General features: G+C 38.6%; 3 protein-coding genes, 1 non-coding gene and 1 pseudogene across 6 annotated transcripts; 2 read left to right on the forward strand and 3 right to left on the reverse strand.

Annotated features, from left to right (window-relative positions):
- Positions 1–15,522: 15,522 nt before the first annotated feature.
- On the reverse strand, positions 15,523–16,806 carry LOC148695519 (uncharacterized; annotated as a pseudogene).
- Positions 16,807–29,036: 12,230 nt separating this feature from the next.
- LOC137734629 (uncharacterized) lies at positions 29,037–35,528 on the reverse strand. Its single transcript, XR_015964621.1, has 12 exons — positions 35,007–35,528; positions 34,833–34,910; positions 33,953–34,110; positions 33,344–33,419; positions 32,507–32,574; positions 32,074–32,326; positions 31,729–31,863; positions 31,518–31,624; positions 31,332–31,385; positions 31,162–31,245; positions 29,490–29,653; positions 29,037–29,179 (listed from the first exon to the last, which is right to left on the reverse strand). It is a non-coding gene; the product is annotated as an uncharacterized LOC137734629 (transcript).
- Positions 35,529–36,618: 1,090 nt separating this feature from the next.
- On the forward strand, positions 36,619–38,446 carry LOC137734599 (uncharacterized). Of its 2 annotated transcripts, XM_088697797.1 has the most exons (3): positions 36,619–36,654; positions 36,728–36,911; positions 38,014–38,446. In XM_088697797.1, the coding sequence occupies exons 2-3, from the start codon at positions 36,744–36,746 to the stop codon at positions 38,407–38,409; spliced, it is 564 nt and encodes a 187-aa protein (XP_088553923.1). In that variant the 5' UTR covers positions 36,619–36,654; positions 36,728–36,743; the 3' UTR covers positions 38,410–38,446. The 2 variants fall into 2 exon arrangements, with proteins under 2 accessions (XP_088553923.1, XP_068329938.2); XM_068473837.2 differs by lacking the exon at positions 36,619–36,654 and having other exon boundaries at positions 36,662–36,911.
- A 253-nt stretch (positions 38,447–38,699) lies between these two features.
- Positions 38,700–43,582, reverse strand: LOC137734598 (UMP-CMP kinase 3). 2 transcript variants are annotated; one of them, XM_068473834.2, is made up of 10 exons: positions 43,427–43,582; positions 42,192–42,253; positions 41,888–41,951; positions 41,297–41,414; positions 40,693–40,849; positions 40,493–40,573; positions 40,259–40,366; positions 40,108–40,179; positions 39,457–39,509; positions 38,700–38,939 (listed from the first exon to the last, which is right to left on the reverse strand). In XM_068473834.2, the coding sequence occupies exons 2-9, from the start codon at positions 42,219–42,221 to the stop codon at positions 39,501–39,503; spliced, it is 639 nt and encodes a 212-aa protein (XP_068329935.2). In that variant the 5' UTR covers positions 42,222–42,253; positions 43,427–43,582; the 3' UTR covers positions 38,700–38,939; positions 39,457–39,500. The 2 variants fall into 2 exon arrangements, with proteins under 2 accessions (XP_068329935.2, XP_068329936.2); XM_068473835.2 differs by having other exon boundaries at positions 43,302–43,523.
- A 5,094-nt stretch (positions 43,583–48,676) lies between these two features.
- LOC148695520 (uncharacterized) lies at positions 48,677–49,045 on the forward strand. The gene has a single exon (XM_088697337.1). The coding sequence runs from the start codon at positions 48,677–48,679 to the stop codon at positions 49,043–49,045; it is 369 nt and encodes a 122-aa protein (XP_088553463.1).
- The last annotated feature ends 23,044 nt before the right edge of the window (positions 49,046–72,089 follow it).

A 72,089-nucleotide genomic window follows, 5' to 3' on the forward strand; every position in this document is an offset into this window, starting at 1 on the left:
GCGGGTCACCTACGAGTCGAAACCACCTAAAGTGGTCTGTACGACAGGACTGTGCACCTACCTTGGATCCAAGGTGAGCGTAAAGTGCGGGAGGTGAACATCACGTGAAGGACTGTGCCCTAGCCACGGGCGGGAGCACTAACATCAAGGTGTAGGTTTATGAGCTATACTATATCTCAACACAATCGTACTCACTGCCATCACTAACATCAACATGTACTCACCTGAAGCTTACCTGGGTGTCCTGCGTTCACCTTTGCACTTGAAAGCATTCCCAATAATTATATGCAAGTAGTATACATATGGATATACCATGATGCAATCTAATACTCAACCATGTTGTAGCATTTTCAATTATAAACAATACGGTGTGAAATGTACAATCAATAACGCTCTACTCCCGAACTACTTATTTTTAGGGATAATTATCCATGACAACCCAATTAACACTAATTAACTAACTAATTCACAAAACTAAAACTTGCCTTTACCAATTTCCTTCGCATTACTCAATTTCCCAAATAAGGCTTTTGTCTCAAATATATTATGGATGCATCTAACGGCTCGTTAGATTGCCTACGTACCCTAAACAGGGATCAAGCCATTCGTAGTTCATATAGGTACTTGAAGCATTCACAATAATTATATGAAGGTAATATACCTAATCAATTTAAAAGTGTCGATAGAACTCTCAATAATATGTACGATAAAAAGGAAAAGATCCACTCACCTGGAGTCCACGATATGATTCTCTAGCGCACGTGTCGAGGCGTCCTGAATGATTGGTCCCTGTGACCAATTATCAAATCACATCTCAGAACTCTTATCCCTAGAATACGTAATTCACATAAAACACAACCTCAACGACATTCTAAAATAGTTTGAGACCCATTGACCACAAGTCAACAGTCGATCAAAGATCGACGGTAGGGTTTACAACCCTGTATAACTTGACCCGGAAGATCCGCATATCAGATTTCCAATCCGCAACACCCAACGATCCAAAATATGTTTCTAGAATAACATACTAAAATTTCATTATGATCCAACGGTCAGATCTCCACCAATTGCCTAAAACAAGTGGCTGTGAACATTTATTTTACTAACTTACAAATCCAATTCAGGAAGATCCGTAAGTCGGATTCCCGATCCATAAATTCCTATGATCTTTAAATATTACATATTATAATGTATCCAATTTTGGTGACGATCCAACGATCGGATCATTGATTCACATTTTTATCAAGTAACGTATCGTAACGAATTTAGATTCCAACAATCAACCTACGTCGTTCAAATGACAAAACTGAATTCAAGACATTCGACATAGCCTAAAAATAGCATTGGTAGCCCACTGGCCACGCGCCGCCGCACGCGCCGCCGTTGGTGGCGGTCGGCCGCCCCGACTCGTCGGAAAATCCAACTATTTCCAAAAATTCTCAAACTTAACGGAAATGAAGATCTCAGTGATTGGAGCAACTTTCATACCTGACACGAAGTCCAAAAGTGGACGGAAGATGGTCAATTTTGCCCATAAAGCCGGCGGGTGCCTAAAACTTCCCGACGTCGATTCGTCGTCTACGGTGGTCCAACGGGGTCAAGGTTGGTTGGGTTTTGCTCCTGGGGTGATGGGCTACGAAGCCCAAGTGGTGGCATCAGCCATCGCTTTGCCGATTTGCCGAAAAATTGAAAAGGGTGGCCGGAGCACTATTGATTTTCCTCAACTTTCATGGCCTCAAACCGCCACATACCATGGTTAATCAAGGTGGTTCTTGGGTGGGTTTTGTAGAGGGGAATGAGAGCTTCAAGATGGTGGTGGTGGCATCGAAAAACTCCACTAGAGTTGGCCGGAATCGACCTTGGAAAATGGGTGGTCGCGGGTTGGAAAAACGCACAGGAAAGCTGGGATTTTTTTTTTTTTTTTTTTTCCTCTTTCTATTTCTGATTGGGTCTCACCCTCTCCCTCTAATTTAATTGGTTCCTTCCTACTTGTGCATAAAATCAGATTGGCCACTTTCCCACAAGGTGAGAATTCAAATAATATATAACTAAACTTTAAATAGTCATTTTCAAACGTCCATAACTATACTGTTATAATCCGGACTCGCAAACGGCTTTCGCCTATGCGTTCACATCCACGAGTACTACGAGAATATGTTAAAAGAATAAGTCATACGTCTCTCTAGACGATGATCAACATAAGTCAAAATCTTTGCCTCTATGGCATTTTCGTAAATTCACGCTTTTAAAATAAAATAAAAATGTAAAATTTGGAACGGGTTGTCACAGGTCACATGTTTGATACCGTTATTTTTCTTAAATTCACTATAAATTCATACAAGGTTTGAAAAATTAAGAGGTTAGTGAAAATACATCAATGTTTCCTACAAAATATTAAATGTTTTGAGGATATGTGAAATGATTTTATTTATTTATTTTAATTTGTGGAATATTTCAAAATTACCAAAATAACAGTTCTCTTAATAGGTTGAAATGGTTTACATGTGAGTAGACTTGAACAAATTTCTTATGTTAACGGGTTGACTCGATAAAAACTTGACTCATGAAGCTTCAACCCCAACCGTTTTTTTCTATGTCATTTCATGTTGAGGCATGTAATTGATAGGTCTACTCCTATTATAATCGGTCCCGCTAATTAAAAAAGAATAACATTTCACTCATTCCTAGTAATAAAGAGGAAAGTTTTTGTTCCTCACAAACGAGCATTATATTATCATACAAAAGGTATAGTTTGATCCGTTTATTCTCTTTATCATGAGAGTTGACATTGAGAATACAATGACCTTGTATAGCAAAATACCACTTGTGTTAAGCGCATTATATTCACGTTAAAAAATTCAGAGACCTTGTACGGTTGCACTACATGCACCTCTCAGAGTCATTCATATTTATCGTCATTCAAGATCATCTTTAAAAAAGTTATTCAATTTAAAAATATTGATTTGCCTATATACATAGATGTCGTGGTTTATTTTGGTGCTCCTAAAATTCTCACTCTTTTGAGAATTTAAAAATGATAATTATTCATATAAATTTAAGTTTGACCTCATGATCTCCAATTTTAAGTTTTTTCCACATGAAATTTCTGAATTCTTTGAGAGTTAATTGATATATTAATTTAAAGAGTATTATTTTTATCCAAATTTTAAGTTTGTTTTGAACAATTTATTGTGTAGCTTACAACATCTTGTCTTAGTATATAAAAAAAATATTGTTGCAAGAAAGATATTTGGGTTTTCACTTAAAAAAAATCATTTTAATTGTAATTGCATGTCTATTGTTTTTTAAAACCTAGTATCATTTATTGTCAGAATTTCGGTGATCAACATTGTTACTGCTTAAAGAAACCTACCGACCACTACTGATCAACTTATAAACCAATGAGTCACATGAAAACGTAGTATACGTACATGTTGAGGTCCATGATCTTGGGGGACCATTTAAGCCCTCCCCTCTCTTTACTTTCCCCACTTGTTTTTCTGTTGGTCTCCTTTGGTTTGGTCTATTGGAGTTTGCTGTTGAATAGGGATGGCAATTCTAACCGTTAAATCCGTTAACCGTGGATAATCGCCCGAATGGATTGGATTTGGATATGAAAATTCGGGTATGGTTTGGATATGGGGAAAAACCGTTAACTTTATTTGATTATGGTTTTGGATATGGTTATAGGGGTACCCAATCCATATCCGTACCCGAATACGATCCGAATATAATAATATTATATATATATATATATTTGATATATATATATATTATTTTATTCAATTATGTCTTTTGAAGTCTTGGAATTATGCCCACAACATATTCAATTATTCCTATCTCTATAATACTAATTCATTATGCATTCATTAAACCCTATACTATCTTCATTATGCACCAAACATCATACATGGGGCATACCAACAACCTCATCAATTCAATACTCTTATTGTTATACTCAACCAAATTAATTCATTGAATCATTTTATATATCAATTATCAAATGTTCAAAGTTTATCAGATTCATGTCTCTTCAAGAGTCTCATTATCAAGAAATTGGTGCATGTTGTAAGCTCAATAGGTAATCTTTCATTCTTTTTCATGTTATTTGATTAATGTAATTATCAATTAGCGTCAGTTTTTCAGTTTATTACATATGTAATGAGCCCACAGAATTATGCAAAATTAAATCAATAATTGTCTTCTTGTTTGTTGTCATATATTTAGTTTACATGTTTTATCTTCCCTTCGTATTTGTTTTTGTCCTCTTTTTCTTTTTTATTGGACCAATTTATCATATTGGCTTATTATGAACAACTTGAAATATATATTGTTATGTTTTTTGTAATTGGATGTGGCTATTTAATGGCAAAATTAGTATCTACTAAAATTTATAGTGCGTCAATTGGATTAATATAATTTTTTTTTTTTTGATGAAGATGGATATAACCGATAACTGATTGAAAATCCGTTACCCGGTGGATATGGTTATGGATAATCCTCGATGGTTATTTTGCGGTTATGGGTATGATTAATTTTCATGGTTATGGGATGGATATAGCATTTCCATTCCCAAACTGAACCGTTGCCATCCCTACCGTTGAGACACATCTCACGTGGTTGATCTGATAACGGAGACTGGGGAGTTGCACACTCCATCATCTTCTTTCTGTGTTTCATTGTGTTAGAAACTTAATATTTGGATATTAGTATTATTAATATTTAAATATGAAATATTCAAGTGAATGAAAATTAAAGTGGAAAAGTGGGTTAGTCTTGAATTTCCTATATCTGTAGCATGTGCAACTGTTCCTTTTAATTTTATTGTCATGAAAGTGGTCATAGGATGGGCTTGACTGGTTAATCTCGTTTGAATTTAAACAAGAATATAATTGCCTATTTGGAAAGCCACATCAGTTGAATATAATTGCCTAATTGCGTCATCCTTACCTGAGGTCTAGGTCCCCACTGATTAGGCCAAAGGTAAAAAATCATTCAGTTAGCTAAGTCCTGTAAAAGACCATTATGGCTAAGTCCAAGGATGTCGGTGCAAGTCATCATGCACCCAGTTACAATAGGGCAGCCCGACCCATCCACGTCTGGATATTTGGAATGCTAGTAGTTTACCCTATCTTAAGGAAATAGCATTTTATGTTCCTAAAAGGGCGCAATTTCTGCCATATGTCCCCAAAGGGGCGCAATTTTTGCAAGGTTAGGTGTGAGCAGTTGTAGTAAATATGCAGTCGAGCTAAGCTTGTGAATGACTTCTCAATTCCTCATCAAGAAATGTATTGATCTCTATTGGAAGGTAGAAACTGCATAACAACTAGATAATCCTCGGCCTGTAGGGTAGTGCTCGTTGAGCTGCTTGAGTCTTTAAACTTTGATAGGCCTGGATGAGATCTAGGGGGTGATGACGGAATGAGGGATTCGTCATTTTAGAGCCTTCACGTGGTTGGTGGTGAAGGTTTTTTTAAGATCAAGTTTCAGGTTAGAACTGCAGATTTTCGCCCTCCTGTTGTAGTTGGAGAAGAACTATTGTTAATAGCTTGCAACGCGGATGATAACCCTTGCACGTTCTTCCTCTGTTAGGTTTAAGTTTGTGGTCATCTCTTTTTTGTCCTGCTCGGGACTTGGCAATAGAGTGTTGATATTGGGCACGATGATGTTGAAATGAGTTTCATTGGTTGTTCGTCATTTGTTGTATAATACACCCATTGAACAACGAGAAGCTTGGTTGGCCACTTGTCCTTCTTGTTTGTGGGAGACTTCTTGAGGCAGTCTAAGATAGTTTTATCTGATGCCCCAAATTGCCTGTTACCTTGGGATCTCTAGGCATGGACATGTATTTATGTTGCTTGATGCACTACTTCTGAAAGAACCTCGCCAAGTCTTTGCTTATGAATTGCGGGCCATTGTCTGTGACGATGAAATGTTGGGTGCCGAACGGGCAAGTGATGTTTTTCCAGGTAAATGTCTCTATGTCCTTCTGGGTAGTAATCGTCATGGGTTAGGATTCAACCCATTTCGTGAAGTAGTTGGTTGTTATGATTGTCATGCCTCTGCCGCCGGTAACAAGAAGAATTGATTCTGCCAAGTTAATCGTTCTCTACATGGTTAGCGAATGACTTGTCTGCAGATGAAGTTCGCTAGCAGGTAGTGCGGGTACTGGCTTGAAGTACTGGCAACTGTCACACTTTTGTGTAAGCTCATCAACGTCTTGATTCATGGTCGACAGTAATACATTGCATTAAGTGCTTTCTAAGCTAAGGAACAGCCTCTAAAGTGGTTTTCATAATTGCATTCACATATCAAGCTAAGGACCTTTAGGCCATCGTAAGGCGTCAAACAACGGAGATGTGGCCTAGTGAATGATCTTCAAATGAGCATGTCGCCCCACATGTATTAGTGTGGTACATTGTTTAGAGCTTTTTGGACCCCAGCTTATCTTTGAGGAGTGCTCTATTGACTAGGTAGTTAGTAATAAGACTTTACCAACTCGAGGTTATGTTGATCCGTGCCACCACATTTGATGGTTATGTTTATGTGCTCAACTTTTCTAACTGCTCGACTAGAATAGAGTGTCTAAGCTGGTGGTCAAAGGTGGACTCTAGGCATGCTAATGCATCCGCATGGACAGTCTCTGCATATGGAACCTGCGTGAGGGTGTAAATTGGAAACGATGCAAGCTGTTTCCAGACTTTTCCCAAGTATTGTATCATCTTTGGATATGTCATCGTGTGCATTCCTGAGTCTTGATTGGTGTTTAGTTGAGAATTTGAATGGATTGTGAGCTTTTTCACTGCTAAGTCTTTTTGCTAGTCGGGTGGCTGCTGGTAAGCCTTTATACTCTGCTTCGTCGTTGGATGCTTTGAAGTTAGGACGTCGTTGGTTTGATCAATACGACGGGGAGTTGTGGGGAAAGCTTAGCATGACCGGGAGTCGTGGTACGTAATAGGCATGTCTGGTAGTTGCGGAACTAGGGCATTGTGACGCGTAGCAGGAGGTAGTGCTCAATTGCCGATGTGGGGCCGCTTTAGGGCTGAGTTGCATATAACAGGAGATGGTTTTCAACTTTCGATGTTGGGTTGTTCCTATGTAGAATCTCCAGAGGTGACGAGGACAATACCTGTTTCCGATGCCTAGTGGTTAGAGGAATTCTTCTGTAGGTTAAGCTGGTGTGTTCTTTTATTGTTTGTCTACCCCTAGCGTGCCTTCTCGCACTTATCGTCCTATTCGTCTTGCTTCTCATTCTCAACTGCCTTGAAAATTGGGATTTCAATTATCGGTGTATCGCAAGGGAAAACGGTTAAGTATGGCTACTCATCTGGTTAGACCTTGGATCTCCTTCAGAGTAGTAGGGGACTTGATATCTTGGATCGCTTGGATCTACTTTGGATTTGCACTTAGCGGAGTTAAGCTTCATTTTGTACTCGTCGAGGATGTTGAATGCATCTGCCAAATTGTTGATGTGGTTTGACAACTGCTTAGGGTCAAGAAAGATGTGCTCGTTTTTTCTTCGTGTTCCTATCTTGACTCATCTACCAAAGGATCGTCCTGGACACCATCTTTTTGCCCTGTCTGCTCTAATTGTTATTTAGTTGTTGGGTCGTCCTTCTACACCTTAATGGCTTCTACTGGGATAAATGACTTCTTATTTGACGTCTTCAGAACTTGCACAGTGCATCGTGGGGATGCAACCTGGTCTGACTTGATTTCACCAACTCATCCTCTAAGGATGCAAAATCGAATTTTCTAGTCCTCAAAAGAGGTTATGGCGCCCGGTTTCACTAGCTAGGGCTGACCTAGAATCCCGTTATAGGGTGACAAAACGTTGACTATAATGAACGTCTGCTTAGAGACAACTAGTGGTGTTCTAATGTTGAGTGTTATGTAGCCGATGGCAATCGAGGTGTTACTGTTCAATCTAGTGATTACCTCGGCTTGGTGTCTGATCGTGTTCTCTAGACCCATCTTCTAAATCACTGAAGCCTGAGGAGGTTAACTGCGTTGCCATTGTCCATCATCATTTTATCGACTATGGCGTGGACCAGTTGGACAGTTATCACTAGGGCATCGTCGTTGAGGAATGATTCATACACTTACATATCGGCTTGTTCTCGTCGCTGGACTACTTATGGTCTATTTTTTAAATGTTGGGTTGTCTATTGTATCGTCATGTCCAACAATGTTAACCTTCTCCATCTTGAACCTCTTGGCACAGTGATGGAGTGTCTCATTAGTGGTCTCAATGCGCTACTTCCTTCTAGATCTTCCTTCTTTGGGGTAGCAAAACCTTCTATTGCCCTCACCAGTGACCTGCAGATCTGTGCTGCTTTTCTTATGTCCTACTCGTTCGTGTCGCGGTTGCAATACACGTCGTTCGTTTTTTGCTGGCGAGCTTGCTGCTTGTGGTTGCACTTGGTCGTATACTATAATTAAACTTGAGCTTAAGTATTTCTACTTCCTTCTGAATCTACTTCCATTAGAGTGATGACGCCTCGACTGCCTCCAACGGTGGTTTGTAGGTTTGTGCTGCTTCTCTCAATGATCTGCTCATTTGTGTCACGACTGCGTTACACATGGTTCGTCTCTGGCTAGCGAGCGGGCTGCTCGTGACTGCACCAGGCATTGAGTGCCAATTGAACTTGAGCTTGAGTATCCTAGAATTTCTTCATGTTTCGTGTACTCCCTGCTCTAGTATAAGGTGGGAGGAACTCCATGCAAACCATATTGTGAGTGAACACTGCGTTGGATTCGGGTCTTGAGTGTTTGTAAGAGTGTAGACCCAACCGTGGATGTGCACTCATCTTCCAGCCTTTCAGAAGGGTGGCCTATTTCTCAGCGCACTAAGGTGGGAGAAAATGTTTATGCGTGGACAGATAATGGAATGCACGCTGACTGAACGCCTGGTTCATAGCTGGTTGAGCGGCTGCTTGTCGGGATGCCTTTGGAAAGAATATTGTCATGACCTTCTGACTTACTTCGGGACACCTTGTCAAGAGTGCGTTGCTTGTTGATGTGCTCAAGGAATGGGTTTGCCAAAGTGGATTCCTGCACGAAGGCGTTGGTCAAGTCCGTAATCTGCCAGTACATCTTCATGAATGGTGGAAGTGTAATGGACGTCAGGTAAGAATTTGAGCTTCAACGAGCCAAATCTACAAAAAAAAACAGGTCAAGAACATCGTAAACCGGTTCGGAATGCCAAAAAACTGCTAAAAATGGTCGTTGAATTTTTTTTTGGTTCGCCGATGGACCAACCAGTCTAGTCAGAACTGGTCTGGGCATAAAAAAAATGCAGATCCAGGTCCTTAGGTCAGCCAGACCTGCGTGGTTGCAAGCTGGAGCACCTAGGCTTGTGGGTGCGTGCTGGGATTTTCTGAAATGGGCTTCCTGCGTGTTGAGGCTTAGGCCCGCTGCTAATCTCATGTGTTTTTGCATGGACCAGCGCCTTGGCCTACTATAAAGGCCTGTTTTTGGACTTTGGCCAGCTTATGGCTTGGCTGAGCCTCATAGTTTAAGTCGCATCACTGAAGCTGTTGCAGGATTTGGCGGTTGGCCTTATGGCGCTGGGCTTCGCTGTTGTGCTAATGGCTGGAGGCAGTGGGTTGCCCTTTTGTGCTACATTGACTCCAGCAAATGCTGGGTTTGGTTTTGGAAGGTTGGGTCATCTCCTGGACGCCATGCCTGTTGCAACTTCCTTTGGTATTTTCTCCTAGATTATAGATGTGGCTGACACACCTCGACCGAAATCAAGGCGTGCTGGCCGTCACGCGAAAGTGATGTAGCCATGTGCACAGTGCGGAAACAAGATTAATATAAGAAATGCGAATAAATAAAACCCAACTAACTAGAGCACTAGATACGATAAGGTGCAAGACGAAATAAGTGTGAATTCACAACCAGAGCATAAGTAGCCTAAGTGAAGTCTTGCAGGACGAATACTAATTATACAACACCAAAGGTAATCCTACAATGGTGATAATTTGTCAGAGCTACCATGGATTCCTCGCAAGCCACCAAAAAGCACTCCTAACTAGAACCTGGAGGGGTGCAAAATAGAAAATGTGAGTAGGCAAAAACAAAGCTTTTCAAAACCATTTCAATTACCAAAGATAGTAACCCCTCGCCGTAAAACCTGTATAATTTCCCAGAAAATAGAATACATTTATATTCGTACCTCAAAACCATGCTCAACAAGCTTTAATCATAAATATGCCATGCCAAATATCTCAATATGACAGAATAAGTAACTCAGGTAAAATAAACCAAAGAGAAATAACATATCAGCAGGATCCACCTAAAGTGGCCTGTACAATTAAACTTCTAGCTCATAAATCATGCCTGCACATGAGTCGAAACCTCCTATAGTGGTCTGTACGCCAGGACTGGGTGTAAATAAATACGCTCTAGTGCTACGATCACGTGAAGACTAGGTGAATAATCACGGGTCACCTACGAGTCAGAACCACCTATAGTGGTCTGTACAACAAGACTGTGCACCTAACTTGGATCCAAGGTGAGCGTATGGTGTAGGAGGTGAACATCACGTGAAGGATTGTGCCCTAACCATGGCAGGAGCACTAACATCGGGGTGCAGGTTTATGAGCTCTCAACACATCTCACATAATCATCAATTCACATAAACAATTTACAACTCACCTGACACTTACCTGAGCATCCACAACGTCAAATCACATTTATGCATGCTATATTAATTCAATGATCTACGTACAAATCAATATGCATGGCATTTCTAAACATAAATTCATTTAAATCGATTTTCTAGGAAAAATCTCAAGTACATAGGTATATACGGAAAACCAAAAGCCCACTCATTGGTATGTGGAAGGGTCGTAGCCCCCAAGCCTCGATTGACTGTGCTCGTCCTGAGGATAAGTCTCACCTATATGCGAAACAACTATATAAACGTTAATTTAAAGCACATAAACGAAACTAGCCAATAACTTTTTATACATTGCTCAAATGGGGTGTTTGAATATACCAACGTGATCTACTCAATACCACAAACATCCCCATATTTTTAGAAAATTTTTCCGACCACCCACGCACCGCCACACGTAGACCAAGGCACGGCCAGACGCACCCCCACGCGCGGCCAACCATAACAGAAACTTAACTGCCGTTTGGAATATTCCGTGGAATATTTCGTTAAAAGCTTAACAGAAGTTAACGGTGTTACCTGACGCCGTTAGAATATTCCGTCAACTCTGACGAAATATTCGTCTCCTTCTCCAACGAGTCTTGCTGGTCGCCGCCGTCTGCAACTTGAATTTTTGCCGGTTTCTGGAAAAACTTTAAAACTTCATCTCTTTCTCATTTCTTAACCAAAATCCATGAAATTTGTACCAAAATGAAGTTTACAACGAGTAGAACAAAACCTTACCACTTTTAGGACTTAAATCCAACGGAATCTCACTGGAAAAACCCACGATAATCCGGCCACTACTGCAACTCGATAAGCTCAAGCTTCCCGACGTCCAAAACACTTCAAAATTACTCCTCGAGCTTCATGAAGATGTCCTAAAGCTTCATAGAACCTTAAAACTCACTAAAAAGTCCACGATCATGACTACATGAACAGTACACCAAATCGGGAATTCTTGGTTCTCGGGTTTTTGAAGGCTTCACGTCCAACCAAGGGTATGGATGAGTTCCTGAGCTTGTTAGGAGTCCAAAACCAACCTTCAAATCTTCGACCCGTGCATGAAATGGTCAGTTTGAGAGTTATCCGTACAACTGTACGAAAATGGAAGACAATCCGAGAAGGGAAAGAGAAAGAGGGTACAGAATAGTGTGGTATGGGTGTGTGTGTGTGGTCCATATGGCAACCAACCAAAACAAAAGAAAATAAAATAAACCTAAGTTCTAATTGGTTCCAAAAACTAAGGAAAACATGAATTGGACCACAACCAAAACTTAAACCACACAACGCCACAAACGTTTAAGGGTACTTTAGTAATTTCATGCCATCAATACAAATATTTTGGGACGGGCTGTCACTACCTACCCCCCTTAAGAAAATTTCGTATTTGAAATTCACACAAGAAATACAAACCACTAGTAATCATAAAACAAGCATGGATATATTTCTCTCATCCGGTCCTCTGTCTTCCAAGTAGCCTCTTCGACCAAGTGATTTATCCACAAAACTTTCACCAAATCCACCGTCTTATTTCTCAAAAATTTATCTTTCTAATCCAGAATAGTCACTGGCTCCTCATCATAAGTGAAATCTGGATTAATTTCCAAAGGTTGAGGAGGTATAACATGTGACGGATCTGAAACATAATGACGAAGCATGGAAACATGGAACACATCATGCACTTTAGATAACTCTGGAGGCAACTCAAGCCTGTAAGCAACTTCACCGACTCTCTCGGTGATCATATATGGTCCGATGTACCTAAGACTTAGCTTACCTTTCTTCCCGAACCGTACCACACCTCTCCACCGTGAAAGCTTTAAAAATACCTAATCATCCACTTTATACACCCTGTCAGTGGCATGTTTATCTGCTAAGCTCTTATATCGATCCTGGGCCGCTTTCAGGTTAGACTTAATCACCTGAATATTATGAGTAGTCTCTTCCACTATCTCAGGGCCCTCCAAAATCATCTCGCCTACCTCTGACCAACACAAAGGTGTACGACAAGACCTGTCATAAAGTGCCTAAAATGGTGCCATCCCAATACTTGAATGAAAACTATTGTTATAGGCAAATTCCATCAAACCCAACCACTTATGCCAAGCATCACCAAACTGTAAAACTGAAGATCTCAGCATATCCTCTAACGTTTGAATAGTCCTCTCTGATTGTCCATCTGTCTGAGGATGATATGTTGTACTGTAAAGTAACCTTGAACCAAGAGCTTCCTGGAATGCTACCCAGAACTTAGAAGTAAACATGGGATCACGATCCGAGACAATGCTAACCGGAACTCCATGATACTTCACAACCTTCGATATGAATAATTCAGCTAATCGGCTTAAAGAAGACTTCTGCCTCACTGGAATAAAATGTGTTGACTTAGTAAGCCAATCAACTATCACCCAAATGCCATCATAACCATTATGTGTACAAGGAAACTTGTACACAAAATCCATAGTAATGTTTTCCCATTTCCACTGTGGAATGAGAAGCGGTTGCATCAACCCAAAATGTTTCTTCCTTTCAGCTTTAACTTGCTGACAAATGGCACACCTACTCACATACTCAGCAATTTCTCTTTTCATATTCGACCAATAATAAAATGGTCGAACGGTATGATACATTTTAGTACCTCCAGGATGCATTGCATAAGCCGAACAGTGCGCTTCATCCAAAATTTCTTTCTTTAATTCTGCATTATTTGGCACGTACATTCTGATCTCCTGCATAAGCATGCCATCATTCTTTCTTTCTTTAATTTCTTTCTTTAATCCTGCATTATTTGGCACGTACATTCTGAGATCTTTCTTTTTCCTCTGACTTTTTCCTTCAATTAACTCCTAGATTTCATCATCAATCGTCTGAGCCTCGAGCACACGATCAATTAAAATTGGTCTAACTTGGAAATTAGCAAGTCAAGCTTCTTCTCGAGCTTCTACCCCTAAGTTCACTCCAGTGGACCTCAAATCAGTAAAAAGAGGAACATGGCATGCATAAATGGCATTAAGTCTAACTTGAGTCTTCCTACTAAGTGCATCAGCCACCACATTTGCACGACCAGGGTGATACTCAATCGAGCAATCATAATCACTTAGCAACTTAATCCACCTTCGCTGCCGAAGATTAAGATCCTTCTAAATAAAAAGATACTGGAGACTTTTATGATCTGTATAAATCTTACATTTTTCACCATAAAGATAATGTCTCCAAATCTTCAAAGCAAAGATAATGGCTACTAATTTCAGATCATGAGTAGGGTAATTCATCTCATGAGGCTTTAATTATCGTGAAGCATAGGCAATCACCCTACCATGCTGCATCAACACATAACCTAGACCATTCAAGGAAGCGTCACTATAGATCTCGAAATTATCGCTATCATCTAGAAATGCCAAAACAGGTGCATGAGTGAGACAATACTTCAGCTGCTGGAAGCTCCGCTCACAATTATCATCCCACTCAAATTTAATATCTTTCCTTGTCAACCTCATCAATGGCAAGGCAATAACTGAAAAATCTTTAACAAACTGTTGATAATAACCTGCTAGACCAAGGAAACTCTGTATCTCAATGACAGTTCGTGGTTGTTCCCAATTCTCAATGGCTGCTACCTTTTAAGGATCCACCAGAATAACTTGGGCAGATATAACATGTCCCAAAAATGCCACTTGATCTAACCAAAATTGGCACTTGCTAAACTTAGCATACAATTGGTGTTCCCTCAATCTCTTTAACACGAAAGTGAGATGTCGAACATGCTCTAATTTAGACTTAGAGTATACCATAATATTGTCAATAAAGACAACGACAAACCTGTCTAAATATGGCTAGAATACTCGATTCATCAAATCCATAAAAGCTGCTAGTGCATTAGTTAATCTGAATGGCATCACTAAAAACTCATAATAACCATAACGAGTCCTAAAAGTCGTCTTAAGAACATCCTCACTTTTAATCTTCAGCTGATAGTAACCAGACCTCAAATCAATCTTAGAAAACACGTAGGCACCTCGAATCTGATCAAATAAATCTTCTATAAGCGGCAATGGATAACGGTTTTTAATTTTTACCCGATTCAATTGCCTATAATCAATGCATAGCCTCAAAGTCCCGTCTTTCTTCCTCACAAATAACACTCGAGCTCCCTAGGGTGAAGTACTAGGCTGAATAAAACTTTTATCAACTAATTCTTGCAACTGGATCTTCAATTCCCTCAATTCAACATGAGCCATTCGATAAGGAGTCAAAGATATAGGATCCGTACCTAGAAGCAAATCAATAGTGAATTCCACATCTCGGTATGGCGGCAATCCAGGTAAATCATCAGGGAATACGTCAGGAAAAATGCCTGACTACTTTTACATCCTCCACACTACTAGGAGCAACATTATTCAACACCACATGAGCTAAATATCGCTAGCAACCTTTTGATAATAACCTTTTTGCTCTCATAGTGGAAATAACGCCATGCCTCACCCCACTCTGCTCACCCACAAAAGTAACTATAGGTAATCTAGGACGACGGAAAGTAATTGTTTTCCCGAAGCAATCTATTTTGGCACGATTATAATGCAACCAATATGTGCCCAAAATCATATCAAAATCAACAATATCTAACGGGATAAGGTTAGCTGGCATAACTATATCCTCCACCATCACTAGACATCCTGGATATACACAATCAACATAACATCTCTCCCATCTAGGCATAGCAAACTCTAAATCATACCGTAAAGGTGTAGGATGAGGTTGCGTCACTTGAGCAAATGTATGAGAAATGACAGAATGCGTAGCACCATAATCAATTAAAACTCTAGCAAAGTGACCAAGAATATTTAACGTACCCATGATCAAGTCTGGATGATTCTGCGTATCTTGTAGAGAGATATTGTTAACACGTCCCTGGGCTTGTTGTCATCCCCCACGACCTCTACTAGCTTGATTATTTCACCCCTGCACACCACGACCTTGACTTGGCTGACCAGGTTACCTTGAAGATCCTGCACTACTGGAAGCAATCTCTCATTGTTGGGGTTGTCCTCTCTGATACCACTGAGATCCACCAGCTAGAATGAGAGGATACGACATATAACCTCCAGAATACTGAGAATACCCGCTCTGATAATAAGGATCCTCGGAATACTAATACTGCCCTGAAGCATAAGAACGACGTCTCCCTGATAATGGTAAGCATCACCACGATCGATCTGACCATAACTACCAAACCCTGGAACTTGCTGGATCGGCGCTGGTGGAAGCAAGGAAGGTTTGGGGCCTCTGCTGATTCTGGGGACAATTTATAGCTCTATGTCCCATTTGCCCACAAGTAAAACATCTACTGCTGCCTCTCCTACACTCCCCAAAATGTTGATTATTACATCTACGGCACAACGAAGCACTTCCTCTACTAGCATCCCCTGTCTCTGGAATCTAGGACCCCAAGAAAATCTACCACCTCTTCCCTGACCAGTGGCACTAAAACCCCTGCTGGAAGAACTGGAACTAGCTCCACGTCGCTTATAGCTCTGAGTCTTGCGAGGTCCTTGAGATGATTGACCTTTACCTTTATCATCTTTCTTCTGATTGCCATCATTTTCTTCTTCCTCACTCTTACTAGGCATATTCTCTGAATCCTCAATCCTCAACAAAATCTCATAGAACTCCTGGTAAGAAGCACAAGGAGTAATGGTCGCCATAGAACGCCATTTCTTCTTAGTACCGATTTTAAAACGACAGAGCATCTCAACCGGATTAGCAGCAACATCCGGATGATAATGAGACAAGTCAATGAATCTTCTATAATACTTATTCGCCGTCATCTTCCCCTGTCTCAATTGAGTAAACTCTTGCTTCTTGCGATCAATATACTCAGGGGGAATAAACCTTTTCTGAAACAACTGTTTAAACACTTCCTAGTCAGCAATTTGCTCTGGGGTCAACTGATAAACCTCATGTTCCCACCAGGATACTGGTTCTTGACCTCAGAACCATGTAGTCGTCTCGACCCACCTTTCAGAAGGAAGATTCCCTTGACTTTGCATCACTCGAAAAGTCTTTTCACAATGATCGAGCCACCGCTTTACTCCTTCATGACCTTCATTACCCTCAAACTTATCCAACTTTAAGTTATACATAGTCTCCAGGGGAGTCCTCTGAGAAGGGTGAAGTGAAGACTGAATCGCATGAGCTATTGCTTCCCCTAACTGGGCTATATCGAGGAAACTAGGCTCAACTGAACGACATGGCTCTCTATGAGGCGGCATAGTTCTGACAGAAGACACCAAAACAATTAGAATATTCACCAATTATGCAGGATTACCAAACCTAGGCTTTGATACCAAACTAACACACCCCGACCAAAATCAAGGTGTACTGGCCGTTACACGAAAGTGACGTAGCTATGTGCACAGTGCAGAAGCAAGATTAATATAAGAAATGCGAATGAATAAAACCGAGCTAACTAAAGCACTAGATAAGTTAAGGTGAAAGACGAAATAAGTGTGAATTCACAACAAGAGCATAAGTAGCCTAAGTGCAGCCCAGCAGGACGAATACTAATTATACAACACTAAAGGTAATCCTACAATGGTGATAATTTGTCAGAGCTGCCGTGGATTCCTCGCAAGCCACCAAAAAACACTCCTAACTAGAACCTGGAGGGGCACAAAACAGAAAATATGAGTGGGTAAAAACAAAGCTTTTCAAAACCATTTCAATTACCAAAGATAGTAACCCCTCACCGTAAAACCTGTATAATTTCCCAGAAAATAGAATACATTTATATTCGTATCTCATAACCATGCTCAACAAGCTTTAATCATAAATATGCCATGCCAAATATCTCAATATGACAAAATAAGTAACTCAGGTAAAATAAACCAATGAGAAATGACATATCAGCCGGATCCACCTAAAGTGGCCTGTACAACTGAACTTCTAGCTCATAAATCATGCCTGCACATGAGTCGGAACCACCTATAGTGGTCTGTTCGATAGGACTGGGTGTAAATAAATACGCTCTAGTGCTACGATCACATGAAAACTGTGCGAATAATCGCGGGTCACCTACGAGTCGGAACCACCTATAGTTGTCTGTACGACAGGATTGTGCACCTAACTTGGATCCAAGGTGAGTGTATGGTACGGGAGGTGAACATCACGTGAATGACTGTGCCCTAACCATGGCGGGAGCACTAACACCGGGGTGCAGATTTATGAGCTCTTAACACATCTCACATAATCATCAATTTACATAAACAATCTAAAACTCACCTGGCACTTACCTGAGCGTCCACAACGTCAAATCACATTTATGCATACTATATTAATTCAATGATCTACGTATAAATCAATATGTATGGCATTTCTAAACATAAATTCATTTAAATCGATTTTCTGGGAAAATCTCAAGTATATAGGTATATATGGAAAACCAAAAGCCCACTCACTGGTATGTGGAAGGGTCGTAGCCCCCAAGCCTCGATTGACTGCGCTCGTCCTGAGGATAGGTCTCACCTATATGCGAAACAACTATATAAACGTTAATTTAAAGCACATAAATGAAACTAGCCAATAACTTCTTATACATTGCTCAAATGGGGTGTTTGAATATACCAACATGATCTACTCAAACCACACGCGCGGCCACGCGCCGGCCAAGGCAAGGCCAGACGCACCCCCACGCGCGGCCAACCCTAACAGAAACTTAACTGCTGTTTGGAATATTCCATTAAAACCTTAACAGAAGTTAACGGCGTCACCTGATGCCGTTAGAATATTCTGTCAACTCTGACGGAATATTCATCTCCTTCTCCGGCGAGCCTTGCCGGTCGCCGCCATTTGCAACTTGAATTTTCGCCGGTTTCTGGAAAAACTTTAAAACTTCATATCTTTCTCATTTCTTAACCAAAATCCATGAAATTTGTACCAAAATGAAGCTTACAACGAGTAAAACAAAACCTTACCACTTTTAGGACTTAAATCCAATGGAATCTCGCCGGAAAAACCCACGATAATCCAGCCAATACTGCAACTCGATGAACTCGAGCTTCCCGACATCCAAAACACTTCAAAATTACTCCCCGAGCTTCGTGAAGACGTCCTAAAGCTTCCTAGAACCTTAAAAGTCCACGATCACGACTGCATGAATAGTACACCAAATCGGGAATTCTTGGTTCTCGAGTTTTTGAAGGCTTCACGTCCAACCAAGGGTATGGATGAGTTCCTGAGCTTGCTAGGAGTCCAAAACCAACCTTCAAATCTTCAATCCGTGCATGAAATGGTTAGTTTGAGAGTTGTCCATACAATTGTACGGAAATGGAAGAAAATCCGAGAGGGGAAGGAGATTGAGGGTACACGGGAGTGTGGTATGGGTGTGTGTGTGGGGTCCAGATGGTAGCCAACCAAAACAAAATAAAATAAAATTAACCTAAGTTCTAATTGGTTCCAAAAACTAAGGAAAACATGAATTGGACCACAACCAAAACTTAAACCACACAACGCCACAAACGTTCAAGGGTACTTTAGCAATTTCACGCCATCGATACAAATATTTCGGGACGGGCTGTCACAAGAGCGAGGGTTTTTTTTTATTTTTAAATATTAAAGATATGTTATAATCACATGTGGGTGAGGTTTAAAAAAATAGTAAATTTTGGTTTGTATGAAATTATATTACTCCCCATTTTTTTTTTTATTATTTATATTCAATTTTGATTAGAGGGGATAATTTTTTGGGATTTTGGTTAGCAATCAGGATTCTATTAAAATATAGTTTAGTTTAGTTATTAAAATTCTAAAAAAAATTAAAATTAAGTTATCAAACATGGGACAATGATGGAGCAGATTCTCTTAACCTGGGCATATTTTTCATTTTTTATTTTTATTTTTTATTCATGCTATGCATACATGGTTGTGAGACTAGTGTAAAAAGCAGCAAAATTTATGTTCATGCAACTACTAAATTGTCCATATTTTTTAATTTTGCTCAGTTTTGTGAGAGGGTTAGAGCGGTGCTTTCATGGAATTTTAGTTAAAAAAACATGATTCTATTAATAGGTAATTTAGACATATAGGTAAAACATATTGAAGCTGTATTTTTCAAAATTTGAAAATTGAAAAGGACCCAAAAACCCAGAATTACAGTCTACAATCTTGAAGTAGAGACGGCCAGGGCCGGCCCAGCCCCAGTGCGGGCAGGGCGACCGTCCGGGCCCAAAATAATTGGGGGCACCAAAATTATTAGGGTGGTATATTTATATATGTTTTAATAAGAGTATAAATTTATAAAATTTGGTTCAATGACAAAGAACTTTAACTATAACTGGTGGTTTTGTTGTTTGAAATTAATGAGGAGGTCTTGGGTTCAAAACACCATTTGTGGTTATCTACCTTTCAATTTTTACAAATTTCTTTTCATAAGAGTGTAAATTTATAAAATTTGGCTAAATGATCAAGAAGTTTAATTAGAATCAATGGTTTTTGTTGTTTAAAATTAACGAGAGATCCTAAGTTCGAAATGCTAAATGCATGTTTATTTTTTTTCAATTTTTACAAATTTTTGTTTGGTTGTTAATTTATTTTTAATTAATAGCTAGTAGTTATGTGGATTGTTATTTTTAAACATATTTTCCAATTCAAGTCTAATCTTCAACAAAAAGTAAGTATAATTTTATCGATATCTTACGTGTGAAAACAAATAATTTTCTTATATAAAATAAGGACACATTTTTTAGCATTGCCCTGGGCCTCAAAAATCTCTAGACCGGCCCTGGAGACGACAGAAGTGTGAACCCAAAAACCCAAAACCGCATTCTAAAACCTTGGAGCAGAGAAAGAGAGACGAGGGAAATCCCAAATCCAAGGGACCTAGAATTACAGTCTAAATTCTTAGAGCAGCCATGTCATCGAGTGAGAAAACTAATTGTTTTCATTCTTTCTGCAAGTCGGATTTTGGTAGCACCCTGTGCATTCTTCAAACAATTTTGTTGAAAATATTGCATTATTTCTGGAAAAATCTGCCATGCTTCAAGAATGGAAGGTAAACGACAACCCAATTTGGTGAAACGACGCTCAAGTTCAAAACGAGAGCAGAAACTTGGTCGTCACGTCCTCACGACCCTTTTTGTGACCACTGCCGTCTCATAAGTGTATTTTTCTTTCATAATATAGAAAGTTTGGAGTGTAGAATGAGATTTTTGGAATACTAATAACAATTCCCTATATATATTTCTCATATCTGTCTTTGCTGAAAGATGAATCAAGAAACTTGGGCTTTACAAATTAACATCGGATTTTGTGTAAATCCTCCTTTATGGTAAGAGCAATTCCAGCGTGGGAACCCTCCCCCCAGGCAGTACACTATGTTATCCACCCAGTGAACAGTAAATGCCCTTAATGAACAGTAATCGCCTTTTGCATCTACATTGTTGCACTTCAATAGCCCTGACAATAGGCAATAAAAAAAATTTTATTTATAAAATAATACAAAATAATTTTATTTGTAATTTCAGATAAGATTTTTAATCGTTCTCGTTGCGTCACGTGTCATTATTCGAAAAATTATAAAATAATACAAAATAATTTTATTTGTAATTTCGGATAAGATTTTTAATCGTTCTCGTTGCGCCACTTGTCATAAAATCCGAAAAGACAATTATTGGTGATGGATTTCCAATAAGATTTTTAATCTTACTCGTTGTGCCAAGTGTCATTATCCGAAAATACAATTATTGGTGATGTATTTCTAATAAGATTATTAACCAATCACGTCGCGCCACTTGTCATAATCTATTTACAATCTTTGAGGATAGATTTCCATCAGATTTTTAACCAATGACGACATGCCATGTGGCATTATCTACAACCTAATCTTTTCTGAATCCTCCATATAATCCACCATTCATCCTCACAAATCTCACACCAATTTTCTTAAGATCTCTATCATTATTCATAGTTTCTGCTTCCTTCTTCACCAAAATCTCTATGATTATTCATAGTTTCTGCTTCTTTCTTACAATGTCTTCTTCTTCCTCAAGGATGATGTGGGAAATCGATCAGCAAGAGGAAGAATTGTTTAACCAATCAAAAGGAATGTCCAATCTCCAGGTGGCCCAAAATGAAAGGGAAAAGGATGAGGAGTGTAGAAGGAGAGATGACGAAGCAAGAATGGCAAGAGCCTCACATTCCCGTTGAGTCATCCAAGTTGTGGGTCAGATCTGCAAGCCCAGCCGTTCCGGAAACCTTGATAGAAGCAGGCAACGACGAGGTACGGAACTCTTGGACAATTGTTTTGTCCATAATAGTGCATTCCTTGATAGGTACTTTAGATGTCGTTTTAGAATGGAACGACATTTGTTCAACAAAATCATGATTGCTGTTTGCAACCATGATTCTTACTTTGTGCAAAAGAATGATGCTTTTGGTGCTATGAGTCTCCTTCCAGAGCAAAAAATTACTGCTGCCTTGCAGATGCTTGCATATGGAGAATCTGCAGACCAAGTAGATGAGATAACGAGGATGGGGAAATCCACCATTCTTGAGTCCCTGATGAAATTTTGCGAAGCAATCGAATCTATCTACACCGCAAAGTACCTCCGGAAAGCTACTGACATGGACTTGCAAAGGCTTCTGAAGAAGGGCGAGATGCGAGGTTTTCCTAGGATGATTGGAAGCATCGATTGTATGCACTGGACGTGGAAAAATTGTCCAAGTGCATGGCAAGGCGCTTATGGGGACAGAAAATGAGCAAAAAGTATCATTTTGGAGGCGGTGGCATTTTTGATACATGGATTTGGCACGCCTTTTTCAAGGTTCCAAGAGCTCAAAATGACCTCAACGTCCTTGCCCAATCCCCAATGTTCAACGATGTCCTGCAAGAAAAGGGACCAAAAGTCACATACTACGTCAACGGACGTATGTATGACGGGCCATACTACCTAGCAGACGGCATTTACCCAAGGTGGTCAACATTTGCCAAAACAGTGTCACATCCACGAAGTGCAAAGGAAAAACACTTTGCAAGCTGTCAAGAAGGGTGCAGGAAGGATGTGGAGTGTTGTTTTGGTATCCTCCAAGCTCGCTGGGCGATCGTCAGGGGTACTGCCAGATTGTTTGATGTAGAGTCGCTTCGATCCATCATGATGACGTGCATCATTCTTCACAACATAATTGTGGAAGATGAGTACGATTATGATGTCGTTGATGAATATGAGCCAAACACGATGAACAATTCAAGAACACGTATATATTGTGCTCATGACGCCACCGAAGAACCCGTGCAACATGAGCCATTAGAAAGGGATAGACGTTACAATGAATTGATCATTCAACGATATACTACATTTCAAAGGCCATATATGCACAATGCCCGGCAAATTGATTTGATAGAGCACCAGTGGGAATTGAAACAAGCTCAAGATACTTAAGTTCATTTAGTGTGTTTTTTTTTTTTTTTTTTTTTTTTTTGTGATTATTTAATTTTATTTGGTGTGTTTCTTATAGTTCATTTAGTGAGTTTTTTGTTATTTGGTATGTTTATGTAATTTTATTTGGTGTGTTTAAATGTCTTTTGAATAAAGATTCTCTTAGTATAAAAAAATTACCAAATTAAATAAAGTACTAAAATCAATAAATTGGAAACAACATAAAGTACTCTATTCAATAAATAAGAAATTACAACCCAAAGTGATTGGAAAATTATGGGCTCCGATTACAAAAAGTACTCTATTCATCATCATTTAATCAATTTGTGGTGCTAGGATGATCTTCTCTTGTCGTGCTAGGACCATCTCCTCTTGCTCTCGCTTCTCTTGCACGCCTCCTTCGCACCACATCTGCTTTCTTCGACTTCCAAAAATATTTACAATTTGGAGACTTCCCTTCTAAAGGCGTGTTCATAATGTCACGATCTCGTTGAGCCATTCTTTCTTCTCTAACATGTTCCCTTTCTTGCCTAAGTAGGTCTCTTTCTATCTCATTAGCTTGAAATGCTCTCTCAACAGCTGCAGCATTTGCCTCCTCTCTAGCCTTATTAGCCTCAAATTTTGCCATTTCCCGCGCCAAAGTCAATTCACCTTGGCGAGCAAGTTGTTCCATATACTTTGTATAATCATTCTTCGAAGCACTCCCTTTTCTTTTTGAAGCCTTCTTACCTTCAGGCCTAATTGGATAACGGGTCGATCCCAACGTTTGTTCAGGGGGGGCATTTCGGGCACTTCTTCTGCTTCATCTTCATGAACATGCGAGTCATGATCATGTGTAGAGTGTAGATGGGTGCTGTTCATGAAAACTTCTGGACCAACATGCACAACTTTGAATTTAGGACAATCTTTAACAATATTCCAACATTCCCACCAGTTGAATGATTTATTTTTGGTTTTGGTTTTGGCACCATACGAAGCTTGTGCTTGAAATTGATACACAATGCGGGATAAGAAATAATTATAATGAAAGTAGGTAACAAATAAATAATACAAACAAATAATTATAATGAAAGTAGTTAACAAATAAATAATACAAACAAATAATTATAATGAAAGTAGGTAACAAATAAATAATATATTGTTACCTGATCCGTGTAATTTTCCCCACTTCAAATATTATTACTGGCTTGTGCCAAGGCGTCTCTCCACGTACTAGGCTAAGTAATTTCCAACTACTGGGCATCGATTCTTTGGTTCTTTTCCCACCAATTTTCTCAAGATAATTGGTATGAATAAGACTCCACATTTCTCGCAACTGCATCTCATTACCCGTAAATGAACTATGAGTAACTTCAACCCAGCTAGTACACAATGCAATATCTTCAAGAAGCGTCCAATTCGTACCTGCATTTTGTTGAAAAAAATTTGGATTGAAACTTTGAGAGAAAGTTAGGAATTTGATTGAAAGTAGTTGAGAAAATATGAAATTGTGGTGTAAGGTAGATGATAATGAGAAGGTATTTATAGAAAAAGTAAAAACAATTTTTTAAAAAAAATTTCAGATTTTTTTTTCGGAATTTTTACAATTTTTTTTTAATTTTTATTGAACTAATTAATCTCTGCCGTTGGATTTAAAAAAAAAATTGAATTTCAACACTCCAGATTGTGTCACGTGTCACAACGGTAACTTTTATTAATTTTAAAACTATTTTTTATTTTATTTATTTATTTATTTATCAAGCAGAATAATATTAACCGTTGATCTCAGATCCAACGGTTGATATTAAATAAGATTTTTTTATTTTTATTACCGTTGCAAATCGGACGGTCCAATTTAAAGAGCCGTTGAGATCGAACGGACCATGGGAAGCCACATGGCTTCCCAACGGTAACCTCGGCAGACTACGACACAGACCCCATACGCTGAAAAGCTGTCGGCTGACGCGCCCCCACACATTGGAGAGGCGCACGCGCCTGACAAAAAAAATATATATAATTGGGCTGACGCTAGGATGACGTCAGCCCTTGCGTCACATCTACTCAGGCTCTAGGGCTAGCAATTCCTCACGGGCCTGGAGCTCGGGCCTCCTCTTTCCCTCGGGCTGCCCATTCTGGAGCTTCAGGGCCGGGCTATCTGGCCCTATTTGGTCCACCGTCCCCTGAGCACCAGCCCACGCTGGAGTTGCTCTAATAAGAATTTATTAAGAAATTATCAAGAGCATACATAAGACATGCATGTCGAACATAATCAAGATATCACATGCGCCATAAAAAAAACCACACAAACATAATTGAGATAATCAATGTTTACCGTATTTGGTTTGTTACACATAGAAATGATATACAGTTTTAATGTACAGAATTACATAATTATAGAACTGATATCCATTTTAGCACCCTTCTTCAAACTTTCAGGCAACGAAAGGACGAGCATAGAGCTGCTATCATACTTATTCGCTACATCCGCTCAGGTTTTAGAAAGGTGAACAATCTACGAAGTTTGCTTCTGTTTCTTCTTTTAACAATGAAACAAATTCTAGAAAATCAAATGGACTTGACTGCAATGATAGCACTCACAAATGCTTCGTTTTCAGTCATACTTAACTATAACATCGCAAACAAAGAAAATGGTTGGAAAATGGCTTAATTGTCGACATCAGAAGTTTCAGAACCCATTGCTAGCATTCTCAAAGATAGACAAGACAACGACCCCATAAATTGTTGGATGAGTCTGAAAGAGCTTACTACAGCATCAATTCCATCAAACAGTTTTCTGGAACCTTCACCTACCGAGGCTCCCGGAATGAACACATACGACAGCATCTTTATCCAGTACCCTACACAGAGTTGGCTCAAACTGTGTTGTTTGCCAAACACCTTGTGAAATGGTTTCCGTTAAATGTCAAAGAAGGCTATTTTATGTGCAAACTTGTTCCTAGTTAGGATACAATGACTAATAGTGATCTGTAAGCTTCATATGTCGTCATCTACAGTTCATGTCTTGGCGATTTAAAGATGAAGTTTTTGGATGCAGTAAAGGATACATATTTGATGTCCAATGATGAATTTCTTGTGGTGCAAGGGGTTAAGGGCTTTGAGGGGCTCAAAGACACATAAAACATACCGAATAAAGTTCGATCATTAGGAGATGTCGAGATAGTATTAGATCAGATGGTTCGGGAAGGCTTGTCTTATGAAGCCGATATTCAATTTCATTATGAAAGGTATACTGGCCAAGTCGACTGCATATGTGGGGCTACCGAGGACGATAGCGAGGGGTTGGTTAGACATATTGGCTGCAAAAATGACTTCCATAGAGCATGCAGTTGGAGCTCAGATCCAGACGGTAATCCAATGTGCTATGCATGCCTTTTTTCTTTCGAGTGAAGGTTTCATCCTTTAATTCAGGCAGCAATCCATACGGTAATTCAAGGGATTGCTTAAAAGGATGAAGGAAAGTGATATGCATAAGCCCCTCAAAGCCCTTAACCCCTCTCACCACAAGAAATTCATCATTGGAAATCAAATATGTATCCTTCACTGCATCCAACACCTTCTTCTTTATATCGTCAAGACATCTAGACTTGTCAAAGAGATGACGACATATGAAGCCTACGGATTGCTATTAGTCCTTGTATCCCAACTGGGAACAAGTTTGCACAGAAGATAGCTTCTTCAACATTTAACGGAAACCAAGGTGTTTGGCAAACAACAGAGTTTGAGCCAACTCTGCAGTGCTCAAGTGTTGCTCTGCCTCTAGGTATTGGATAAAGATGTTGTACACACAGATAAGATCTGCCCAAGTGTTCACTCCAGCAGCCTCGGTGGGTGAAGCTTTCTCAACAGAGTACTCAAAATGCAAGCTCCTTCACTCATGTTTTTTCATTGGCAAAGAATATGATTTCCAATCAGGGTCTCTTTCTTTACCTTTGCTAGAACTTTGTCCAGAAAACTGTTTGATGGAAATGATGATGCAGTCAACTATTTCCTACTCATCCCACACTTTATAGGGTCGTTGCCTGGCCTATCTTTAAGAATACTTGCAATTGATTCTGCTATCGACAATTGTCCCCTTGTCCAATCATTTTCTTTGCTTGCAATAAGTTAGGTATGACTAAAAACGAGGCATTTGCGAGTGCTCTCATTGCAAGCAATTACTTTTGATTTTCTAGAACTTGTTTCATCACTAAATGAAGAAACTGAAGCAAACTTCTAAAATTGCACCTGCAAGTGCACTCATTGCAAGCAATTCCCTTTGGTTTTCTGGAACTTGTTTCATCGTTGAAAGAAGAGTTGAAGAAAAATTCTAAAATTGTTCACCTCTGTGCTAAAAATTGAGCGGATGTAGCGAGTAAGTATGATAGCAACTCTATGCCCGTACTCTTATTGTGTGAAAGTTTGAACAAGGGTGCTAAGACGGAATGAGGAGTGAAAGCCAAGATATGCTTTGTACTTTTTTTGCGTGACTCCAAAGCTCCTCCTGCAGAAGTGGTATCCTCCAATAGATTGCACTATAAGTGTTGGGAATCCTTAATTATAGGCGACTAATTTGATAAACTCGTGGCACATGTAAATAGGTTGGTTATTTGAGAACTAAAAGCTTCTTACTTGTTATATGGATCTTCCTCTTGTTTCATGTATCCACCCATCGTTTCTTCCAATTTCCTTCTTGTCCCAAAGCCTTGTATTGCCCTTCCCTTCACAAGAACATGGCTGTCACCTACAAAAGAAGAATCAGAAGTCGCCAATCTGCAGAATGGGCATCTCTTGTTGGACCCACTCTCTTTTCGATTCTGAACATGGTGTTCGAACCCATTGACCTGTCCATTTCTCTGCGTTTTGCAAGGAGTGGCTGGCTTTTGCAAAAAAATATGATCATGTTACGCAGCGCTGGCGCAAGGCACTTCCCATGTTCATAATCCCTTCAGAAACGGAAGGAAAGAGATGGCTGTACAGCATTTCGGAAGGAAAAATCTACGACAACATTGAGCTACCACAGGACCCACCACCGCGAAACAGAAAGAGATATGGTTCTGGTGGAAACTATAGCTGGTTGGCAACAGTAGATCTGCTAGATGAAAGTCGACAGGCTATAACTGTTCTCGACCCTTTCAACCAAGCGATGGCTTCGATTCCCTTGCACTACAGGCTACCAGTTAACCACCTATGGAGTTGCCTCCCCACGGTTGTCTTATCTGCTTTGAATCCGGACGGTTACATGGTCTTAGCAATCTACGATAGAGTTGAAAAGCTGGCTTTCATCAAAGGAGGACACCAACGTTGTGAATGCAATTATTTATCCCTGTTTTGTCTGTAGATGTATGAATTTTCTCTCTTCCTTTCATTTCAATGAATTAAATCATATTTTTGACAAATATACAGCCCCTTTCAACGCGATCAAACTTTACAACATACAAAATAATATTCATAAAAATGTATATCTCCAATGCTACAAAGTACAAGTCTATGCTACGAGAGTCCATTTTCATCATCTTTGTTTTCTACTTCCGACCTCTCCAATCAGCATTCCCGGGAGATTTTCTTCAGAGGAACAAGCCGGCGGCAGAGCCACCAGGGCCCCAATCTGACTTATAGGTCCTGATCCACAATTTAAACGTTGCTTTGAATTTCAGACGGCTCAACGCATCACAACCTGTGCGACACAAAAACCTTGCAACATGTAAACATCATTCTAAGTGGTGATCATATGTTTGATACAAGTTCGTTTTATGAGAAATATATTTTGTGATACCAGTTAATTTTATGAGATAAAAAGGGTCAACACCTTCATGTTTTCAGCTGACGAGTAACCATCTTTAAAAGTCTCAATGAACAGAAGAACGCATGAAAGCAGTACATCAAAATATTTTGACAGTTGATATACAAGGGTTTCTTGAAGCTACTTCGAATTCAGATGACAGTTTTTTTTTTTTTTTACCTTCAGTTATGCACCCGCAAGGTTTCCAATGAGAGACTTCTCATTTCGGGCGTGACCAGTGGGTCCCACAGCCGGAGGTGCATGCACGGTGATTGGCAGACCCACTCACTTTTGTCTCTTCCCTCTATCAAAAGAGGATGCTCGTACCTGGAGTAAAAAGAATCCAAGATTTTGCAAACATCTGAATTAGCACATGTTTTGGTACATTTACATTTGATGACTGCACTGCACATACAAGAGTTTATTAAACATTCGATTGACACTTGCTGTAACCTTATTTTCTTCTTAATAAGCAAATTTACTAGCGTGTAATCAGAAAAAACATGTCAGAACTGCATGACTAATTATGAAAATAAAACTCATAATCCTGAACTTAACATGTTAACCTCCTGCTGCATTTTAATCAACATGTAAAGAAATAAGAAGCTTATAGATGATTCCACATGGTCGGCCATACCTAGTCCAATCCACATTCTTCGGAGTGGTAAAAAATTCAAATCGAAGTTCCCATTGTACAGAAACATGGGGAGTGGAAAAAGACATAGGCCCATCCATGGGAATGGAGAAAAGAAAACTTGTCTGCACCAAATCCGCAACGACCTCATAATGATCACTCTGAATCTGATAAAAAAAAAAGAAGATCCGTAAACACGACAACAAAATCGTCAAACTATGCAACCAGTAAAATTCCATTTGCCTTCACATATTACTTTCATCTCAGCTCACAACGAGGCCTGATTATTTCCGTCTGACATAATACGTCAGATCTTTGTCCTGACACAACAACTAATCAGCTTTTTGTTGTTACCCTATATAAAAGCAACAAAGCCTTATCCCACTAAGTGGGGTTGGCTATATAAAAATGGGATTTGTCGGTACTCTATAATCAATTAAATTAACTAGGATTTATAACTTGGAACAATGTAGTTTTATAGACCAATATGCAGAGTTGGCAACATGACTTTGATAAAAATGACATACGACCTCACTAATATGACAGGCTGAGTTTTACTGTCATACCATTATAGACACAACAAGACCAACCACAGTACATAATTACATGCACCCTTTGATAAATGAGAGAGGAAGTAAACTTGGTAAATTTGTTTTGGTTTACGATAATTTCTATCCATTACACAAGGTTCTGCAACTGCTTTATTCCATAGATATTTCCTGCTTTCCTCATTTGGGATACCTAGTTACAATCCAGCATTCATATGACACGAGCTTCTGCAACTCCTTTCTTATGCTAATGTAAACAATAAAGAACAGCACCCCTTCATTACAATCCAGCATTCAAATGACACCCAAAAACTCAAAACCTAGTTGATGACCAAACAGAAATATACAAACCCACAGCAACTTTGATTCATGTTTAAACCATTACCCATCATACCTACTCTGCTTAACCCTTATTATTCTTAAGTATTTTTATAGCAAACTATATCCCTTAATACAGCATAGAGCAGAGTTTACATGAATCAAATCGACATCATCAAAGAGAACCACACAGCACAACCATGCCTTCGACAGACCAAAGATTTCATACTATGTTTTTACCAAGGTATGACTCAAGTACAATGAAACGTGCTATTGTTTCTAAAAGTCTCCTTTTCCTAGTTGGCCTAGTATTTCAAACATATTTCCTAAGCAAATAAAAAAGACTACCTTCAAACTGAAGAAAACACTCATATAGAAACTTCTCAATGACCCTAGAAAAAGCTTGATTATGAGAACATAAACACTGAACCATCTCAAAATTCTTGTGGTTGTGAATGAGTTCCAATGAGAGCCCATTCTTTCCAGATTTCATTAACCAATTCTCATGTAAGGCTGGTTTGTGGTTTTGGAATTTTTGAAAACATTCATCCACTTCACATCCCAAAAGCAACAGCTTTACATCACTTTTTTTTTTCCATTATTAATTTCCCTTTTCAGTATCTTAAGGTGTGTGTCAACTGCATGTGTAAACTTACATGGAAAGAGAACAAAACTAATCTCAGATACTAGAAGCTATTGATGTTAACTTTTAACATCCAGTCCTTAAAACTTCCATAAACTGGCTTATTTTTAGGTATGATTCTGATGCACTTACCATTCAACTGACAGCTAGAAATAAAAAGTCATACCTTTGTAATTGTGGGAGAATTCCTCCGAGAAGGATGGACAAATCGCCGACTAATAGTTTCTGAAGTCTCCAGCGTTATAGAAACCTGAAAAACAGAGCCCGTCAGTGATAACTGTAAACCTTTACCAATCACTGTAACTGATTTCAGTATTACTTGTAAATTACAACTACCTCAAGGCATCTTCTAGCTCCTTCTTCATGAAAGAAAGTAAGAGTTCCACCAATCTATTTTCATGGAGAGCAAGAGAGAGAGAGAGAGAGAGAGAGAGAGAGAGAGAATTCACAACTAAAAAAAAAACCAGAGAAAGAAAATGATGGAAAAAAGGCAGAAGAGAAACCATAAAGAAATGAGATTACCATATCACTGAAGTAATAATTGGAATCAGAATTTTTTGGGGAAAATCTAAGCAGAACTCGGTCATCCAGCCTGATATTGTATGACCTGCCTCGAATGAAGCCTTCTGCTGCAGAAAATATTTGCAGAAAATTAGTTTTCAAGGACTTATTACAAAAACAGAAACCAATGCATAGAAGATGTATAAGAAGAACAAGAAGTGCACTAACTTACATGCTAAGGTTTCAACAACTCCAGATGCCGGTGAAGAAGATGCCCTTGCTTCATCATCCAAAGAAAGACGCTTTGTAAGCTTCTGCAGCTGGCTTGGAGAGCCAATAGTAGATGAATTCAGGGGCAATGAAAGATCTGTTTGACAAATTAATTTGTCACTTAGAAGGCTATTCTGACTTGTAAGGAAATTCTGAAGAAATTGCAATCTTAACTAAACAATATAAAAGGAACTATAACTCAACAAAATGGATGAAATACCACAGAAACTATTTTGGAAATAAGCACAGCAATGACAAGCTCAATACATAAGACTTGAAGCTTTTTCTAGGTGGTCACAGAACTCACCAGCACCAGTATCGTATAAGACTTCAGCCACAGAGAGTCGTGGGATTGCTAGATTTGAAGATAAATTTGTACGCTTTCCTTCAAGATATGGGCTATCCTTATTTGAAGACCTTTGTGACTGCAAGGATAGTGAACTTCCAAATGTTCTGTTTATATGTTCTTTCATAGGATTGTATGAAGAAACGGATGAGATCTCATCCCTTGAGCTTTCATAACCTTCTTCAACCCCATCATATATGTCATTTGCTCTCACCTGTAAGATAAATTAGTTCGCCTTATTAACGATAAAATGGATGAGTACATTTGTTATTTCGAAACTACAAGAGACAAATATTGCTGAAATAGGGAACTCTATACTGACTTTGCATAAGAAAGAAATGCAATTCCTAGAAACATATAAATGCAGAAAGACATTGTCATAGTATGAGCCTACCCAATCAGAGTCGCCATCCATCTCTTTCCAATACATATCCATTTGGATGGTTGCAGAAGGCACAATCCCTGAAAACACATAAATGACAGAAATATCTCAAAACATAATCCAACATGCATAGACTATTATTTCTTAACTTATAGACAAACAAACATGTATATCAAACCAAACAGATATATGGATATATCTAAAGACAGAAAAATATCTTAAAAAGATTAAGATGCAGAAACTCAAAAAATAAGACATAGTTTAGTACAGTAGTATCTTTTACACGGTAGTAGTACAAGGATAATTACTTGAAAAAAATACAAAAATGTATTATAAGCAGAATATGAGCAGTATTCAAGGGCTTGAATTGCAGCATTTATATACTGTAAACCACAAATTCATTACTACTCTTACACAATTGACAGAGATCTTACCTACATTTAAAAAATTGGAAAAGATATATTTTACATTTTTCTAAAATTGATTCTATCCCATCACCAAGTTGATAGTTCCAATTTCTTGTAATGGTTCCATTTAAAAAATTCACTTAGTACAGAAGATGCCCTGTAATAACATAGAGGGTCCAATAAGGCTCTCATAACTGATCTGCTAGATGCATAAGAATGCTCAATTCCAATAAATTTGCCAAGCCTGATGCATTGTACTATGATTTAGTTATAATCATAACTACTAATACTAAACCAGTGGCAAATGGTCACTCCAATTCACTTCAAAATTACACATTTCAGGCTGAATTATTTATTGAAAGCCGTATCTTGAACCTAAAGAGAGCTTCCAAGAGAGAAGCAGTGGCACACAGGTTTACATCCCAGATTTAGTTATACTCACCATCTGTTTGACCTTCTTCCATTCCCAATCCACTGGTTTTCTGAGTGATCCATACTTGTATTGGAACACGAGCTTCCTGGATGTTTAAAGTTGATGAGGTTCACACATCAAAATGTGGACATATCACCTCAACATAAAAAATGAAAAAGACTAGCATGTACAGGCAGAGGTATTTTTACCAATATCTACCTAAACACAGATTCACACTCACACATGGACACAAATCTCTATGTATGTATGCATATGTATGACTCTACTTAAGCATATATTTGATAATGACGACCACGGATACACAGTGTTCATTACATTTAAAACAGAATCTGGATGAAAATAAAAGTTTCTGATTCCTGCATATACTGATTACTACAGATAAGTCTTTGGTATATTTTGAACCAGATTTCACTCTTATAAATGACAAGCCCATTTCTCAATCAACATAATCATGTATAAAGTTTGTTAAAAAACAATGTTAATTATCAGGGTGCAAAATGAGCAGACTATCATATTCAGAGGCAGAAATAATTATAATTCAATAAAGCAAGTGCATAATCAATCATAAAGGAGAAAAGTCATGTAAACAGCCATCATGATAAGTCAAATAAAACCAACCATTTCAGGAAAATCCTTCACTGATTCTCCACGAGAGTGGGGATTCTCCAATATCAGCCATTGTCCAGACATTGTACTTCTAACATAATACATATATCGAAGGGTAGCACCTTTGTACGATGGTGGTATAACAGGGGCCAGCAACGACCGCACCACATCTGCAGAAAACATTGAATATTAACAGAAACGAAGTTTAGGCCAAAACAATTCCTACATAAACTCTCTTCTTCAGATAAGCTAAAGCTCCATGTCACCATCCTTTCAAATTTTATTATCAACAGATCAGGTTTGCGTTACCATTCGTTTGACAACAATAAAGCAGTAGCCTAAATTCAGTTTAGAAGCAGAACTCTGTTTCAATGAAGCACTTGTATAATGTCACTTAAGTACCTCAAGAACCACTCCCCCCAATCCCAATCCCATTCTCTTACTCTCCTCTTTCTTTTCCACCTCCCTAATGTAAACATCTGGTTTATTCTTTGAGCAGGTTTCCCAGTTGATTAAGATAGGGGATGGTTTCTGAACATCATAGTTGAATTCTTGGCCAAGGAAGGTGTTCATTGTCGAAAGTAATGTGCTACTTTGGCAGAATCACCTACTCCTTCATAATACTAGTCTTTAGTTAATTTACACGACTTGTTGGTTTAGTACTACAGAGAAAATGCTACCTTCCCTAGCTCAGTACCTTATTCATTCTTAAGACCAATCTTAGCAATTAGAACCAACTTCGATGAAATGCATTTATCAGTCAAAAGAACAACAAAGACACTACCTATTCTAACAAATACGATAGTTCGTTTGATATTTCTCCATTTAAATCCTAAGTCCTAACATCTACAACACAAAATACACAAAAACAACATCACAACTAATTACTCACATGATTTTGTACCCCCGGGCGAAACAATCTGATTCGTAACCAGCGCAGGAGTTGAGCACTCCATGAACACATATTCACCTAAACGTTTCATGTAACACAAAATCACAAGTAAATAACGAAAAAAAAGGCAATCAAATCATAAAATTCGTTCACTTTATCTACTTTTGATTCTACCTCTCCTCTGTTTGGATCCAGTGGCCTGTTTCTGCGTGGCGAACCACTGCGAATCGAGCTTCTCAATGCCCTTGATCTCAAACCCTAGGCGCTCAATCAAGAGCGAGTAAGCCGAACCGTCATTGCTGCTAGGATTTGAAATCTCGACGGTGATGACGATGGGATCGCCGGGCCTGTAGACTTCCTTATCGGTTTGTAGCTTGAGAGTGGGGAGGATGTCGCTGGTCAGAGCCTTGGCGTTGGAACCGAGGCCTCCGAAAATGGCGGACAACCTGCGCGGCAACATTTGGGGTCGCTGTGACTCCGGTTCTCGTTTGCTCGTGTATATTGAAGGGGGCGAATATCTCTCAGAGCTCGGAAGCACTGTGTGGGAGTGCGCATCGTGGAGAACGACGGCGTTTCGGTTGCTGTTCCATTGCTCTTACTTCTTCTTCTTCGTGTTTGCAGCGGAGAGTCACTGCAACAGAGGGGCAGGGGAGTCTGTTTCCGGTTTTTGCTTAATTGACGCGACCGGTCCATTTCAGTTTTTAATTCTTTTTCCTCTTGTTTCTGGGTAGATCTGCTCTAAGTCCACGTGTCAAATTCTGGGTAGTTACTTTTTTTCCTCGAAGGATTACACGGTAATTTAATTTGTATTAATACATTACAGGAGCGGACATACCAATATCCGTATACATCGTTATACTGATGAGGTGAGGCTAATTTTTGAAGCCAAATTTATATAACACGAGTGCACTGTTATTGTGTCATAAATATTATAAATTAATAAGATTTACGGATTAATTGAGCAGTTCTGTTTTTTAATATCTACCGAATATGGTAGAGTATTATGTAGACAGCTATATGAAATGCCACAATGGAAATAATCCTGCATCTTAGTGGATAGAATGTTGGATTTTCACCTATTCATCTCGGATTCTATACTCTCCTTCTTTAAATTATTATAATAATTTTGAATCCTTCATTTATTTAATAATAATAAATTAATAAAAAAAACAGGTGTGCCGCCATACCATGTAAGTTCATCCTCATTTTATGGAGAGTAGAACATGAACTAGCTGGCCCATGGCTAGCAAGGTAGATTTTTTTTTTTTTTTTTTCAAACAAATGATATTATTTATACTAAAGGTAGAAAGTGGACTAAGCTTCACAATAGGTTAGCATAATTCAGTTCAAATTCACCTTTAGAAAAAATAAAACCTAAAATTTCTCAGTTATGAGTAAAGATGAAAACCACGGTAACCACCAGACCAAATTACTAAGAGCTGGTTTGGTATTGCTTTATTTTGAAAAAAAAAAACTATTTCTGTTGTGCTGTGAGAATAAGCAGTTATGAAATAAAGTAGCAGAGTGTTTGGTAAATTTTTTTGTAAAAGTTCTTATGAAAAAAAAATAAAAAATAAAACAGTATAATAGTGTTTAATAAATTTTTATGTAAAACAGATGTGAAAAATAAAAGATGGTTTTTCAAAGTTGGGTTTTGCAACTTTGTGTTTTTAGCTTTTTTTCATCCAAAACTGTGAAAAAAAAAAAAAAAAAAAAAAAACTAAAAGTAAATGTTTAACAAACATAAAAAAAGTAGAGAACCAAATTAAAACCTAGTTTGTCGTACATGTCAACCTCATTTTCCCACCAAGCCTATCTTCCTTTCCTCCCCACGTGCCTCACACGTGGGATTTCCTGCAAAAGTACTCATCCGCTTAGTAAGAGAGGAAGAAACCTTCGTCGTTGCTCTGAATGGCCTGCTGCACATCAGCTCCTCCTCTGCCGCCGCCGCTGTCAAACCCCTGTGGAAGTGGTTCGGTGAAACCCAGCCGGCTCTCATGGGCATCTTCCTTTCCCAACTTCGGCGTCTCCTTCAATTGCACCACAAGCCCTCCTAATCGCATTCACACCCCCAACAAGGCAAGCTTCCATTACTTCCTCTTTCTCTTTCTTTTCTTACCTGACGTTTTTTTTTTATACTGAATCCCAATATTTACCATTAGGAAAATGTTGGAAATTGTTCGCAACCATTGATTTTCTGATCTGATGGCTTGAATTGAATCGTGTTTTGTCAATGCATGCATAATTTAGGGTTACCCGTTTCCATTAGTGCAGCTAAGGTGTTTGATGAAATTACTAGGACAATGGAAGTTGTAATGTTTGGAAATTATAGATCTCGAGTTTGTTGTGGGAAGGAAGGATTTGTGTGTGGGAAATGTGAACCGTAATGGAGGACATTACTAGGGTAACAAGCGAGTGGTTTCTAAGACTATATTCGGTCACTGGTAATCGAATTATTACATTACATTGGTTACGGTTATGGACCAATTTTATCTGTGGAAATTTGCAATTGCGTTGTGTAGTTGAAACGGATTTGTTGGTTTTGGCACATTTGAGATAAATCTTGTCGACATTGATCTTATGGTGGAACTCAACTATTTGGTATATGAATGTCGGAGCAACTGTTTAATAACACATTTTGATGTCTCAACCAAACGATTAGGAAATGAAATTAGAGACAGATGATGCTTAGAAAGATCGATCACCATGAAGTATTCGTAGACAATTTAGAACTACTTTACAAGTTAAAGAATGGTATTTGCTGTCGACAAAGTTCACCTGCATTATCTCCCCCTTGCAAAATTTGTATTGGAGGCAACCCTTCATCGTTTTTTTTTTCCCTTAGGGTAGCCATTCAACAACTTCAAATACCCTTTTTAGTTTACGAGGCCCTTTATTCATGCTTGTTCGGAGAAATAATCGTTGCTACAAACTATAGGTGCATGACCAAATTGGAAGAGGTACTCTGTTATACTTGTGAATTATCCGTTGTCTATTTTCTTTTTCTCCCCTGTACAAAGTAGAAATCTTTAGGTCTTTTATTATAGTCACTATGGCCTCGATTAGTTCAAGTTTTACAAGTCAGTCGTGATTGATTTGCTAAGTCAAATGCTTCCTCAGTTAAACTTTCAACCACTGAAACGGATAAACAGGATTCGAGTTTCTGTTGCTTGTTTTTCAGGATTCCTTCATTCGAGCTGCATGGACCCGGAGATCTCGAGGCGAGGCTGCAAATAGACCTAATAGGAAATCATGGAGTCAAAGGACAGATATGTACATGAGGCCATTTTTACTGGATGTTTTCTTTTCAAAACGATTCATCCATGCCAAAGTGATGCACAGGGGTACCAGCAAAGTGATATCCGTGGCCAGCACAAACTCCAAGGATTTGAGGTATTCGTTGCCATCGCTTACCGATAACGAAGCATGTCGAGTTGTAGGAAACCTGATTGCAGAGAGGTGCAAGGATGCTGATGTGTTTGCAATGTCTTTTGAACCCAAAAAGAATGAGAGGATCGAGGGTAGGCTTGGAATCGTTCTCGATACCATTAAGGATAATGGCATCATATTTGTTTAGAACCTAAGCATCAATTTCATTGTCATTTTCGTATTCATTGTTCTCTCTCTCGGGTCTTTTGCTTTAAAGTGCTTTTAGGAGAAGCTTTCAAAAGTCACTTCCAAGTGCTTTTCTGAGAAGAAAGTGCTTCAAATAAAAGCCATTTTTAACAAAAACGCTTACGAGTAAATATGCTTTCTATATTATACGCAACGCCCAAACAGGGCGCCTTACATACCACGCAACATTTAACTGACTTCCTCACATGAACAATCTTTCCAAGTGAATCACTCGATTGGTGTCCTTCAACATTTTATGTAATTTGAGCTCTTTATTCGCAGAGTAACCAAAAATGCATCGCATCAAACTCGAATCGGAACATTATTCGAACAATTATCACTATAAATCTTAAAGATAGAATACAATGACGATATGAGAGTAGAGGGATACACCTCAATTGTGTAGAATAATAATACAACCTTCTGTAGTAAGCAAGCATCAGGAATAAACCTGCCAAAGAATATAATATATGCAGCCGGCAATTGCATCACCTGAAACAGAAAACGTTAATATTGGCGTTCGGTGAAAACAGTAATTTTCTATACGTAATGTGCGGACAGGTTTGGCGATTCTAACGAAACATGGGCTATATGGTCATTCGAACATGTTCAGTGAAAGTACTCTCAGTTTGCAAAGCAGCTGATTTGGGAAGTCTGTTTTCCGGCCAATGATCACAAACCAATTTTAAACAACGCACACTGTTAACAAATTTTTGAGTAGTGTGAGAATATCATATTTATCAACCTTCAAAGTGACAAGAATAGTTCGGATTCCCGGTCGAAGATGGAAAACACACCATCATCGGCATTATTGGTATTGTTGCCTTTATTCCAGACATATGGGGTCTGTCAATTGGGTTCTCATATTCCATTCCTATATTCTATTTCGAGTTTTTAGATTCCTGGTCCCAAATGGAAAGTGAAAAGGAGAATGTGTGCTTATGTGCAAAATGAAGCAAAACCACGTAATGTAAACTCTTATTCTTGTGGTTCAAGATGAAGGTTTTACCTCAAGAGACATAGGATCTGAAATCTTGGTTACAACCGCAGCAATTAATCGGCCTGTAACAGCAAGAATTGACGTCAATGACAGGGAAAATATACACATATTCAAATGTATGCTAGAGGGGGGAAAACAACACTATATTCTTATTAAATGTAGTTAAAGTTGACGTCAATGACACGCAAAATGTGCAGATGAGTCACGGTACGCTAGATTCCACAATGTAAAATGTGCATCTAGATTTCTGTTCTTGATGCAGGTCCAGTTAATGCTAGAGACAGATTACTGTTAATAGCACCAATTTGTGTTCATACTTAGTTCTAGTTTGCATTTTATGACTAAGCATTTGACTGGCAGCTACATTCTGATCATTGATTACTTTACGTGATCAATTTGGTATGCCACAATTGTGATTACAATTAGTTGATGTGGAAACATAATCAATCTAAAACTAACATCACACTTAGGTCATTCAAATTCCTCGATTTCTAGAAAAGCTTACTACAATCCTAAAGCATTTGTTTCACTAGTTATATTTACAAAACCACACCAGTAAGAAAAGATACCCCCCATGAACTCCCTTCCCGGTCAAATCTTACACCATTTCATCCAGAACTTGATAAAGCATTCCATCAAAGAATGGCTATGGCCATTTACCTTCTCATCTTTTGGTGCAAAAATAGCTTTTACTGACTCATAAACCTCTTCAATAGGCCTTCTGGCATCAATCTGAGAGTGAAACAACAATGATTCCAACAAACATGAAAGACTATATTGTTGAAATAAGTAAAACCAATTGAAGAATTACCTTCCGAACTTTCCCCTTGGAGTTGTAGTACTCTATCACAGGGAGACTAGATTCTTGGAAAACCTTAAACCGCTTCCTTATTGTTTCTACGTTATCATCCTCTCTTCCCTTCATTGGCCCAACAAATGAAACACAAAAACATCAACATAATTAGTTTGGAAACAAAAAGAGATGATATCATTATATCAAGACAATATACAAATTCTTCCACAAGAAAAAAAATCATATTTTTACCTGGTTCCTACCCAAAAGCCGCCTCTCCATCTCTTCTTCAGAACAGTCAAAATACAAGACAAATGAAGGCTCGATTTTAGCCTGCAAAATCATTAACACGGTTTACCATTGGTTAAACAAGTAAATAAACCACTATGAAAACTAGTCAATTACCACAAACTGTACTTAAGTCACAACGAAAGATTATCCAGAGGGCTCACCACATCTTCAAATGCAGCACGATTTTCCTCATTACGGGGAAACCCATCAATGAGAAACTTATCATTACCATTTTCCAGCATTGCTCGTTCAAGAAGTTTAATTGTTACTTCGGAAGGAACAATCTTTCCTTCTTTAATCATATCCGAAATCATGGTCCTGTCAACCATTAAAAAAGTATTGTTACATGAGACATGTAAAACAATTTTTGATGGGCATACAAAGTCCAGAGTCTAGACTAACTTTGCAATCATTTTTCATCAAAAGGACATAAAACAAGACACTTCTGCAGAAACACTTTTTCTAGTGTTTAACTGTATTGGAAAAAGCTAATTTTGATCCTGAGCATTCTCTTTCTTTTACTCAAATGGTGTGATACAGGATCAGTTTACACAACAGAGGCAACCAACCACAACGTTATTGTCACCCTTGCCCCTCAAGTAATGTAACACAGAATCTTATAAAAGTGAAGCTGTTGGGTGACTATGAATTCATGGTAACTGGAGATACTTTTGCCATACTCAAGAAGCAGAATGCTACCTTCATCATGTATCCCACTCCCACTACTATAAAAAGCCAAAAGTAGACTACACAATTATGCCATACCCATTTTCAGAGCCAGATTTGATTTCTGCTCTAAGAAGATCGCCAGCACTGAGATGGGTAAAGCCAAAGTGCTCAACAATGTTTGCACATTGAGTACCCTTTCCGCTGCCTGGGCCACCTATTACATCAAACAAAACAACTGATAAGAGCATCCATAGGTACCTCAAAAAAAAAAAAAAAAAAACCAAAAGGAAGGGTGGTGCCATAGAAATGACTGGAGGCTTTAGTGTAGCTAGTGGAAAAAGGATAAAAATAAAAACCAAACACAAAATGTATAAATAAAGTACAGCTACGATAACAAATGAGAGGAATGTAAACAAACTTAAGGTTCGTATCAATAATTAGTTTTCCCATATAATGGCTAACTGAAATAAAAAATTAAATAGCCAACCTATCATACAAAAACATCATCTCTTTGACATACAGGACTCTTAAATCACGCACATATTTTCGTTGAACTCTTAAGCAAAGAGAGAAGAAGGATATTAAAAACACGAGCCAAGATTAGTGGATCTTATCCCAGGTTGCTAACAGCACAGAAAAACAAGGATGATTAGAATACAACTAGTTCTAGTTCCATAATTTTCTTACCCAATACAAAAACAACTGTAGGGTTCAGATCAGCTAAGCTTCCATGAGCCTCCTGCTGAGCCTCCTGCGGTAGGATGCATTTCTCAATTTAAGCTTGAAGTAGTATGAAATGAAACAACAAATGTTAAAGGTGCACATACGGAAACCAGATAAAAAAATAACGTCCGCCAGGAGTCCGGAGAAGACTAAATGAAAGCATATCATTTCCCAGTAAATTTAGAAATATCAACTTAACTGACAAAGTTTCCAGAAGAAACCGTGCATGATTTCAGAAACCTCAATCAAAACAAAACCCAAGATATACCTTCTTTCCGTCATCAACAACTGTACCCATGAGCACCAACTAATTGTCTCTGAATATCCTATCTGTGCAAATCAAAACACTGCAATTGTAAAACCTTAGGTAGACCAAAAACCCATGATTATGCTTGAATCTGCAAAAATATTTGATGTGCTAACAAACTCTCTTGTACACACGGCACATCTATGCATGCATTTGTACATACAAATATATTAATTTTCCACCACAGCGGCCTGAATAGCCACCGTCTTGTGCATCACAATTGAACCATAAAACTCCCATTAAGTCCAAACTACCCTTCGTAAAGTATCTTTTAACCTTCTAAACTGTATGATCTATACAAGCAGAGGCCATACATATCAGAATCAAATTTTAGTCCCATTGTTGTAAAGTTTACCTGTTCAAAGTAAAATACGAAAATTTAACAAAAAGCATAGATTTGATTAAAGTGATTAAAAACTTTCAAACAAATGTACAAAATATCTCAGAAGTCAAAACTAGGATTTTTCCCATCATAATTTTAAAATCATTCAATTCAAATCCTTCATTCATTCAATTATTCATAGATCCAACAAAGACGAACAGCGATGATCAATTCGGATGCAGAAAACCAGGCATGCAGGGAAAAAAATAAGTTTTTGTTTCGATCTAATGCTCAAGCTCCACCATAATCGGCATATAAATAAATTCAAAACTTTATTCTCAACCTTTCCCTCCCTTTTCCTCATGAATCAATTCAACACCAATCAGAACTACGTCAAGATCTAACAAAACATATATGCAATCAGACAATAGAAAGGCCAAAATTCAACGAAACAAAGAACGAAAATTCATATCAAAGCATCAGGTAGACTCAGATCGAACACTCAACCGAGTAATGCGAGCTCAAATCCACACATACACAATCAACAACCTCAAATGAATAAACAGAAAAGAAAAATCCTGAGACTTTGCACTCCCTTCCACGAAACCAAACCAAATAGACACGGATGATTCAAAACCACACCGATCAGATCCACGCAAAAGATTCAAAATCCCGATCAAATGCGAGCTCAAAAAACTACCGAAGACAAAAAATCCTATCGAAATAAAAAAAAATGGGACGACGCTTACCAGTCAAATCAAGCATTAATAAACATGATGCGGAGCAAAAGAATTCGATTCCAGAAACGCAGATCAGAACCTATTTCAATTGCATCAAATGCTAATCGAAACTACGAATGGAGAACAAGCCATACCTGTGTGTGAATTTTGGTGCGAAGATCTGAGCTGAGCTGAAATTTTGGGAGATGCGGTGGCTCTGATTTTCTTAAATAGAAGAAGGGGGGCGAGGTGGGGTGTTTTGAAATGGGAGAAGGCCAATGACTCTGCAGGGAATGTGAATGAGGCCTCAATTTGAGCGTTTTGGTCGGTAAGGGTAAAATGGGAATTTCCAAAAGCATGGGAAAAAGTTTGCGTACTTATAACGGCTAAAGCCTGCCTGGTGTTTTAAATAATTTTATTTGGTTTCTTTGAGTGATTTGGAAGCTTAATTAGAATTTTATTAGAACAATACTTCCCTGCTGTAAACTCAGCAGGAAGTCCTACACAAAAGTGACGTGGCACTTCCAGAGAATTGTGTGGGTTTTTTTTCCCTCCGAAAACCTCTTATCTTTAACTCAAGTAAAGTTCCTCTTTCTAGACTAATTCCTTCCCTACATTTGGGAGTAAAATTCTCTCATCTTCTATTCTTATCCCTTTCCCTTCCTCTTCTCACATATTGATCTTTGTCTTATTATTTCTATAAAAAAAAAAAAATCAATATAAGATTTTGACGTGGCTTAACCGTAACCGTTCAAATAGAAGGGGAGAGAATCCCTGCATTTTTCCTTCCCTGTTCACCGTCTTCTATTTTCTCCTCTCTCTATCCAACAATTCTCCCACTATCTATTGAAGACAAATCTAGAGCTTCATGAAGGCTGCAAATCCTAAAATATGTTTGTGTCCTACTTGTTTGGGTTTATATTTGACACTGGCTTTGTAATGGTGGAGGCCTAGAAATACAAAGGCAAAGAGGAGACTGGACTCGGACAAGTCGATAGGGCCTAGAGGAATTGGAAGTCATTCCAACAAGGCATAGGCCACATGCCTATGTTTGAAGTGATGGGTGACAAAGGGCACCTCACCATCAGCAAAAATCACATTTCAAGGGCATGGATGAGTAAATAAGTGATGACTCATTGCCCTCCAAAAGCCATCAGCTAAAAGTAAAGCTTGGACAGTCGGACCAAATTGTCTATAAAAGCAGATAAGGACACGCCAAATTGTCTATAAAAGCAGATAAGGACACCATAGACAAGAACACTCAACCAATCAATCAAAAGACATCCTACTTTGCTCTCAAACAAGCGAGAAACCAAAAAGCTAAATTTTGCCCAGATTCTGCCCTTTTTAACCGTAGTTCCCCCCATAGAAAGCCATCTTTTGTCAAGATTAAAAGCTCTGCTACCTTCCCTTAGTGTTATAGTATAGATTCCCTCTAGTAAAACTTATTTACTTTTCATCCCCCTAAGTATATAAATCCCTATAAACACAAAGAGAAGTGGTTGCAAGAAGTTGAACCTTACCTGACAAGGTTAATTCTTGCCCGGGTCTCTTTTATTTGTACTTACATATTTAGATCTGTTGTTTAATGCATTTTCCTTCATGTTTTTAAATCATTTTCAACTGTTTTCCACCCAAAAGTTTCATTTGTAATCAAATCTGGATAAGTTAATGAACATGTTTTCATTAAAGCAAACCTTCATTAAGGAAATGGTAGGAAAGGCCCTAAACTCCCTTCATTTGGGATATACAATACTATGAATTAAAGGTCCTTGTTTACAAGGCAAGAAAAGAACCTTATACAGACTTAAGTCACATGTGACAATCCATTGATAAACAAGAAGTCTAAGTAGCTTGTGACGCAAGTAATCAACTTAATTTACACCTATACAACAATCTATTATACAAAAAGATAACAATGGCACACTCAGATCCTTGTTAGTTTTGATTGTGAGCCTCAAGGCCTAAACCAAAGGCCCTACAAGGGCACCATTCAAACTAACGAGCAACTCATATTGCAACGCACCAAGTAAGTATTGCCCGACAAGCATGAAAAAGCGAGAGCCCCAGGGAGCTATGTGAGGGACCATATCCAAGATCCTTGTACGAACATAGTTTTGACATGCCCAGTGTGATGCATTGATAGCTATGCTAAGAAGAAGGAAGGAATGAACATTCAAGTGGAAAGTAGAGTTTAGGCAACCCTCTTGTCCAACAGAAGTTAGCATGGCAAATCACCCAAAAGACTTCCCTTTACTAAGCAACCCTGCAATACTAAAGAGCTCGACTTCTTCTGAGAAGACAAGTGGAAAAGTTACTAACAAAGATTTGCAAGCCACTATGGTGCAAGTACTAAGAAGTATGGAGAAAATCTCTCTGAAGACTAGAGGAGAGGTTAGCAAACTATGTTCCTTAATAAAAACTCTACAGAGAAAACTGGAGTTAAAGTACTATACACCAAGGGATGGCTATACCAAGGAAGTAATTAGGGAAGCAAGCCCAGAGAATAAACCAACGATTCCTTTGTTCCCTTTACTCGAGGAAAAGAATGACTGAAGGAAAAAGAAGGAGAATGCTAGAACCAGTAGGACAGAAGAAGAAGGGTTCCAAGAGACAAGTTTGCCCGATCCTCTGCTACTTCTACTAGATGGTAAAAGGCAGATCAGGCAAGAAAAAATGAAATATGAGCAACTAATCAAGTAGAAGAGACAAGCAGAAAAGGTTTACCCATACATATGGGCAAACCTCTCCCTTATAGGCCACCACCATTAGCTAATAAGGGAGGATAAGCTAGATAGAGACAGCCAAATCCACAGAGAGAAGTCTTCTCGGGCATTGAGCATAGCCCGAAATGGGGGACTTCTTATACCTCACACAATAACATGGCTAACCAGTAGCTCAGCAATAAGTTGGCAGAGTTAAAGACGATGGTTGTACAAAATGCTCAGCCACAGGCTCGCCCGATGTTCAGAATCACATACCAGAAGCCTTATCTCGAGTACATTGATGAGTAGAATCATTTCCCCTTCAAATTCAATATGCCCGCATTCTCAACTTTTAGCGGGGAAGACTGTAATGTGTCTTTCAGATATCACATTTTCAAGTTTTCAAATCACTGTGTAGCGTTCGAAGACAACCCCAACTATAAGCTGAGACTGTTTGGAAATTCATTGGTAGGTTTGGCCTCCTAGTGGTACTCTCTGCTACCCTCTAATTCCATTGCCAACTGGGGGCAAATGGAGATAGCCTTCCATGAGCAATTCTATAGGGTGAAGCCAGAGATGACCATCAATGATCTGGTGAAGATGAAGCAGTATGAACACGAGTCTACAGAAGATTTCATGATAAGGTTTAGAAAAACCAGGATGAGATGCCAATTCCCAATCAACCATGCTTAACTCATAGTCATTGCTAAGAAGGCTCTTAGACTACCTTTAAGGGAGAAGTTCTATGACGTACAGTTTAATGAACTTCATGAGTTCGTGATTGCAGCCATTAAGTATGAGAAGTTGCTGACAGATGGACAACAAGTGAATCACTCATCTAAAGTGCATTCTTTCTATAAGACCAAAACCCCAATACATCAGCTAGAGTTTGAAGGCCTAGAGTCAGGAGGAAATGATGATAGTCTGGGATAAGGGATTAAGCTATGTGATGCAGATATGATTACTTATTTCAAACCTTTAATGGTGAAGGGATTGGTCCAGCCTATTAAAGACTAGAAAATTGTAATGAATGTTGGAGGCTTTGTGCCTATGAAGCCCCCAAAGTACCAGGTGTACTCTTTTGATTTAACCAAAGTTGCGGATATCTATGAGGAACTGGTGAGGGCTAGAATAATCTTGCCCGACAGCACCAAAAAGATGCCCAAATCTGAAAAGCTTAGAGGGAAAAAGTACTGCAAGGTTCACTACACCTTCAATCACTCCATAGCTAATTATGTGCAGTTCAAAGATTGGATCCAAGATCTCATAGTCAAGGGAAAATTGATATTCAAGATCACATATTCATTCCTAAAAGCACCAATCAACATAATCAACCTTAATTGGGTTGAGAAGGGGAAATGAAAGGCTACCTGGGATGAAAAAAGGGAGAGAAGGCAAGTAGTCAAGCCTCAAATGGAGCTAGAAGATTACCTAATAGACCCCAAACAGCTATGGTCAAAGGAATAGTTTTATGTAATAGATGTAAGTGTAAGTGTGAACTTAAGGTGCCAGCATCAGGTGTCATCATAGATCGGGAATTAGTCAGAAGAAGAAAGATAGAGTAGTAAGATGCCCGCAAAAATATTGTTCGGGCTTTAAAGAAATAAACCACCAAGAATGTGTTCCAAAGATTAGGAAAAGATTCAGAGCCCAATGGCCTATCTGAGGTGTTCATAAACTATAAAGCCTCTGAAAAAGTAGAAGATAAGGAAGCAAAATTACCAAGGTGGGTGGATGTGAAACCTCCCCAGCCAAGTTGTCACAGCAACATGAGACAAGGATGGTGAAAGAGAACCATAAGCCTAATTCCCCCAGTTACTAAGAAAGATTCAGCCCAACTCAACCGAAAATGGTATAAAGTAGGTAAAGATGTGAGGCCTGTTAGATAGATGGGGCCATCCATGATAAGAAGGGTTCAAAGACAGCACAAGGCTCATATGAACTCATTAAAAAACCCTACCATTTCAGAAGCTTCTGAAAATGTTAAGTTTGAGAAAGTCACCCAAGGAGGAAGAAGATAACTCCAATGGAGAAGTAAGAAATCGATAAAGAGAGTTAACAGCAAAGCTAAGGGTGAGGGAGATCATGTACCTCAAAAACCCCCATATAGGGAAGTACAGGGTGTTGAGAATAGCTCAAGAGAGTATGGTGATGGTGCATACACCAGGCTGGAATCCATAGCCTATCTGTTTTGGAACCATTTCCCATGAGAGGAGGATACCTCCACCTCTACTAGAGGATGCTCCCTGTGAAATCCCAAGGCAGTTACATAACTTTGATATAGCAGAAGAAGATGAAGTGCCTGAGTTGATGTTAACCAATGATTCCCAGGCATAGATGAATCAATTTTTGTGTCAGATTGGAGAAAATAAGGAAAAAGTACCCGGACCAAGCAATTTTCCATGTGACCATGACCTATGTTTTTATCAGTCACGTTCTGTGCAAAACCAGATCAGCCAGAAGCAATGGAGGGTGAATATTTGTCACCAGAACTAATGATGGCACTTGTGAACTTTGAGAAAGTTAGAGAAGAAGGATCAAGCTTAGCAGACTTGCCCGATCCCACATGAAAAGAGCCCGAGAGGGTTTACTCTGACAAGATGGTGTTTAGGAATCCGAGTCTAGCTTTAGCAAACCATCTAAAGCCTATATATGTGACAGCTTATTTGGAGGGAGTCCCCTTCAAAAGGGTGTTGATAGATGGGGGCAGCAGTCAATGTGTTCCCACTCAAGAAGATAGGGAAGCTTGGCAGAAATGAAGAAGATCTTATTCCTATTGATCTCACAGTGTCTAGTTTTTCTAGGGCCATCACCAAAACCTATGGGATATTACCTTTGGAAGTAGATTTGGGATCCAAAAGGATTATGTTGGTATTTTTTGTGGTGGACAACAGTTCTACCTATAGGGCATTGTTAGGGAGATATTGGATCCACCAGAGTCTGTATGTGCCATCTACTTTGCACCAACAAGTAATTGTCTACCATGAAGCCAGAATTGAGGAGCCAGGATTTTGGGAGATAGTGGTGGCTGAATTGCGGCCATTTTTCCCCATAGCCAATGTTGCATAAGAAAATTTCTACAATCCAAGTGTTGGGATCCTACAATGTCTAGGTGCTGATAAGAACGGCTACCCTACCACGTTGACAGCCCAGAAGCTCTTAGAGTAAGGACTTTCTCTTACTAAGGAGGAATGGGACATGCTTTATATTGTCACAGCCCACAACACCAATGATGACATACCAAAAGATGAAGAACCAAGTAATTGTAGTTAGGTCCTTAATCAAAAGACTGTTAAAGTATGGGAGAGAAATAAAAGAGATTAAAGTGAGCTCAACCAAGGAGGTGGCAAAATAGGGAGAAAAAATGGAAGTAGTCATTCACATGACAAAATGTATATATGATTTATACTAGCCAGAGGATGAGCCCGAGGCCCCAAAGTCAGTAGAGTTTTTGTGTACGGAGCCTGATAAACCAGCACTAGACGTTCAAGACCCTTTGGAAACCATTAATTTAGGGACTAAGGAGGATCCAAGGCTAGTACAACTCAATGGCTTGTTGAAGGCTAGAGATCGGGCAAAGATAGTTGACCTTTTACATGAATTCAATGATTGTTTTGCATGGCATTACACGGAAAATGCTTAGATTGGACCCTAGTTTAGTGGAGCACAAAATGCCTATGAAAGAGGGTACAGACCTGCAAAGCAAGCACCAAAAAAGATGTCAAAATAGATAGAAGAAAAAGTTAAGAAAGAGATTGAAAGGCTGGTAAAGGCATGATTTATTAGGCCTGCAAAGTATGTGGAGTGGTTGGCCAACATTGTACCTATATTAAAAGCTATAATTAATGTCATTCAATGTTGTGTTGACTATAGAAACATTAATGAGGCAACTCCCAAAGATGAATACCCCATGCCCATAGCTGACCTATTCATCGATGCAATTGCAAAACATAAAGTTCTATCTTTTATGGATGGGAATGCTGGATATAATTAGATAAAAACGACTAAAGAAGATATACATGAGACAACATTTAGATGCCCAGAACATATAGGAGCATATAAATATGTAGTCATGCCATTTGGGCTGAAAAATGCTTGTGCTACCTACCAAAGGGCAATGAATGTTATTTTTCATGATTTAATTGGGCATAGCATGGAGGTATATATTGATGACATTGTGGTGAAGTCAAAACTGAAGATCAACACCTATAAGACCTTAGACAAGCCTTATTGAGAATGAGGACCCACAAGTTGAAGATGAATCCTAAGAAATGTGCCACTGGGGTAAGATCGAGCAACTTTTTGGGATTCCTAGTTCATTAGAGAGGTGTGGAGATAAACAAGAACAAAGTTTAGGCTATAATGGAATCACCTCCCCCTACTAACAAAGTACAACTACATAAGTTGTTAGGGAATATCAACTTTTTGAGGAGATCTGTTGTTAATCTGGCAGCAAGATCCAACCATTGACTTTTTTATTGAGATTAAAGAATCAAGATAAGTTTGAGTGAGGCCCTCAACACCAAGAAGCTTTGGACAGAGTAAAGGCTTATCTAGCCTCTCCACCAATGCTCATGCCTCCCCAAAGGCGGAAACCTTTGAAACTCTACAGCTCTGCATCTGAGAAGTTAATAGGGAGTTTATTAGCACAAAACAATGAAGGAGAAAGAGCAAGCAATATACTAGCTCAGTAGGATCCTTGCTGAGATAGAAGCAAGATATACCCCAATTGAAAGGCTATGTTTAGCTTTATACATTACTGCCTACAAATTAAGGCATTACATGTTGCATTGCCACATCCATATAATTGACAAAACTAATGTGATTAAATACATGGTGTCTAAGCCAACGCTAACTGGAAGAATTGGGAAATGGATTCTAGCAATATCAGAGTTCAGTTTTCAGTATGTACCTCAGAGGGCAATAAAGGGACAAGCAATTACAGACTTCTTTTCCGGGCACCAAGACTCCAATGAAGAGCTTGTCAACATCCTTGGAACTTTGGAAGTGGCCAGCCTTTGGATTTCACCTAGTAAAGCTCATTCGGGCAGGGAAGAATGGATCCAGCAAGAAGTAAGGAGAATAACTAGCTTATGAATCACTTCCTGGAAGTCATATTTTGATGGGTCTTGCACTCAACATGCTGCAGAAGCTGAGATTGTTATTATTGATCCAAATGGGAGTTAACATTGCTACTCATTCCTCTTGGATTACAAAGATACTACCAACAACAAGGCAGAGTACAAGCCATTGATCATTGGCTTGGAAATCCTGATAGAGTTGGGGGCAACTAAGGTAGAAATATATGGTGATTCTAAGTTGGTAATTAATCAGCTAAATAGAGAATACAAGTGCAAACACCTCACAATAGCATGATATTATTTGGCAGCTACTCAGTTGTTAAATTATTGGGGCAGTGAAGTAACAATTAACCATGTCCCCAGAGAAGCAATTGTAATTGCCAATGAAATGGTGCAAAAGGCTTCTAGACCATAGATTCAAGAGAGAATGCCTAAGATGAATGTAGAAGTACAAAAGAGAAATCTCCCTTCTATCTTTGAAAAAGGATTTAGCTTGGATATAATGACCAACGAGCCTGAGATAGAAGACTGAAGAACATCCATCATTCAGTACTTAGAAAACCCTTATTTATACGCACACAAATTAAACCCTCTTTTCGTCAAATTGTAGTATATGTATAAGTAGGGATCGTTCTGGACCGGGGATTAGGAGGGATTGTTAATCACTTGGATTTGACTCAAAAACTTAAAAACACAGTTTAAAACACTAAACTAGACTCAAAGAATACAAAATTAAAGTTTAAAACACTAAGACAAACCAAAAACTCAAAATGCTTTAAAAACACAAACTAAATTGAATTCTAACTAAAATGAACATTAAAGCAAAAGGGGGATTGAGGTTTTACGAAAATTGAAATAACGAAACAAGTTAATAAACTAGACAGAATGTAAATATGAAATTTATGGATGAATGCTAGCTAAGGGGTTCATCTCCATACATGTTACACTTGCATACAAGATTGATTCTCAGTTGGTCTTTCGATAAATTATGACACTCAACACTCCGGGTTAATTAGGTCCGCTTAAATTAACCATCAAGTTTTCCTTAAGTTAATGAATTGGATGGGTTAGCACAACGCAATTCACCACATTCTCCAAAAGTCCTTTACGTGAAAAGCACAATAAAGATACAATCAAAGATCATTAAGCATTATGAAAACTATAAGTGTTGACGAGGCATTCGTTACTATGGAATACGCATGAAACTAGTGCCAAGAATTCGTTTAACGCGATTGTTTATAAGCAACCTCCACTACTTGTGAATATAAGTTCATAACGATCAGGTGAAATTCACTTATATTCTAGCGTCATATTTATGCATGAAAATTAAGCGCGCATTCTTAATAAACATTCATAAATAAGTTATCAATCAAACGGTTAAACAAATTGAATCCACAACTTATGAAATTCCAACGAAAGTTAATCAATTCATATTGCAAATATAAACATAGTTTCGAATCACCCCCTAGCTAAAGGGGGTTTAATTCCTCATATCTTTGAAATCAAAGAAACGCCTAAACATTCCAACAACTCAAACTTGAATTGTATGAACGTTTAGGCACTCTTCTCTTCCATTCCTCATACGCACAAAACAAAGAGAATTAAAATGAAACATTGAAATCAAAGAATCACCTAAACATTCCAACAACTCAAACTTGAATTGTATGAACGTTTAGGCCCTCTTCTCTTCCTCTTCGTTGTAGCACAAGGTCTAAGGTGAGGTTTGGGGGATTATGGAAATGGATGAGGAGTGGTGTAGAAGTGGAAGGGGAATGGAAAAATGGTGTTTGGATTATAAGGGGAGAGATGGGAAGCTCACGGCTAGGGAAGGGAGAATGTGTTTGTAATGTGTTGTGTATGAAAATGAGATGTCCATGAATGAATGAATGCAAGGGTATTTATAGGAGTAGTGGAGGGAACATATGGCTATGTCATTTGTAGGTGAAGTAGGTGGATGTTGTAGGTGAAGTAGGTGGATGTTGTAAGTGAGTAGGTGGATGTTGTAGGTGAAGTAGGTGGATGTTGTAGGTGAGTAGGTGGATGTTGTAGGTGAAGTAGGTGGATGTTGTAGGTGATTATGAGTGATAAGTGATAAGTGTATGATATGTTAAGTGATAAGTGAATGATTATGATAAGTGATAAATGAATGTATGATATGATAAGTGGTGAATGATATGTGGTGAATGATAAGTGGTAGTGTTTAAGTATTTAAAATAGGGAACAAAGCCCTTCCTTGCATGGCAAGGAAGGGAGACACAAGGAAACACACGACAATGTCCTAAGGTTGCTAGGAATGTTGTTTTTGTGTTCTAAAATGCGTAGGAGTTTTCAATGATGCTCAAACATGAGGTCTTTTTAGGATTTAACTTTCCTACTTCAAGTCTTCAATTTCGTCCATCCTTTTGGCTCCAAGCATATGATATCCATTCCAATCTCTAATTTGCTCCAAAAGGCTCCAAAAGGCATCCTTTTGCATACTTTGCCCTTAGAACCTGAAAACACACAAAAGAAGCATAAAGAACTAAAATAACTAAAGAAACATAACGTAAATGTACGAGAACAAGCCATTTAAGTCGCATAAATATGCTCCTATCAAATACCCCCACACTTAGCTTTTGCTAGTCCTCGAGCAAAACAGAAAAACAAAACAAAAAGAACAAAACACAACCTACACCTTCCAACAATCGTATCAGGGACTTCCAATGCACATGACAAATTAAAAATCATTATTCTCACAGATTTGAGCCATCTTTACACTTAAGTACATTCTTACTCATAGTCACCACATACTAGTTCACAATTAAGCATTTAAAACCATGTTTTGAATGTAGTAACATGCCTTAGAGAATTCCCTCAATTTCTTACTAGATGTACTCTCGTTTTTCACACAGATTTTCTGACTACACACCCTACACTAGGTATATGTGAGAAGATTGATGTAATCATAAAAACGAACACTCACATATATGTATTTCAAAGGAAGCAATTTCTGGAGTTAATAAGCATGTTTAGATATGATCTCATGAATGGAATGCTACTACTTAGACGCGAGGACCCGTGATACCATATGCTCATACCAAGTTCAAACTCCACAAATTGAAATACACAACACTCAAGATAGAAGTCAAGGGTTGTAACGGGGCTTGGGGTATGTGGATAACAAAGAAGGGATATGGAAAACAAAGGTTTTTAAAGAAATAGTGAGCAAAGCATTTGAATCAACTTAGAATTCACTTTTGAATGAAAACTCAACTTTTGAACAAAAAGGGAGAATTTAGACAATTTACGCCCAGAATTGGTGTTTTGGAACCTTTCTTCAATCACTTATTCTTTCATTTTTTTTTTTTTTAAGCTCTTTTTTCTTTCTTTCTTTCTTTTCTCTTTTTTTTTTTTTTTTTTTTTTTTCTTTTCTTTTGAATCTCAAAACATAAACACTTAAACATTCTCTCCCCCACACTTATTTTCTTTCATAATGTAACTCAAAAGGAATTCAATTAAGTCATGCTCACTATCTTTTAAGAACAAGGGTGGGGATTGTCCTAAACTAGGCTAGGTGAGGAAAATGTGGGTAAACAAAGAATAAAGGCTAAAAAAGGCTCAACGGGGTTAAAACTTACAACATATACGAAGTATGGGAAGTAAGGCTATTTGGCTATGGTGGTGGTCACTACACAACTTCTTCTTGAATATGTGTTATGCAAATCAATAACATGCTTTGAATGAAATGGGCATGAGTTCTAGCATTTAGTTCTATCATGATACAATTGCATTCTAAGTAGCAACCAAGCAAGGAATAATGAGATCATGCAACAACTTTAGAAAATAAAGAATCACAGAAAATAACTCTCCAAAGAAAGTAATGGCTCGAGTCTCACAGGGATGTAGCGTTTGTTTGAGTTTCTTCCTTCAAGCATGTTACAAAAACGAATTTTTCTTTTATGATTGCATGTGAAGTCATACATTATAACCATAACCAAGCATATACCAAGAGTAAATCAAACTTTTCTCTATGTTTATAACTCTTTCTAACCGTCATGCAATTATAAACCAAATCCTTATCATTGTGTTGGAAGGTACCCTAAGACACAAACACACAAAAACGACTTTTAAAACAACTCTTTTTGGGTTTTTCAAAACAATTTTTCAAATTTTTATGGGATTTTCGAATTATAAAACAAAACACACTAAAACACTCTAAAACAACTTAAAAACACCTTAAAACAGCAAGGAACAACATTAGAAGTTATGGTGGATAAAACCCTACGAATTTGCATCAAAACACTTTAGTTACCCCCCCCCCACACTTGAATCAAACATTGTCCTCAATGTTTTAAGCATAGATTCACACAAAACATAAGTAAACACACAAAAAGCAACTAAACATATTAAACATGGCATAATGTAATTAACAAAGAGAAGAGTTTAGGGACGCAAATCTGGTTATGGAGTGTAAATTCCCTCTTCTCCTTGGTGATTGCATTGAGGCTTTGATCTTTGTGATTCCACAGGCTTACTCTTGAACTGGTTTCTGCCCATCGTTGATTTTCCTTTGTGCTACTTCTTGAACTGGGCAGCAGGATGGTTCTTTTGGTTTCCCCCGAAGGTCTGAGCTTCCTCCTGTTATCTGTTTCTTTGTTCAATCTTTGCAGGAGTGGTCCCTTCTCTGGAAGTGTAACAACCGTTGAAGATGACTACTCGAGAGCAACGCTAGGTAAGCAATCAGGAATAGATTCCAGGCAGTTGGCTCCAGATCGGAAGACTGACTCCAAGTGCCGGCTGATTGCTTCTTTTACTTTGCCATGCAAGTAAGAACAAGGACAAAGAAAAAGACAGGGAAAGAGCATGATATGAGATACTTTTGCTTTTGACCTTGATGATATGAGATACCTTTGCTTTGAAGAAGCGGTGAATGAATCAGCACATGCTTCAATCCGCCGTTTCCTCCTGGGTCATATGTACTCCAGGCATCTGGTATCATCTTTGGGGAAGAAGAAAGAATTGAGTATTTTGAAAGGCTTTGCTGGGAGTGCGCCCTCAGAGGTGAGGGAGAGTTGGGCATTTTCTTCAGGTTTGCCCTGCCATAAAAGACGAAGGTCGACATATATAGAGATAATATCAAGTGGTGGTACTTTTTACCCTTGTCGACAAACGTTTTGATCCCGCAAATTCGGCTCTTTGAAATAGTGGCGCCTCTTCGATCTTTGAATACTCCTCTTCGATTTCTGAGCAGGCGCCCCTTCGATTTCTGAACGACGCCCCTTCGCTTTCTGAACGACACGTGGTAGTGCAGATGCGGCTCCTTTTGACAAAGCTGCACGCGTCTTCTGAAAAGCAGAGAAAGCGTCGCCGAACTTTGCGCTTGTCGGCTAAAGATGTGTAGATGCGATGATGGCCTCCACGTGTTTTCAGCTTTGTCAGAAATCTTTTGACAAAGTTGAACGCGTTTTCTGAAAAGCCGAGGGAGCGTCGCCTAAATTACGCCGGAAAATCCGGCTCTTTGAATCGGTGGACGCGTCGTCTTGGCTTTTTATAGAGCTATCAATCACCCCAACACACACACTCTGAAGATTTCCCATTCCTGAAACTCAACTCCGGCCCTTTGTGAAATTTTAACTCCATCCACCCCTTCTCTTTGAACACTTTTGAAAAAAAAATGGCAAACTCATCGAACCTTAGCTTAGATTTGAGTCTCAGCAGCGATCCGGTTGCGCCCCGTCAAGGTAATGTATGGCGCCCTTCTTTTTTATCTTCTAACGGTCATCTTTCAGGTGAAGACTCTGTGATGCAGGACGCCACAACAGCTACAATAGTAGCTAAAAACCTCCTCACTCCAAAAGATAGTAGGCTGCTGTCAGGACGGTCCGATGAGTTGGCCGTTCAAGAGTCCCTCGCACTTAGTGTTCAGTGTGCGAGTTCTGTGTCCAACATGGGCCAACGCCTGCTTGCCCGCTCCCGTCAGGTGGAATCATTGATGGCAGAGGTGGAAAGTCTCAAGCAGGAGATCAAACTGCTTAAGTACGAGAATAGAAGTTTGCACGTGCTTGCCAACAACTATTCGACGGGTATGAAGAGGAAGCTTGATGAGCTACAAGAATCCAATGGTCGGATGCAAAGTGACCGTCAAACTGATCGTCAAAGGCTTGCGGCTTACTTCCAGAGGCACATTTTTCCGGGCTCATCCAGCGTTTGGCCAAGTATTGAGGCCTCTTCTTTGATGCCTCCCGCTCCGATGCCTTCCGCCTCGATGCCTTCTGCTCCGATGCCTTCCGCATCTATGCCTCCTGCTTCTAGAGTTTTGCCCAGTAGTGGGGCTTCAAGTAAACGCCCTTTGTGAAGGCTCTATCTTTCTTTGTTTAGCAGTGCCTATCAATAAACCAAACATTTTCTCAATGTTACAATCATAGACTCACACAATTAATAAACAAACAAACAATAACAACTAAACAACCTAACAAGGCAGAAACGAAATAGCAACAAAGAGAAGAGTTTTTAGGAATCTGGAATTTGGAGTGCTTTCTAAGTCTTCCTTTGTTGAATGCATGGGTTGCCTCCCAAGTAGCGCTTTCTTTTACGTCTTGCAGCCGGACGGTACCTCCGTTTAAGCTTGACTAGGTTCCACGGCATGGAATTGGTCCTTGAATGGAAGGTGATACTTGAAGTGAACCGGCATTGGTTCAAATTCTAAAGTGGGTGCCTGGATCATTAACAACATATTAGTATAAAAGAAAATTGAAATTCGGGGAGGCGGCTTACCTGTGTGCTCCGACATAAACTCAAGAATAAACACCACTCGCTGGAAAGTTTCAGGGATATTGGACTTGGCCAGATTGCATGTGAGTATTGGTCCTTGTCTTGTGTCATAAAATTCAATTTCTTTGGGGTTGTTTGCCTCAAGTATATCCTTTTCTAGACATTCCCCAGTCACATCTTGCTCTTGATTCTTTGGAAAGGATTCGAAGATGCCTTTCTCACCCTCTTCTTCCTTGGATTGCATAATCCTGCAAGGAATAGGGACATTCAGTGGAACGGGGTTAGAAATAATTAACTTTGGAACAACCTTACCTGAATTGGATGGCGTAGGAGCGATAGGTGCCTGCGGCAAAGGTGTTTCCACCCTTGCCATAGGTTGCGTGTGTTCCTCTTCCTCAATTAGCAGCTCCTCATCCACTTCTTGCTCTTGAATTTGTTTCATGAACTCCATAATCTGCCCAATTTGCTCCTCCAATTTACCCAACTTCTTGTCTTGATTTTGTTCGTCCTTGGTTTGAGTTTGGACTTCCTGCGTCAAAGTAGTAAGTAATTGAAAAATCGTATCATTATCGCTTGAATTACTTACATTGCTTTGGGCAGGTTGTGGTGGCTGCATAGGCGTTGTATAGAACTCCTCATATGGTTGCCAATATTCTCCTTGTTGAGTCTCCTCGACTTGGTTTTGTGAGCCCTGCACCAAACAAAGTAATTCATTAAGCTTTTGATTATAATCTATTGACGAACTTGAGTTTGGTTGGGCATATTGAATATGAGGTTGTGGTGGATGCATAGACGTTGAATAGAACTCCTCATAAGGCTGCCAATATCCTTCTTGTTGAATATGTTGAGGTTCCCACCATATAGAGTTTGAATGATCACTCCAATCGGAATTGTAAGTATTGGAAAACACGTCGTTCCTTGATTGATTATGATCAAATGTACCAACTCTTTGCGTTTGGTACTCTTCCACAAGCTGTGACAAAAGAGAAGCACTATCAAGTGCCATGTCTTGCGTCTAAAATAAAACTAAAAATATATACACACAAACGAAAATAAAACAATCCAAGAGATTAGCAAAGTTGCTAATCCCCGGCAACGGCGCCAAAATTTGATGCGTGATTTATACGCACACAAATTAAACCCTCTTTTCGTCAAATTGTAGTATATGTATAAGTAGGGATCGTTCTGGACCGGGGATTAGGAGGGATTGTTAATCACTTGGATTTGACTCAAAAACTTAAAAACACAGTTTAAAACACTAAACTAGACTCAAAGAATACAAAATTAAAGTTTAAAACACTAAGACAAACCAAAAACTCAAAATGCTTTAAAAACACAAACTAAATTGAATTCTAACTAAAATGAACATTAAAGCAAAAGGGGGATTGAGGTTTTACGAAAATTGAAATAACGAAACAAGTTAATAAACTAGACAGAATGTAAATATGAAATTTATGGATGAATGCTAGCTAAGGGGTTCATCTCCATACATGTTACACTTGCATACAAGATTGATTCTCAGTTGGTCTTTCGATAAATTATGACACTCAACACTCCGGGTTAATTAGGTCCGCTTAAATTAACCGTCAAGTTTTCCTTAAGTTAATGAATTGGATGGGTTAGCGCAACGCAATTCACCACATTCTCCAAAAGTCCTTTACGTGAAAAGCACAATAAAGATACAATCAAAGATCATTAAGCATTATGAAAACTATAAGTGTTGACGAGGCATTCGTTACTATGGAATACGCATGAAACTAGTGCCAAGAATTCGTTTAACGCGATTGTTTATAAGCAACCTCCACTACTTGTGAATATAAGTTCATAACGATTAGGTGAAATTCACTTATATTCTAGCGTCATATTTATGCATGAAAATTAAGCGCGCATTCTTAATAAACATTCATAAATAAGTTATCAATCAAACGGTTAAACAAATTGAATCCACAACTTATGAAATTCCAACGAAAGTTAATCAATTCATATTGCAAATATAAACATAGTTTCGAATCACCCCCTAGCTAAAGGGGGTTTAATTCCTCATATCTTTGAAATCAAAGAAACGCCTAAACATTCCAACAACTCAAACTTGAATTGTATGAACGTTTAGGCACTCTTCTCTTCCATTCCTCATACGCACAAAACAAAGAGAATTAAAATGAAACATTGAAATCAAAGAATCACCTAAACATTCCAACAACTCAAACTTGAATTGTATGAACGTTTAGGCCCTCTTCTCTTCCTCTTCGTTGTAGCACAAGGTCTAAGGTGAGGTTTGGGGGATTATGGAAATGGATGAGGAGTGGTGTAGAAGTGGAAGGGGAATGGAAAAATGGTGTTTGGATTATAAGGGGAGAGATGGGAAGCTCACGGCTAGGGAAGGGAGAATGTGTTTGTAATGTGTTGTGTATGAAAATGAGATGTCCATGAATGAATGAATGCAAGGGTATTTATAGGAGTAGTGGAGGGAACATATGGCTATGTCATTTGTAGGTGAAGTAGGTGGATGTTGTCGGTGAAGTAGGTGGATGTTGTAGGTGAGTAGGTGGATGTTGTAGGTGAAGTAGGTGGATGTTGTAGGTGAAGTAGGTGGATGTTGTAGGTGAGTAGGTGGATGTTGTAGGTGAAGTAGGTGGATGTTGTAGGTGATTATGAGTGATAAGTGATAAGTGTATGATATGTTAAGTGATAAGTGAATGATTATGATAAGTGATAAATGAATGTATGATATGATAAGTGGTGGATGATATGTGGTGAATGATAAGTGGTAGTGTTTAAGTATTTAAAATAGGGAACAAAGCCCTTCCTTGCATGGCAAGGAAGGGAGACACAAGGAAACACACGACAATGTCCTAAGGTTGCTAGGAATGTTGTTTTTGTGTTCTAAAATGCGTAGGAGTTTTCAATGATGCTCAAACATGAGGTCTTTTTAGGATTTAACTTTCCTACTTCAAGTCTTCAATTTCGTCCATCCTTTTGGCTCCAAGCATATGATATCCATTCCAATCTCTAATTTGCTCCAAAAGGCTCCAAAAGGCATCCTTTTGCATACTTTGCCCTTAGAACCTGAAAACACACAAAAGAAGCATAAAGAACTAAAATAACTAAAGAAACATAACGTAAATGTACGAGAACAAGCCATTTAAGTCGCATAAATATGCTCCTATCAGATAGCTGAAGTGCATAAAGGCATTTATGAAGCACATCAAGCTAGAACAAAGATAAGGTGGTTGCTGAGAAGATATGGTTACTTCTAGCCCGACATAGAAAAAGATTGTAAAGCTTATGCAAGAGGATGTGAAGAATGTCAAAAACATGGACCTCTCCCACACATACCCTCAGTAGCTTTGAATCCAGTAGTGAAGTCATGGTCTTTCAGAGGGTAGGCAATGGACTTCATCGGGCAAATATACCCAGCTTCCAATGAGGGGCATACCTTCATAATTGTAGCAACTGATTACTTTACTAAGTGGGTGGAGGCTTCAACTATAAAAACCATCAATTCAACTGCTGTGAAAAAGTTCATTGAAACTAAAATCCTACACAGATATGGGGTACCCGAGACAATTGTTACAGACAGAGGGCCATCATTTATCTCAAAAGAAGTAGAAGAGTTTGTAGACAAGTTTAAGATAAAGATGATCTAGTCTAGCCCTTATTATCCTTAATCTAATGGTCAAGCATAAGCTAACAACAAGATTTTGGTGAACATTATCAAGAGAATGGTGGCAGACAGCCCAAAAAAATGGCATGAGAAGTTAGGAGATACTTTTTGGGCCTACAAGACTTCCAAAAGAGCAAGAACTGGGAACATCCCTTATGCATTAACATTCAGGCAAGATGTTGTGCTCCCTATAGAGATCAATGTGACTTTTGTAAGGCTTCACAACCAATTTGGTCTACATAGTGATGAATTAATTCAGGCCATGTGTCAAGGAATTGAAGATTTAGATGTAGCCCGAATTGAAGCTCTAAACAAGATCCAAGAAGGAAAAAAGGTTGTTGCCCAAGCAGACAACAAGAAAACGAGACTAAAAACCTTAAAGGAAGGAGAATTGGTATGGAAGGCATTTATGCCCTTAGGAGCTCAAGTTAAAGGTTCTGGAAAGTAAAGTCCTACTTAGGAAGGCCCTTTTATAATCAACAAAGTGTTAGACAGAAGAGGGTACTACTTGGCAGATTTAAAGGGAACTTTGCAAAAACATCCAGTTAATGCTAAGTTTTTAAAGAAGTATCACCCAACTTCGCAGGATGTTAGAGATTGTTACATTAATGAAGTTTAAACATTAGGAAGAGTAGTGAAACCCTTTTTATATATTTAAAATAGTTAAGCATTGACGAAGAAGTGTAAATGAACAAGTAAAAAACTGAATAATGAATAGATCTTTCATTTCATAATGGAAGAGGTTACAAGATACCCTAGCCCAACATATTTACATCCCCGGCTAAAACAGCTATCCTGGAATGATAAGTTTGCATGATCGTAAAAATTATGCTTGGCTTTTCTAAGGCAATATTGTTGTTGCCTTGTTGAGCTTCAGAATCCTCCACTTTTTGGTTGACCCTCTTCACTTCTTTAATCTTTTGGTATAGCTTACTCGAGAAGGTCATTTGCTCGGCCTTCAATGCAGAAAGTTACTCCTCCAACTTCTAAATCTCAAAAGCCACCACCATTATCATATCTTCCATTTCTGAGCCCTCTTCCACCAACTGCTGAAGGGAAGTGGAGGTTCTGGACTACTTCTTCTTATAACACTTCACTATATTTGCTTACCTCTCTGCCTGAAGATGTTGGTCCCCTAGAGCCTTCAAATTCTCGAAGAGAGAGGAATGACTCGTATTACACCTTTGACATCTGTTGAGCCTTGTACAACTCAATGAGGGCTTTCTCAGCCTTCTGAAGTGCCTTGAGGCTGAAGGAGGCTGAGAAGTCCCTATGCATCCATTATTTGAAGACTATGCATTGATCCTAAAGGTGCTGAGGCTCGGAGGGGCGCCTTGGAGACCTCAGTTTTGTCCGGATTTGCCTGAACTCCCTGACTAGTTCAGGCAAGGAGGTTGTGATAGGAATGGATGCTAGGTGAAGAGGCATTACTCCAACACCTCCAGAAGCAGGAATATTGGTGGCAGCCTCAGAAGAGATAGAAGGATGCGCCTCAGTTGCAGCAACCTTCTTAGGCGGATTGGGATCTCTATGACTCCAAAAGCTTTAAGAGGCCGAGCAAGGGTAACCTTGCTCACTGCGGGCTGATAAGACTTGCCCGAGCCCTCACCAGAGGCTTGTTGAATCAAGAAGAATACAAGTTAGTGGATTGGTCTACACCTAAGATAAAGAAATAACAATAATGAAAACACTTGTATACTTGAGAAGACCCTTGAGCTTTGGGATGAGCTTTTGTGGTTGCTGCTGCCTCAGAAGATAGAGGTTGGCTGACCTGAGAAGGAGCTTGATGAGCCTTGGGGCTAGTCACCTTAAAGACAACTGGTATCTCAAAGACTATAGGATCCCCAAAGGTTGATGGTGGTTGAGTGGTGGTATTGGGCACATGAGAAGACTACCAAAAACAAACATAAAGTGTAAGTTCTAAATGGAGAAACCTAAAAAAGAACTTTAAAGGGCTTTAAATGAGGAGACTTACAGCACTATCATCTTCAATGAAATGGAGCATCTCCCCAATTGTTAGATTGAATTGGGAAGTGGGAGTCACCATCATTGCTAGAGGAAGAGTGGAAAAAATAGGGGATGGTCCTTGCCCAACCTGAGATGCTGAAGTGTCTTCCTTTGCCTGGAAAACAACAGAAAAGAATGTTAGCCTTTAAATTTAGAAATACAACTTAACCAGTGTCGAGAGAGAGAATTGTACCTCTGAGGGCTTAGCTCGAGAAGGTGAGGGATGCACCAATCGAGCTGGTAGAGAATAAGGCTTGGGCTGTGAAGTTCCCTTTGCTTTGGTAGCCTATTATGAAAGACATCAAAGAATTAGCAAAGTATTGATGGGGGTGACCTTCATAGCACTAAAGTACTCAAGGTTTAAGAAATTATACCTTTAACTCTTCCAAGATCTTAGCAATGACTTCTCTGTCACTCTGCTGCACTTCCACGCTTGTTTGTGACTCTTTGGAAGTGGAGGCAGGTTTCGTAGTGGCAGAAGGCCCTAATTGTACGAAAAGATGATTTAGCTCAAAACTTAGAATAGTCAAAACTAAGAGAAGAAAAAAAAACTAAGTTTGGGTCACTTGCTGTCAGATTTATGTTTCTTCTTGGTCGCTTTAGTGGGAAGGGTGGAAGAAGGTTTAGAAGCTTGGAAGGTCTGAGACCTAGTCATTTTCTTCGTGGAAGCGGCTCTCGAGGTAGGTAGGGCAAGCTGAGCTTGGGGCTTCTCCTCGGGCTCGAACTCCGACGACTTCACCATAGAGTGCCTTGCCCGAAAAAGGGCTTTCATCTCTATCTTGAGCCCAACCTCAGTCTCTAACTCACTGAACAACTCAAAGATATCCTCGGCATACCCAGAAGCATGGCTGAAACCTACTCATTGCCTAACTGTCTCCCGCAACAGCCTCTTAGATGACCAATGCATCATCAGCCTTCTCTTCCTACCCGACATCCACTTCATCAGTGCTGCATTGCGTTACAAAATCAAAGAAAGAGTTAGCTAACCATAAACTATAAAAGTATAATGTAGAAAATAAGAACAGAAGCAATGTGGTTTACCTATAAGCAGAAGTTGGTTATTTTGGTTGATGGCTTCCTTCTAACTCTCAAATTCATCCTTCTTTGGGAAAAACTTGAAGAAGACTTGCCCGAAGAGTCTGTAGTAGGCTTCCTTAAGGTCCCTATCATACTTCTTTGACCACTTAGCCTTCCACCAAGTGGTGAACTAGAAGGTGCACTCAAAGTTCAGAGACACCGGTTTGTGGGTAATCTTGCTCATCACATCAAGGCTGCACTTGCTCACCCGAAAAGTGACCTTAGAGGAAAATGAAGGCGATAAGAAGTCTCATAGTGAAGGGAGTCGAAGAAAAGCATTGGGATTGTCTGCTTGAATCCCAATTGTCTACCACAGAAGTTGAGTTGGTAGACCACAAGTCCGCGCTCGTACCCCACTTTGTCATTTTGAACTCCCCAAGCCAAATCCCTTTATTAGATGCAACTGATGAACTTCTCTTTGCACAAGCTACTAGCATCATTCCCGAATGAGTCCTGGAAGAGTTGGTCTGAGAACCAAGGGTACCTCTTGAGCATAAAGGCACCCCACTCTAAGTCTGCCTGAGTCCTACATATCCTGAAGAAATAGAAGTAGGCAAAGGTGGAGTGATTAGTGGTATAAGCCTCTGCCAAAATTCGAGCTAGAACTATTCCTTCAAGGAACTCCAGGTTAGCAGCTCGAAACTGTACCACTGGAGCCAAATCTGCACCATCCAAGTGGTTCCATTAACGTTGGTCTCGAATAGCTCACCCCTTGTCATTTCGTGAATGAGGTGGTAAAGATGTGCTAAGATGAATGACCCTGCGGCAACATCATCAAAAAAATGCAGCACCTCCACCAGTGGAATCTACTCCAACTTCACTCATTTTGATTTGTTGGGGAACACATTCTTGTTCAACCAATAAATGAGGAAATACATGTGTTCCTAAACTTTGACCGCAGTAGAGGAAAGCGGGCTAAACATCTTCTTGGCGAAAGGGATGAAACTCGCGAAAGATGTCCCATAACTCTTGAATATGGAGAAGTTGTACTCCAAGTTAGTGATTGAATTGGAGACCTCTGAGCTTTCAGCGATCGAGCGAGAAGGGGAGAACCAGTCGTGTGTGTTATCCACATACCTTCCTGAGGGTCTTAGGCCGAAGACTTGAGCCATGTCCAAGATAGTAGGAGTCATATGACCTATTCTGAAGTCGAATGTGTTGGTCCCATTATTCCAAAAGATGAGAGTTATTTAGAGGAACTCATGCTTGATTGGGACAGTAATTTTTTACATCATAATGAGCTCGTAAATGCTATTCACCATCCACTTTTACTTCCAGATGGGCTCCAGTTCATCTACCCATTGAGACCAAGCTTCATACTTCATCAGATGGAAACCCTCTTGGAATTTGACTATTTGGAGGCAGAAATCCCAACCTCGGCAAAGTATGGGTTGGGAGTAAACCAATTGGTAGCAAGCATGTTGTTCTCCACTGTAATTGGGACTCGAGCAGTCTAGGTAGGCCTAGAGGGTGTACTAATTCCTCCTCGAATAAGATGGATAGGTTCAGGCCAGCCCGAGGGCGATGAAGGCCTTTGAGCCAACATCACAAGTTAATAATCCTTTCTCCAAACTCATATGCAGGGCGTGATTTGGGTGCCATAGTTGAATTCGAGGGAGAAATATGAAAATGATAAAAGACTGAGGCAACAAAGGGCTAAAAATGCAAGAAATTCAAGGATTCTGGAAATTTAGATAGATGAGTTTGTGTGAAGTGATGGTCGAGAAAATTTAAATGGGAGTTATTTAATGGGCAGTTGGTTAACATTGGAGATCATGGGTTAGTGCAAAGGTGATTCGAAAACGGCTAAGTAAATGGCACAAATTCCCAGTTAAAGCATGCAATTAATTTTAAGCATTATCAATGTCTTGGTTAACAAACTTGACAATGATTAAAGGGGGCACTGTTTGGGTTTATATTTGACACTAGGCTTTGTAATGGTAAAGGCCTAGATATACAAAGGCAAAGAGAAAACTGGGCTCGAACAAGTCGATAGGCCCGAGAAGAATTGGAAGTTATTCCAGTAAGGCATAAGCCACATGTCTATGTTTAAAGTGATGGGCGACATAGGGCGCCTCACCATCAGCAAAAAGCACTTTTCAAGGGTATGGATGAGTAAATAAATGCTGACTCACTACCCTCTGAAAGTCATCAGCTAAAAGAAAAGCTTGGACAGTCAGGCCAAATTCTCTATAAAAGCGAAAAATGACACCAGAGACAAGGACATTTAACCGAAAAGACATCCTACTTTGCTCTCAAACAAGCAAGAAACCAGAAAGCTGAATTCTGTCTAGATTCTGCCCTTTTTAGCCGTAGTTCCCCCATAGAAAACCATCTTTTGTCAAGATTAGAAGCTCTGCTACCTTCCCTTAGTGTTGTAGTATCGATTCCCACTAGTAAAACTTATTTACTTTTCATCCTCCTAAGTATACAAATCCCTATAAACACAAAGAGAAGTGGTTGCAAAAAGTTGAACCTTGCCCGATAAAGTTAAATCTTGCCCGAGTCTCTTTTGTTTATACTTACATATAGTAGATCTGTTGTTTAATGCATTTTTCCTCATGTTTTTAAATCATTTTCAACTATTTTCCACCCAAAAGTTTCATCTGTAATCAAATTTGGATAAGTTAATGAACCTGTTTTCATTAAAGCAAACTTTGATCAAGGAAATGGTTGGAAGGGCCCTGAACTCCCTTCATTTTGGATATACAATACTATGAATTCAAAGTCCTTGTTTACAAGGCAAGAAAAGAACCTTATACAGACTTAACCCATATGTGACAATCCATTGATAAACAAGAAGTCTAAGTAACTTGTGGCGCAAGTAATCAACTTAATTTACACCTATACAACAATCTATTATACAAAAAGATAACAATGGCACACTCAGATCCTTGTTAGTTTTGATTGTGAGCCTCAAAGCCTAAACCAAAAGCCATACAAAGGCACCATTCAAACTAATGAGCAACTCATATTGCAGCACACCAAGCAAATCTTGCCCGACAAGGATGAAAAAGTGAAAGCCCAAGGGAGCTGTGCGAGGGACCAGATCCAAGATCCTTGCCCGAACACTACTAATTTTGAACAGAAAACAAAAATCAGAAATTCCATATTTTCATTTTTCTCTCATCCCTCCCCCTGTATCTTTCTCTCTCTCCCAATTTCTCCATTGCAAAGCTTCATGCTTTATGCTATATCTTTCCTTCTTTATGGCCCTTCCAGTCGGCAACCCCCACTCAACCCACCATCTGTTTAGGCCACCATCAAATTTGTAGCCTCTTGTCAACCATCATCCCCCACCGCCATAGCCTAACGACCCTCACAACCCAAATGAAATCTAAGGAGCTGGAGAGGAAGAGAGAAGAAGGTGCTTTGTTTTACTTGGGTTAAATAACTAAACTAGAGTTGAAAGAGATTTTGGAGGAAAAAAAAAAAATCCACACGTGTTGTTATACTTTATAATTACTAGAGGATGGGAGAATTCGAAACTATTATAATAATTTAGACGATGGGGGAGTTTTGGACCCAAGACGGATGTGTGGAAATCTAACATCCTATCCACTAAGATATTGGACGAGATGCAAGTTTAATTAGATTTAAAGACAATATGTTGTGATGGTTAGGATTTAAGATCTGTGAGAACGTAGATTGTTATCTCACATCAGGAAGTTACGGATTATTGTGCATTTTTAGAAGCTACACAATCCTATGAGAAGTTATTTTGTTCTGAGTGATTTGGAAGCTTAATTAGATCTAAAGAGAACATGTTGTGGTTCTCTGAATTTAAGATTTGTTGAACATGTTGTGGTTCTCTGAATTTAAGATTTGTTGTTCTCTTTTTAAGAATAGAATATACTTATAATATTTGTGAGGACTTGGAGTGTTTTCTCCACATCGGAAAGTTATGAAACATTGTTTAAGCATATCAACCCAAGTATCATCGTCTAATGATTTTTAGAACATTGCTTTGGGTGTTTTCAGCCCTTGATGAAGTCAGTAATTGGGTTGGCAGCTGAACTAAATTTATGTTAACTTTGATCAAATCACAAAATCTAATTGTTAGGGAAAGTTAGAAAATGGTAATCAAATTTCTTTTGGATATGTATACAAATTTTCGAAATAAACTGATGCAAAGTTTTATTTAATGATCTATGTGTGTGCTAACAAGCTGTACTAAGTTTATTATGAAGTTTTTGTTCCTAAAACTATTACAATCTTACAATCATATCCTCACTTAATTAATTAATCTTTTAGCGCAAGTCTCCATTGACCAACAAGACAACGAAGAACGTTTGGTTTAGAGGCCGCAAAGCTCGTTCCCTATTGTTGTCATTTTCAAACTTCAAAGTGCCTCAGAGCTAGTCATTTCTCATCAATTGAGGAAGGAAGCATCAACTTCAAATAGAGTGGTATACCGATCAAAGTCACAGTAAGATGGAAAGAAAGCTAAGCGATGAGGCCGATCGCCCCTTAGAAGTGAAGTCCTATTTTAGACTCTTTGAATGGGAAAGAAGTGAAGAAATTTTGGAAGTTCCAATTTCGATTAGAAAAAGTTGCTTTGCTTACTCTTTTATTTTTCTTTGGTTCACTCAGCGGTTGCCTTAGTCTAGTTAGATTGATGCCCAGGTGATAATACAAAGATAAATGAGAGAGGTGAAGGAGAAGAAATTGGAGAGAGAAGCATATTCTATCTGGTCAAGAAGTACAAATAATAAATTAATTCCATGTGAGAAGTTTTGAAGAAAAGAGAAAAGTAGAAGAGTGGGAAGATAATTCTAATTATATTCAAGCAAATTATATAGGCGAATCATAAAAATTTACTAAGAGAAATGTCAAGGGAACTTTTTCAAAGTGGAACTCTTTATGGACTCTGTCACTTTACATTTTAACGTTAATTCTCGTGCCAACATTAGAAAACATTGTGTCAAAAACATAAGATGACAAAGAATCTATAGAAATGCCACTTTCGAGAGTCTCCTTAGCATTTCTCTTCTCACTTACCAATTCATATTAGGGCTTGACATTAAATATTTGTGCTCTAATAATGTGACTACTAAGAGGCTTGAATTAAATATAATGACCATATTTCATTGGAATTCCAATTAAGGGTGTATTCAATTAGATTTTTGAGAGATTTTAATAAATTTTGATAAAGTTTAATAGATTTTTAGAAATTCCATGTAAATTTTTGGTGAATTTTCTCAAATTCTCTTGGGGAGATGTGAGATTTGTGAATGTTTAAAATATACTACGAAATCTCTTTAATTCTCTCAAATTTCTCAACTTTTTAGGATTCTTTAAAATCAATTTTTAATTGAATATACCTGGAATGTTATATACTTATTTCAAAATCTAATTGAACACACCCGTATTTCTGTCGATTTTGATAAACTCGCTTAAAATTCTGATCGAATACACCTAAACTTTTAGAGAATCACTTAAATCCCAATTAAATACCCATAAATTTGTAAAAAGAATTAAAATCCCTCAAAGTTGCACCCCCACCCCCACCGCACCATGCAGCCCCACCCCTACCCCTAAATAAATAGGTTATTTATCATTTTTCTTAGCTTGGGTGTTTTTGATATCTTGTTAGGTCAATTCTCATGACTACCATAAATAGATTCTCACAAATGGAAGAATCAAAAAATATTTTTAATTCATAATCGATTGGCAAAATTTCTAATCACCTCCTTGCTTCCTAATTAGAACTTGATACTTAACACACTCACAAGTTTAAGTTTAGAAAAAACCAATGAATCTGATTAAGTTAATTGGTTTAATTAATATTTAAGCTTAAGTTCAGAACTTGGTTATTAAATTAATTACAGGAGCATTAAATGTCAAAATTAGCCTTAATTTAGTTTTGGATTTTTAAGTCCATTAGAGCATCTCCAATGGGAGCCCTACTTAGGACCACCTTTGATGACTCATTTAGGAGTTTTATAGGAATATTCGAGTCTCTAAAAGAATATTGTCTACAATAGAAATTCATTATAGTATAATCCCTAAATATAGGGACTAAAATATTAAAAAAAGTATTTTTCATTTCATTGAAATATTGTAATCATTGATAAAATAATAAATTATCTCTACCAATGATTTTTCAAGAATTTGCAAATGAGAAGTTGTCCCACTTGGGTGGGTTCAAAAAACAAGGAAAAAAACATAAAGAGAAACACCATTCTCACTCAAAATTAATATGGAATCCACTATTTGAGTCCCTATATGTAGTATTTATATTTGAGAATTCTTTTCAGTTATCCAGCGAGTTTCTATGTATTGAGATACTTTGAGGACTATACAGTTGTAGGGACTCGATTTAGAGTCTCCATTGGTGATGCTCTTAGACCAACTTCAATGGTTGAGATAAATTTAGGTTTTAATCCAGACACAATTTTTCTTCCTTAATAATTTAGGCTTAAGGTTTTAGCCCAAGATTGTTAAAAATGAATTTAAGCTAATTTTTTTTCTGTAACTTTTTAAAAATAAAATTTATGTAGATTATTCTAGTTTTTTTTTTTTTTTTTTTTTTTTTTAATTTTTTTTATGAACATTTTAACCTAAAAGTATATAAATTCTGATAAATAATAGAAAATCATGAACCTACCCCAAAAACAGTTTTTTTAAATGTTTTAGCCATTGAATTTAATTCTAGGTAGTTTGAAATTTTTTTTTTTTTTTTTAACCCCTAGAGTTGATCATATTCGATTTCAGCAGTAGAATTTAATGAATTTATAAATTAAATTTTTTTTTTTTTTTTTAAGTTGAATCTGGACAGTTGGATCAACTAGTGACCCATTATTTCCAGTCGTTGGGCTGGTGTAAGTGGCAGATAGGCGTCAACCCACTGGGTCCTAGCACTAACTAGCACGGCACATATGTCGCATGCAAAGCCGTTGTGCGCGTTAGTGCACCCAGAGTGGGTTTGAGTTTGGTGCGTCCACGCGCAATGGTGGTCTAGAAAAATAGGTTTTGCCAGTTTTTTGGGCTAAATCTTACCAAATTTATGTGTTATTCCAAAACTTGTTTTAGGCTCAATGTTGGAGATTTTTTATGTATGTATTTTAGGTTTTAACTCAACGATTGAAGTTGGTCTTGGGCTTGGACCTGTTAGGCTTTCAAGCTAAGTAAAAAGGCCTAATTTGGCCTGTGACGATACAAAACGTCCCAATATTTTCTTAATAAGTTTTTGGTGATTTTCAAACATGTGGCACACTTATCATCTCTCTCTCTCTCTCTCATCCTAGGATTTTCTTGTGAGACAATAGAGAAAGAGAGAAACTTAAAACAATCTAAAGCCACAAAAGAGGCAAATCATGTCACGCGCCCAAACCGAAGGCCTATATTGTTGGAATACAGCACAAGAATTTACGGCGTGAGTCGGGAAACCACGATCCTCCCTCAAATACAAACATTATTCAACTTTCTTTTCTTCAATTCAAAGACTATACTGGACTCTTACGTAAAATATAACTACAATAGGATAATTTTTTTTTCAGGTACTGAATGTAACAACACTCATTAAAAGTCC

This window comes from Pyrus communis, chromosome 7 (assembly GCF_041283825.1).
Source record: "Pyrus communis isolate YQ-2024b chromosome 7, ASM4128382v1, whole genome shotgun sequence".
Lineage (NCBI taxonomy): Eukaryota > Viridiplantae > Streptophyta > Magnoliopsida > Rosales > Rosaceae > Pyrus > Pyrus communis.

What these genes read in the sequence shown, in the direction of transcription:
- LOC137734598 (XM_068473834.2), bottom strand. Translation starts at nt 42,221, where the DNA reads ATGGGTACAGTTGTTGATGACGGAAAGAAG. An exon ending in TACAGTTGTTTTTGTATTGG is followed by an intron (nt 41,415 to 41,887) that starts GTAAGAAAATTA and finishes TTGATGTAATAG; the next exon opens with GTGGCCCAGGCAGCGGAAAG. An exon ending in CCAAGGGGAAAGTTCGGAAG is followed by an intron (nt 40,180 to 40,258) that starts GTAATTCTTCAA and finishes TTTCACTCTCAG; the next exon opens with ATTGATGCCAGAAGGCCTAT.
- LOC137734599 (XM_088697797.1), top strand. Translation starts at nt 36,744, where the DNA reads ATGGCCTGCTGCACATCAGCTCCTCCTCTGCCGCCGCCGCTGTCAAAC. An exon ending in GCATTCACACCCCCAACAAG is followed by an intron (nt 36,912 to 38,013) that starts GCAAGCTTCCAT and finishes CTTGTTTTTCAG; the next exon opens with GATTCCTTCATTCGAGCTGC.
- LOC148695520 (XM_088697337.1), top strand. Translation starts at nt 48,677, where the DNA reads ATGGGGGCAGCAGTCAATGTGTTCCCACTCAAGAAGATAGGGAAGCTT.